This window comes from Astatotilapia calliptera, chromosome 3 (genome assembly GCF_900246225.1).
Source record: "Astatotilapia calliptera chromosome 3, fAstCal1.2, whole genome shotgun sequence".
In the NCBI taxonomy this organism is placed as follows: Eukaryota; Metazoa; Chordata; class Actinopteri; order Cichliformes; family Cichlidae; genus Astatotilapia; species Astatotilapia calliptera.
This window is the reverse complement of record NC_039304.1, coordinates 28,340,603-28,412,691: the sequence shown is the minus strand read 5'-3', so window position 1 is coordinate 28,412,691 and position 72,089 is coordinate 28,340,603. Positions and strand designations below refer to the sequence as shown.

Genomic DNA, 72,089 nt, shown 5'->3' with positions numbered 1-72,089 from the left:
CATGAGGCCGTCTGTGAGGAAGAGAAGCGAGTGTTCTTCTTTTTTCTCTATCCTTCTTTATTTTTACCGCTCTCATCCAATAATTCCATTCACATTATCAGTCTTTGCGTTCTTCGTTTTCAGTTCTGCATGCCTGTTTTCACCGTCCAAGCCTGTGTTGTGAATGGTGAGAGTGCAATGAGGGAATATGACTGACCAGAGGATGCTTAATCTTGTGTTGAAGTGGTGGGATTCACTCCAAAGCACGCAAAAACAAACAGGACATCTGAGAGAGAAACAGTTGGACTCGCACAAGATGAGAAAAAACAAACGAGCCAAGCGTTTGAAGGAGGGATCAGACATGAGTGATGGTGTGCACGAGGTGTTTTATTTGGTGAGGTACATGGGCAATGTTCCCAGCAAAAGAGACATCAAAGTAAGATTAACGGTCAGAAATCAATTCTAATGTTTCCCGGCAGCAAGATGCTCCTGTGATGGTGACGACTTCAAAGACTATCATGTGTCTGTGCCATAAAGAGCACTTGGAGGCCTAAAAAAAGTATGTAGTCGCTAAGTGAAAAGTAAGGACAGAGTGGCAACGAAGGACAGGGAAACTGAGACAAGGACAGAGAAAGAATCAGAGATGGGTGAGAAAGATGTGGGTGTAGAAAGGGGATGGATGGCACAACCTTGGAGCACTGTGTTTGACCTTTCAGTGGAAGGATTGTATTTTAATTTAAGGTGTGTGTGTGTGTGTGTGTGTGTGTGTGTGTGTGTGTGTGTGTGTGTGTGTGTGTGTGTGTGTGTGTGTGTATCAGTTGGCAGTGCCACGCTTGGCCATAAAAAATAATCTCTGTAGAAGCCACATAAATGTCATCTTGGTTTAAAATCTGCTTTCCTTTTCGAAAAGAGGAAAAATCAGTTTTTAATAGGATTAAGACACACAGGGTGCTTCACCATTAGACTGTTATCTTACAGTGTCTGCTATGAATAAAACATATGTCCATTACTGAATCCATTTCATATTTGAAATGTGATCAGAATCCATGTCAGCAAAATGTATAATATTTGCTGACTTTAAAGGCACATTATCAGAGCTCGGACGTTTTACTCAAGAGATATACTTTAACCTGAATAAATATTGAACTTTGCACACGTATTATTGCACTAATTGTAAAAAAATATTTTACTTATTATTAATTTAGTTATCTATACAGTTGAGTACATATAGCTTGTATTAGGTTTAAAATGATACCCATATCTCTGTTGTTTTTTTAAAGCAGGTTGAAGAATATCTCGTAACATCATTGCAGTTTAACTGTGGTACATATACATGGGCCATGCTATAGTAAGTGTAGCTTCAGTTAACTGGAGCGACCAGTCTGCAAAGTCTGTCAGTGGATAGTCGCATAGAAATAATATCAGCCATTTGACACCTGGCAAGTTAACCTTACATTGTGTGCTAATGCGCTTGTGCTTTGACATATGCAAAAGTCATGAATCGGCATGGCTTATATATCCTCAGTCATACAGAACAGGAGACCAGTCAGCGACTTCCTGGCAACCTCTTGTTGCTAGGGAAAAATGTGTTTTCCTTAACTGATTGTTTGAGATTGGTGTTAGCCGCTTTTGGAAAATGGCTGAATGGTTACGCTATGACAGCAGACTTTAGCACACATGTATTAACCACAGAATACATGTTGTCAGGTTGTGGGATTAAAGTTCTGAATAGGGCTGGGCGATATGGCCTAAAATCCATATTGGGGTATAATTTGAAGCACATGCGGTAACGATATATATCGCGATATATTATTTTCTTCTGTATAACGTATTTTCCACACTATAAGGCACACTTAAAATCCTTTAAATTTCTCAAAAATCCAGAGTGTGCCTTATGTATGAATTCTGGTTGTGCTTACTGACCTCGAACCGATTTCTGCGTGCAGAAATCTGTTAATAAATGTTTTAGTACAACTTTGGTAAGCCGCACTGCTTGATGGATTGTCAGAGCATTACGGCTGCCGTAGTGAGGAGCTTCGTGGAGTAACCTGGATCCAAAACTCCGTCCATTTCAGGTCCCAAAGTCAAACGAACACTAAGAGTTAAAAACAGTCTAAATTCTTTCATCTTTAATAAAATCATCAGCGATGCTGCTTTACCAGGTGTAATAATTAAGTTTAACATCCATGCATCCATGAAAACAGAATTTATTAAATTTAACGGAGTTACAAGTTAAGAGGAAGTTAGCTCGCTAGTTTACACCTAAACATTTCATACCATGTTCTGACTGAGAGATTTTTGAAACTAATTCAAACGTACAGCTCTGTTATCACTTCCAACATAAATGAAGACAGAAAACTAAACAGCAGTGGTGTTTGCAGGGTTACTGAAGTTGGACTACCTGGTATATAGAGCTGGGCGATATAAGATTTTTTCATATCACGATATGTTTTTTTCATTTCAGGCGATAACGATATCTATCACGATATAAGCCAAATAACTATATTTGTAAGATTTAAATGTGCTGTTGCTCACAAGTAAAATGTGAAATAATCAGCAACTTGTTTTGATTTAAATATTTATTTCCCATAATAAGTTCAACAGGGCAGATGTACTTAAAATGAGGCTTCAGTTTCAGATATATAAAGGCAAATATTACAAACTACACAAAAGCTAGCCGCTAAAGCGTTTAAGTTTCAAAATAGAACAAACGAAACAGACTACTAAATTGTCAATTCCACTTAGAAACAAAATATTAATTCTAAAAATAAATCTTAGTTTATTTTACAGAAGAAGAGACAAAATTGACTAACTTATTTAATATTGCTTTGGAAGCCCTGTCTGAGAGAAATGTTTATGTCCAAGGAGTTGGTAACGAGGATCCATTACCTTAATTAGCTGCTTGAATCCTTCATTATCGTTCATTATGTTGCTATGTCTCTTAGCTTTTTTGTCCTATGATAAGACGCTGGAGAAAGCCGACTCAATTGACTGTTGCTGCTTCACAGGGATTCCCTTGGTTGTTTTCGATGACGAATTAGCACTTTCAGTCAGAGATTGAGCGTGCTCTAGTGGGTGGCACTGCTTCAGGTGATAAAAAAGGTTTGTTGTATTTCCAGACTTTGTGGGAACATGCTTTCGGCACAATTTACAGTGCACGTTACTTTGTTTTTTGTCAGACTTCAAATAGCCGAAATACCTCCACACTACAGAACTTCTCTGGCCTTTCCTTTCGACAATCTCTCCGCCATTGGAACCGTCATCTGTGTTCTCTTTGGTAACCTGGTCACCCAAGCTCTCGGTTGATTTTTCTCTAGTCAGCACACTCATTTCCTCCATTACCCGGCCACACGGTGGCTGGCTGCTTCCCAAACAAATACACACGTGCGGCTTGGCACTTGAGCTGTACGTAACAAGTTACGTGACGCTGCGGCTGTGATTGGTTCGGCTCTGTGCTGCTTAATTTGTATTGGCTGACCTTTTTTTTATAAGAGAGGAAGAGAGAGCGCGATGAGGTCTATCGCAATAGTTTCATTTTTCTATCAAGAAAAAGTTATTTCGCAATACATATCGTTATCGTTCTATCGCCCAGCTCTACTGGTATATAATGTTGTGCTACCTGATTGCTAGCGACACAGCTATGTTAGCATAACATTAGCACAGTGAAGCTGGAGGATGAACGCCAACTTTTTTTCCACTTGATAAAAGTTAACGTGAGGGATTCTGGTGGTTAAGGACAAATGCAATCGCATAGCAGGATGCCATACACGGAGCAAACGTCAGTCAGGAGAACAACTGAGATTATTAGGTTAGGTTAGTTATTAATATACTGCAACAACACGGGAATAGAGAGAGAATTCAACATTAATGAATCAATGTTACTGAAGTGGGGGAAGCGCAGTTTTTGGCTTTCCCCATATTTCAACAGTGCTTCATCTCTTTGCTATGACTGTCGCCCGCCATAATTTGCAGATGATAATGGTTGTAGCTGCTGCAATGCTTTCAACCAAAACAGGCGCAGCTTGATGACGCCATCAACATGTGCTATTGCGATAGAGCGGTATAGTCAAAATCTCTATCGTTGGCCAAATTTATATCGTTTCTATCGTATATCGTTTATATCGCCCACCCCTAGTTCTGAGACCCTTTACAAGTACTTTAACTTCAAAGGTAAATCTGTTTCTGCTTCAGTAAATACTTAACTATCATTTAGACAGTAGCTGGGATTATGAATAAAGTGATGAAATTGGATATCTATGCAAAAGAATTACCAGTGTGTCACCCATCTGATCAACAGCTTTTTTTATTATCTCCATGTTGCAACATGTGGCTCACATGTTCATTACTGATTGGGAAACACTGGGAACAGTAGATTTGCAACAACTGTTTGATCAAACATGAACCAAAATGAGTACAGTTGGAGAATTACTACTAAAGTTGCCCACAACTACCTCAGTAAAAATGAAATAAAGGGAGGAACAGCCGCGTGTTAACAGTACGGTATCATTCTGTAGCTCAACAGGATGCTGCAGTGTAGCAGCGGTGGATCAAGCTGTTGTATGGCGATGCGAAGCGAATGCTGGGTGATCCCTGCAGTGACCGGACAGCTTTTCCTCCTTATTTGATTGCCATCTGCCGAGGATGGCCGTTTGTTGTTTAATATTGGATAAGAAACATGCAGAGAGGCAGACTGGCTCAGTTTAATGCCTGTGGCATCGAACACTGATCAATTTCTGACTTCTTACTCGCCATAGAGATTCTGCAGTGGCTCATAGAGGCTTTACAGCATGAGACTTTTATTGTGTGCTGGCACATTCTTTGTAGTTACTTCCTGAGTAACTTTTTGAGCAAGTTTAAGACTGGTCATTAGGTTTGTATTTATGTGATTCATAACAGTCATGTTGGCTATAAAGTGGCAGCCTTCCTTTCCAATCATGAAGCTGTATAATGACAGTTTTTTTTTTTTGCATACTTAGTATTTAGTGTCTGATTTCTTCATGTTTTGGGATGTTTATATGTATATATGTTTTTATAAAGAGAAAAAGGCATGTTCTGGAGCTCTCCGTGCCACAAAGTTTTGTTGGTATGGCCATGACTGCAGTAAAAGCAGTTGTAACCACTGACATGAACTCTCAGCTGCCCAGTTTGTCAGCCTTGGTTTTCTTTAAAGTCATTTTTGCTGATTTTGGGAGCTCTTTTTTTTTCTTGTTGTGCTTAGTCCTGTCTCTCACTGTAATAGTTTCTTGCAGGCAGACAATAGTTTATCTATAAATGTAAGACTCAATGTAAAAGATGGATGTAGTTACCGCATCCGATCTTAATCTTGCATTTGCTCTCATGGACATCAGGGGGTGTCTCCTGCGGTTACTAAATTCAAATTGTAAATCTGCTCACTCAATAAACAACAAATTGCTTCATGTTTAAATGTTGTTAAATAGAACATTATGTTTATTTTGTTAATAACAGTCTCGATTAAAGACAAAAAAGGAGAATAAAGTAGGCTTTGTACAGGGAGTGCAGAATTATTAGGCAAGTTGTATTTTTGAGGAATAATTTTATTATTGAACAACAACCATGTTCTCAATGAACCCAAAAAACTCATTAATATCAAAGCTGAATGTTTTTGGAAGTAGTTTTTAGTTTTAGCTATTTTAGGGGGATATCTGTGTGTGCAGGTGACTATTACTGTGCATAATTATTAGGCAACTTAACAAAAAACAAATATATACCCATTTCAATTATTTATTTTTACCAGTGAAACCAATATAACATCTCCACATTCACAAATATACATTTCTTTTTTTTTTCTTTTTTTTTTTTTTTTACATTTCTGACATTCAAAAACAAAACAAAAACAAATCAGCGACCAATATAGCCACCTTTCTTTGCAAGGACACTCAAAAGCCTGCCATCCATGGATTCTGTCAGTGTTTTGATCTGTTCACCATCAACATTGCGTGCAGCAGCAACCACAGCCTCCCAGACACTGTTCAGAGAGGTGTACTGTTTTCCCTCCTTGTAAATCTCACATTTGATGATGGACCACAGGTTCTCAATGGGGTTCAGATCAGGTGAACAAGGAGGCCATGTCATTAGTTTTTCTTCTTTTATACCCTTTCTTGCCAGCCACGCTGTGGAGTACTTGGACGCGTGTGATGGAGCATTGTCCTGCATGAAAATCATGTTTTTCTTGAAGGATGCAGACTTCTTCCTGTACCACTGCTTGAAGAAGGTGTCTTCCAGAAACTGGCAGTAGGACTGGGAGTTGAGCTTGACTCCATCCTCAACCCGAAAAGGCCCCACAAGCTCATCTTTGATGATACCAGCCCAAACCAGTACTCCACCTCCACCTTGCTGGCATCTGAGTTGGACTGGAGCTCTCTGCCCTTTACCAATCCAGCCACGGGCCCATCCATCTGGCCCATCAAGACTCACTCTCATTTCATCAGTCCATAAAACCTTAGAAAAACCAGTCTTGACATTTCAGCTTGTGTGTCTTGTTCAGTGGTGGTCGTCTTTCAGCCTTTCTTACCTTGGCCATGTCTCTGAGTATTGCACACCTTGTGCTTTTGGGCACTCCAGTGATGTTGCAGCTCTGAAATATGGCCAAACTGGTGGCAAGTGGCATCTTGGCAGCTGCATGCTTGACTTTTCTCAGGTCATGGGCAGTTATTTGGCGCCTTGGTTTTTCCACACGCTTCTTGCGACCCTGTTGACTATTTTGAATGAAACGCTTGATTATTCGATCATCACGCTTCAGAAGCTTTGCAATTTTGAGACTGCTGCATCCCTCTGCAAGATATCTCACTATTTTTGACTTTTCTGAGCCTGTCAAGTCCTTCTTTTGACCCATTTTGCCAAAGGAAAGGACGTTGCCTAATAATTATGCACACCTGATATAGGGTGTTGATGTCATTAGACCACACCCCTTCTCATTACAGAGTTGCACATCACCTAATATGCTTAATTGGTAGTAGGCTTTCGAGCCTATACAGCTTGGAGTAAGACAACATGCATGAAGAGGATGATGTGCACAAAATACTCATTTGCCTAATAATTCTGCACTCCCTGTATATCTTCTATATAAGATATTAATGTTAATTCTAAAATGAGAATCGATAGTTTTCAATTGGATTCACTATTACATCATAGGAGAATAGCTGAGTTTTTCGGGTGTTTTTTTTGTGCCATCCCTACTAAAAAGCTTCTGCAGGCACCACTGGTGATGACAAATACCAGAAACCACATCCAGTAAAATACTAAAACAAACAGAAAAGCTACTTTGTTTCTGTCTCCACTCAAAATGACTTCATCACTCCGCTCACATGAGGAAACATCTTTCATACATATGTAAAACCTGCTTTCACAAGAATTGAGAGCATAAGTAGCTGCTAATCAAATGCACTTAAATAACTGATCATCAGCTCTGCTTAGGTTCACAAAAATGCATGATAACAAACCACAAGACTTCTGGAACAATGCCCTTTGGAACGATGAGACCAAAGTGGAGATTTGGCCATAATGCACAGCACCATCTTTGGAGAAAGCCAAACACAACATATCAACACAAACTAAGCATGATGGTGGAGGAGTGATGATTTTGGCTTGTTTTACAGCCACTGGACCTGGACACCTTTCAGTCACTCATCCAACCATAAATATCTCTGTAGATTAAAGTATCCAAGAAGCAAATGTGAGGCCATCTGTCTGGTTGAAATTGACCCAGTGATCAGGACAATGATCCCAAGCACAGCAGCAAATCTACAACAGAATGACTGAAACAGAAAAGAATCAGTGGCCTGATCAAAAACCAACTTCAGCCTGACTCAAAAGCTGTATTAGGGCCTGCATAAACAAATGCCAGCAAACCTCAAGAAAGTGAAGCACTGTTGTAAAGAAGAGTGGCTCCATCTGTGTGACAGGCTAAAGGTGGTTCTACACGCTGCTGAATCATCGGGTCTACTTATTTTTATTTTTGTTTTTGTTCATATGACTGCATCTATTATATTTGAACATAATGTTAAACTTGTATAGTCCCTCAGGACCCTGTCTTGATAAATGCAACACAAGAATCAAAACTGATTGTAAACAGTGTGTGAGGCCTAATAATGAGCGCATGCTTTAGCACCTGCTTATTGTTGGTAACATATGTCGTCACTTCAGTAAATAGGTTGATTTGCACTGGGAAATCAGCCAATGGCAACATAAGAATGAGTGCAAATTTGTACACCGGAAACAACGGATTAAATAATTGTGCCCACATTCCTCTGCATATTTCTTTATTAATGTTTTTACATTTTAATCCATAGTTAGTGAGTGCAGATATATAGGAATAAAAACACACCAACACCAAAGCAGGTGGGTTGAAGTGAAATGCTTGAAAGACAAAGTAATTAGCTATGTGCTCAGAGATGCTAATTTATATCTGTTTTGGGTGGGAGGAAGATTTCTGACCTGAGATGTAGATTTTGGAGGCGGACATTTGCTGTGACCTGCAACTGTGAGCTCTTCTGCCTCCCACTCCCTGATCCCTTACCTCCTCCTGCTCATATGAGACGGAAGATGCTTTACTGTACTGAGAGATGTGGAAAAAAAAAACAAAACAAGATATACAGAGAGGGAAAGACAATATGAAAGAAATGCATTTAAGCTCACTTAAACCTTGGTATGCTTTAAAGTAGCATTGCTCAAATTAGACAGAGATTACGTCATGTAATTATATAATTTTTGGAATAAGAGCCGTTGCTCTGTCAGAATAGGCGCTGCTCTACGTGGAGCGCAGAAGAGATTTTTGTAAAGTTGTTTATGAGAGATTTAAAGATGGAGAGTGGGCGGGACTCCTACTCTCTGCCTCTCAGTGCATCTAAGTGAAATAGAAAAAAATCCTGAGAGAGAGAAAGAGATGAGGGGAGGTCCTGAAAGGTCAGGGTAATGAACAAGACTGAAACCAGCTCTTCTGCCTCCCTGAGTAAAACAAGATGATAAGATAAGTGATAGCAATTAGTTTTTTTATTTTATTTTATTATATTTATGTCCCTGCCACTATGATTTCTAGGAGAGGACCAGAGGTTTCTGAGGGGTGGGTGAGTTTGCTGGTTGTTGCTGCCGGAGGTCATAAAGAGGGCGGTACACAAAAAACCTCCTTGTGACCTTGGTTTGGTCACTAGCAAATTGCCGCAGTCACCAATTGTTTACGCTGAAAACACAATTTTATGTGCAAATACTCAATAATGGTTAGGGAAATGGGAAATCTTTACTTTCAAAGTAAAAGTTGTACCTTGTGGCTGAAAATAACACACATTCAAAGGCAGCTTTGAAGGTGAGCGGGCTCTGTGTCTAACTTGTGTTGCACCTTTCACTGTTTCACTACCATTTAATAAGTAGCTGGTGGGTGTTTATAAGCCAGACCTTCTCCTTGGCATCCATGCAAACTATTGATGACAAGGTTTTTGGTACAGCATTGTGTATCGCTTTGCAACTAAGTTCACCTTGTGACTCACAGCAACCACTCTCAGTTGGGCAATACTGCTTAACAGCTGATGCTTGCTAGCTTGTCGTCAACTGGTCTGGAGGCCTAAAGTTTGACAAGGAATGACTGACAACCTACTTTGCAATATGATCTTTGGGAAACTAACTTAAGAATTGCAAACATAGACGTTACAACTGGAGAGAAAGATGCTAATGTACTGTGTCGTAATTTCAGAAGCATATTTATTTGATAGATGAAAGATTAATATTCAAAAGTAATCTTTCACATCAACTAAGAGTTGCCAAGAGTTGGATGACTGTAATGTCTGCACAGTGAATTTGACACTAGCAGACAACAAGTTCTTGGCTTGGTGTAGGTAACAACATCTACAAACGTGGAACCACTTCACTCACTTCAAATATCTCATGTGTGTAACCTGCGGCTGTGTATCTTGTGGTTGAACAGATTTCCCAGAGCATAGATGGTGGTCTGATCTCCACACTTTCCAGCGCAGGAATGGTTGCAGAGCAAAGTGATTATTAGAATTACTGCATTGCCACCAACAAGTTAAACTGAAGTTGATATCATGTCAGCCCAGACTAATATTTGTCTGTGTGTTTGTGGTTTTTTTTGTGCAGTCTCCATGACCATGAGTAAACTACTTTAACGGGACGTATATTTATTGTCTGCAGCACTTATATTGAGACAAAAAGAGATGCACGATCATGGCAACCAAGAAAACAGCTTTAAAAGAATTTAAATAAACCACGATCTTTTTCTACTCGCAGGCATGTAAGATGTTTTGAATTAATAACAGATTGAAAATAATACAAATGATGTGTAAAAATCCGTGATGTGTATGACTCGTTCGACTTGGCGTGAACACTGAAATGATTCAGTCCTCCACCAACCTCTCCAACCTCCAAATGTGAATGTTTTCTCCTTTTAAAACTGTAAAATAGATTTTTTTTTTGCAATTTTATGGACATGATTTAGCATTTATGAACTGAAAAACTAACTTCTGAGATACAAATCAATAGAAAACAGACCATGAGTGTATCACGTAGTGCCCTGAGAGTGCCTTGACTCATATGACTCATACTAATAAAAAACTAGTTCAGGATGTCTGTTTGGGATCTGTGAGATTTTGATGTGCAAGTGTCGATAATTTTCTTTGAGCTCATCTTTCTGAAAGGCCAATGAGCTTATGCCTTGGGAGTCAGGGTCTTTACCCAAATTGTGTTCAAAACTGGGGTCACATTTGTTATTTTAAGCTGCAAGAAGCCTGGAAACCGATGGACCATGAGCTGGTTGAGCTAATATATCACTGGCGTTGTGGTTATTCAAAAGATTTAAATATTCATGTTAAAATTTAATTTAAATATTTGATCAAGTGACTCGTGAAACTAACGGACACGTTATTTTATAATGACAATATTAATTAGTTGCAACCCAAAGGTTTGAGATGTATCATAAACTTATTACCATCTGGCAAACTCACAAGCTAACAGTGAGTTTATTGCAGCATTTACACACCAGCAGTCATCGCGATTTCATTAGTGTTAACATATTAAAAAACATTCATTAGAAAAAAACAAACGAAAGAATGTGAAGTATTTTAATATTAATACACTCTGTACAGGGGTAACCAATTCATACAACTGATGAAGATGTAGGGGGACTAACAGCAATAAAGACAAAAGGCAATATCTGTGTGAGGGAGCAGGAGAGCAGGGGTGGGGGAGGAAATGGAGTGCTGGCAAAGATAAACCAGTTGCACAGTTTGAATAAATTGCATAGAGCGGAGTCTGTTTCTTGTTCCAGATCTCTGTCAGAAAGATTTTGAGCTGCAATCCTTGTGGTTCGGTTGCTATGGTAAAATCTAAAGGCTTGTCTCCAAGCTGGAGTCCAGCACAGTTGTGTGTGCGCTGTGTTTGTGCCTGCGTGTGTATTTGAAAGGGAGATGGACAGAGTGTGTGTGTGTTTATTTGCCTTTGATACAAGGAGCCACACAGGAGACGTGTGTGTCATGTCTATTGATCGTATGACTGTCACAAGGTCACAGTCAAGAGATGAGCATCCTCACGATGTCTCTTTGTGCTCACTTGTATGTGTCTGAATGCATAGTGCTAACTTTTTCCCCTGTATTGTATTGGTCTCTGTCTGTATTTCAAATGGACTAAAAAAAGAAACTTTTAATACGTTAACTTTTGAAGGGTTTTTTTCCTTAACAAGTCGATCACCCCTGTGTTTTTGTAGGCTTTTGTTCTGAAAGAGACTTTGTCTCTCTGTAATATTTTTAGGTCTTTACCTTCCAATATAAAGTGCCTTGGGATAAATGACATCGTTATGAATTGGTACTATAAAAAAACATTTAATTCAATGTACGAACTGAGTTGAAGCAGAGGAGGGGGAGAGGGGGTCTCGGCCCTGTCGCTAGGTAACAGTCTCCAGGCCTAAAGGCAAAGCCAGGCTTGGTTTCCATGGTGATGTCATTGGTGAATGGAGTTTGGGTGGTTGTGGTATACATATACAGTATACGTGTGTGTGTGTGTGTGTGTGTGTGTGTGTGTGTGTGTGTGTGTGTGTGTGTGTTTGTGTGTGTCCTAAACAAAGGGAGCAAATGTAAAAAAGAGAAAGAGGAAGAAAATGAGGCCTGTAATGGAAATCATAGCAGCAGCTTTCAGTTCATGGTCTTCTGCGTTTGTATCAGTCGTTATCTTTGTCTTCTCACATGCTGCCTCGTGTTTTGGTACAAGATACCGATCAGCTGCTGCTGTGTCTACTCCAGGACAAGTCGTGCGCACGCATGTTGTCGAACATTTATGGGGGGAGAAAGAGAAACAGTAGTAGTGGGTGAACAGTATGTTGTGTCTGAATGGATAATGACCTGATTGCACAGCAGACTATGGGAGGTGGGCAGGGAGAGGGGGTTAACAGTTAACCGTAATGAAGTGGAAGAAGCCTTGCTGCTTGGTTTCTATTCACACTGAGAGCTGTGGGAGAGCAGTCAGGACCAAACTATGGCTTGAATTGTTTTTGTATAGATTCAGTAAACACCGAGAAGGGACATCAGCTGCCAAAAATGCATCCTTGACTGCAAGTTTGTCCATTGCTATAGCTAAAAGAAGAATCCTTCCATATGAGGCCATTTATATTGTGCGCTGTGATTGAATTTAATCATTATTAATCTTTGGTTCTCTTCCAAAATGTGTCTCTTATCCCGCCTTACTCCCCTCTATGAGCCTGGTTCTGCTGGAGGCTTCTTCCTCTTAAGTTTTTTTAGCGTTTTTCCTTCCCACTGTTGCCAAAGCGCTTACTCATAGGAGGTTCATCTGATTGTTGGAGTTTTCTCTCTATTATTGTAGGGTCTTTACCTTACCCTATAAAGCACCTTGAGGCAACTGATGTTGTGATTTGGCGCTATAGAAACAGACTTTAATTAAGTTTAATTGTAGCTATAAAATAAGTAAAGAACACACATCAGGCACAGCACAGACACTCTAAAGGAACTTACATCTGGTGGCGTGCATGAGATCTGCCAATTGGATGGGTAGAAGGGTATAAGCTGAGTCATCGGCACAGAGATCAGCTGATCTGCTGGTATCATAGATGAGCTTCACTTCACGACTTGCCTCAACTCTCAAAATAGAAGTGCGTCTTTCTTCTCTACAGCTCTAGGATGCTGCAGTGTGCGTCGCGCTCTCCAGACACTTGGAAACAAAACAAGGTGAAATGTTTTGAAATTCATGCAAAATTCAGTGACGGCTGAACGCTCTGGACTTTTGGCTACACATGTCTGCATACAGGATAAGAGAGCCTGTGTCACTAGATACGACTAAGCTCCGGGGCCTCCTTTGCACAGTGTTTTCAAAGTTGCCTAGTTTGGATGATTGCACACATGAACAGCCATAGGGTAAAATAATCCGCTCTGTCTACTGAATAATCTCAGACTGCTCCTGTAATTTGTTTATATGCCTCAAATGATTGTTTTGCATTTCCTGTGACGGGCTTGTTTTGCTGTCCACGGAAAAAAAAAACAGAGCCAGGAGCCAGTTAGGTTAGCTCAACTCAGACTGGAAACGGGGGAATTGAATGCAGTGACTTAGTAAGCATAAAAGTGAAGGCAGGCAGATTTCTTCGCAGTGATACTGATGCAACGCGTTCTCAACATGTTCAGCTATTCATGTAATAACAAACAATATTAATGCAATGTAACTTTTAATAACATAAGCTCCAAACCTCCTTTTGCAAGTCCAAATCTTCCCTTTGCATAGTTGATTACAGCTAAATTAGATTTGCTGCTCATTCAAATGTTTTGCCACTAATTACTTTCCATATATTCGCAATATAACTTGAGTTTTAATTCCAAAAATACCGTCAGACAACCTATGTCTAGCTTTCTGTTCCAGAAATCAGTTTTTCTTGTTCAAGATCGCCTGCAGGCCTCTTTAACAATTAAGTGTAGTGACAGTGCACACAGCAAATAAGCTGACAGAGCTATTGGACTTTGTAATTATAATTTCAGTGACAGCTCTTCCTCCTGCTCGCGCTTTCACATGCAAACACTCGGGCAGAGCGAGAGCGAGCGAGAGGCAGCAGACAGAGGAACGAGCAGACAAAAGCATGTTTGTGTTCATGAGAATGTGAAGCACAGTGGGTCTCTATGTATGGAAGCAGTGTCAGGCTCGTCCCAGAGAAACCAAGCAAAAAGGGGAGGGGTTGCAGTCAGGGAGGCTTTAACAGACTCTTGTGGTTGGAGCATGGTTGCAATACTACACATATATAAATGAAAAACAGTCTTTTACTCTTTTACAGGGAAATCAGGGACTCGTCAGTGGCAGAAAACTGATCTTTTGTGGCATTCAGCTCAGTAGTGGTGGTTTCATTCATCGTCATGGTTTCTGTATCAGTTGTCAGGCAACAACGAGCCTCGATGCTCTGACCAAGAAAGCAGTGTCATCCTTAGTTAATAAAAAAGCGTGACATGTTCATTGAGACTTTTTATTTTTTTATTTATCCAGCAATTGAAAAACATGTAATTGAGACCATTTGACATCTGCAGACTTTCAGCTTCAATTTAAGCAGTTTTATGTTACAATATGTATGCATTGAAGCAGTTGTGTTTTATATACAGTCCCTCGTTTTCAGACACTCAAAAATAATTTGGAAAACTAACAAAAATTTTAATCAAAAACAATTATGTTTAATGCAATGGCTGCCTGAAGTCTAGATCCCATGTACCACTGTTCACATGAGTACTGGACCTACCTATACAACAATTAGAGTGCAAGATAGGTCATGCATACTATACTGTTATAATCAGCTGCAAAAAGTTAATAAATTTGGCACAATTTTTACAATATTAGGAAAGTTAACTATCTTGCATAAAGTAAAAGAAATGAGCTTCCATAGTTGAACGAACATAAGGTGGTGATCGCTGAGAGCACAGAGGGAGCTAAAAAGAGAAAGAAAAGATATTAGGGAAAGTAAGAAGGGCACACATCAATAAAACGACAATATTCAATATTCCTTTATTTGTCTGTAGCAAGCCCAAGACTGCACATTTTCAGTAGGAATAAGAGTTAAAGGCAGCAGAGAGTCAGAGGAATGTAAACGGGGTGATGGGATAGAAACACTAAATGTAGCCACTCCATCCATTCTTGTTTTGTTTTGCCATTCTCATATAAAAGTACACAAAAGCAGCGCCAGTCCATTGTGGTGCAAAACAGGGAGCAGGCAGGGCGACCTGGGTCGAGAGAGGAGGCTCAGACACACACACACACACACACACACACACACACACACACACACACACACACACACACACACACACACACAACTACAACCTTCATTCTTTCAATCAGCTTCCCTCTGTCATGGGCACAATTCACAAGCTCATGAGCTGAAGCATACAAGCATGCATTCACTTGAGCACACACACACACACACACACACACACAAACAGACATAGACATACACACACACACACAGTATTGAGACCCTCATTGTATTCAGTGGAGTTAAGGTGCATATTCCTGCTCTCTCCCACGCAGAGCTTTGTGTTGATTGAGCAAGTTGCTCTGGTTAGAGAGGAGATGAATATGACATTTAAGACTGAAATAACACACACACACACACACACACAAGCATGCACGCACTGTAGAAATGCTCTGTCATCATTGTGCTCTCGCCCCGAGGCTGAGATCAGGGTTCTAATCCAAATGCAACCATTAGCCATTAGAGAACAGACAAACAAATGTGACCTTAAATCAGCCTCTGGGACGATTACATTAGCCATCATATTTGCTCTGAGGCTCTGCGTTGGCCCACACATCGAGTGCTGATTTGAAGACTTAGTCGCTCTGTCAGTATCTGTTCATCAAGTCACCAGCTGTTGACTCTACTTTTTTTTCTTCTAGTGTGCATAAAAGGTAACAGGTTACTTTCTGAATGATCGAGCTTAGAAAGTAGTGCATGTGGTGTTGTAGTTTCAGGCACAAATATAACGCCCCCTTTGATGAGGCTAGGATGATATTGCTGTGCAGTGAGATGCTATTGCTTGAGCAAGCAAAGCTGCCTCTACACTATGTAACGCTCCACAGCGAGTGGGGGCCCTCTGGTGGCAGCGGTAGGCAGCAGCACCGTTATATAGGTCACGCCGCTGATCATGGAGCTCTTCTGGGCTCTCTGTATGCTGTGTTCACTGTGATGAGACTGAGGGGATCAGAGGCAGACAGACCTGCGTGCCAGTGCCCATGATGCACTGCACAGAGCTGCTGCTTCTCGCCAGCTGCATGTATCCCAGGGACAAGCGACCGGGGGGGATGGGACAGAAAGATATCAAATGAACAGTTCATGTTTAATTTTAAGTATAATTATGTTGCACTTGTAGGATTTATAGAAGGCCCTGCTACAACTTGTCTAACTCCCCAAAGTTGCCCAAAGTGTCCCAGAGCAAAACAACAGATCCTGTCGAGTTCCCAGAGAGACTTTTTTTTGGTTTGTTTTTTAGGTGACCTTAATCATTTCAACAAAGCTAATCTGCAGCCTCAGTAAACTCTCTCAGGGACGAAGGAATCTCTCCAGGACTTTGGAAATCCTGAGGCAGCCATGTGATTGGTTGGAAAATGCTGGAAAAATTAGCATTGGCAGCTCACTATGTCTCAGCCCCTCTATCTTTGTCACCAGACTTCACAGTGCAAACCAGGGAGAATTAAGTGTGTGTGTGTGTGTGTGTGTGTGTGTGTGTGTGTGTGTGTGTGTGTGTGTGTGTGTGTGTGTGTGGCATTTAAAAATGTCAAACCATGTTATAAGTAAGCTGCAACAATTAAGAGTGAGCTTACTTGTGACAACTTTAGTTTACCTAAGAATTAAGATGATACAATCATCATTTGTTTAATCAGGACAAAAATAATATGTGTATGTTAAAATATATATAATGTGAAATGAATGCTTTTCCAGTTTAAGGTCTGGAGCTTCCATGGTGTCAAAGGCTGAGAGGCACGTTACACCCTGGACAGGCTGCTAAACTATTGTGGGGATAACACTTAAAGACAGACAACTATTTACATTCGCATTCACACCTACAGACACACCTGCCTGTGGGAGGCAGGAGGATTATCTGGAGGGAACATGCAAGCTCCAGATAGGAGGACCTGCTTGGTGAAGTGCTAAGCGCTTCACCACTGTGCTCCCACAAAAACAGATTCATGAATATAAATATAAATGATTTAACACAGCACCTGCAAAAATATGTCTGTTTGCTCCTCCCTCTCTCTTTACCTCATGCAGATCATCGCTACACAGTCATCTGAATATGAAAGTGCGTGCAAATCCCTCGACCCAAATATGATAAACCCGAGATATGATTTACAGTCTCACTATAAAAGCTTGCATTTGACCTCATGGTGCACTTTCTTTGCTTCCTCTAAACCAGCGGCGCTGAGCGGAGCAAACAGGCTGCGCAACATGTCTGACACACTGTCAGTTTATGCCTCTGTTTTACTTTGTGTGTGTGTGTGTGTGGGGGGGGTCCCTTTTTTCACCCACTCCTACACACTGACACACACAAAAACAAATACCCTCATACTATGTCTTTGTAAGAACAACCTTAACCCTAAAATCCTTAAAACGCACACTCCTTTGCCGCTGGTGTGATCTCTGACCACAGCATGCCTGTGTACTGAATCTTCTGACCACTGCTTACATTTCACGTCAAAGCTGAAAAGAAGCAGATGTTAGGAGAAGGAAAAATTGTGAGTCAAAACTGTTAGCCTCAAAATCTGTTATTCAAACTGGTATTGAAGTAAAACATAAGGAAACACAGCTTTATTTTAAGTGTAAATAGAGATGTAAAAAATTACTGTCTTGACTCTGTTTATAGAATTTCACGTTATCCCCCCAGAATGAATATTTATTACATCGTAGCTCCAGTGGATTACATAATAATGTGTGTCAGCTGTTCCCAAAGTGTGTGCTGCCGTCCCCTTGTGGATCATGATTTCACAGCAAACGATTCATAAGATGATGTCCTCTACTTCTGATCTGGAGCTTATATCTTATATTGGGTGGGGGGGATGGAGCTCTGGCTGTCATTTCAGTGCCAGGACATTTTCCTTTCAAATCTGGGTATACACTATAAGCCATAATATTAGGTACACCTGCTCAACCCCTCTTCTCTCTGAGTTTCTGCAGAAGACGACCCCAGGTGCCACTCCTGTCAGCTCAGAACAGGAAACAAAAGCTGTAATGAACACAGGATCGTGAAAACTAGGCAACAGATGATCTGAAAAAACGTTGCCCGGTCTCATTCTCGATTTGTTTCTCCTGTGACGTTCAGATGGTAGAATCACAGTTTAGTGTACAACATCAAAGCATGAACAGGAGATCCACATCATGGATGTGCAGCTGACAAATCTGCAACAGATTGTGATGCTGTCATGTCAACTGGGACCGAACTCTGAGGAGTATTTGCAGCATATTGTTGAGTCTTTGCCATGAAATGTTAGGACAGTTCTGAAGGCAAAAGGAGGACCACGGTGGTATTTGCAAGGTGTACCTATTTCTCTGGCCAGTGAATGTAGAATCCTGCTCACAAACTGTTTTTTTTTCCCCCTCTGGTCTCCTCCCCAGTCGAAACCAGGAGTCACATGTTTAGCCGCAACAATTTCAAAGTCCTGAAATTGTTGGGTTTTCTCTGTTTTCCTTGAATAAGTGCAGGGTCTTTACCTTACAATATAAAGTGCCTTGAGGTGACTGCTGTTGTGGCTTGGCGATGTATTCATAAAATTGAATTGAATTGAACTGAAACACACAGAAAAGCCAACAAACAAAGAAACTGTCATTTTCAGTCATTTCACTAGGGGGAGACAGTCACAAAGGTTTGCATAAGCAGGAGTAAGAAGTGCTTTTGTTTTGCATCCATATTTTACACCCTGCAAGAAGAAGCTGGTGTTGACCCCGAATAAAATGCAGTGCCCATATTCATTGTTATCATTACATGTCAGATATCTTCATTTATGATATTCTCTGATGTATTTTTAATCGTTTTCTGGACAAATGGGAGATCTGCGAAACCTATATGAAATAAAAAGATTATCAAAATAAATCCATCGACTTGTGGTGGAGAAAAATAGACTGAATGTTAAATAAAATCCTCCTCTGGGTTAAAAGATCTTCCCTTTGGGGCCTTCTTGTTATGGTTAAAAGTCTGTGTTTTGTCCAGATTGGTCCTGTTTTTTCTCTTCAGTCAGTCTCCTCTTCCAACTCTCTGCTAAAAACCAAACTCTGGCAGCAAATGACCTTAAAGAAAGGAGATGACTCTGTGTCTTTGTGCTTTTCCATCCCACCCTGACGGTATGCTATTGTCATCAGCTAAGTTTTTCTCGCTGTTTTCCATTGTGAAGTCTGGGAAGTAGGTGGGCTGCTTGCTGCTGCTGCACACAGCAATATTAGATTGAGATAATTTAGGAACCTCTTTCTCTCATCGCTGTAGATTTTGTTCTTTCGCGCTGCCATCGTTGCAACTTAACATTATTTCAATTCTCACCTTTCTTTCTCTTCCCTCTTCCCGTGACCAGACCATGGCGGAGTACAGCTCTCTGCTCAGCGACCTGTCTGAAAACATCACCAACGAGGACTTGGAGCAGCTCAAATCTGCCTGCAAGGAGGACATCCCTGAGGACCAGAGCAACAACATCACCTCCTCCAAAGAGTGGTTCAGCTACCTGGAGAAGAATGACAAGCTGGCCCAGGGTGAGAGACATAAATTAGATCCACTTCTTGTTATGGTTCTTTTCATATGTGGCTTAAATTGATGTCAGAAACACCTTTATGAGCCAAAAAATCTCCTCTAATAATGCTTCCTAATGCAGATAACCTGTCGTACATCGAACACATCTTTGAGATCTCACGGCGACCGGACCTGCTGACAAGGGTGATCGAGTATCGCACCAAAGTGCTCAAGATTTCTGAGGATGATGAGATCGACACCAAGCTCACACGCATCCCTTCGGCCAAGAAATACAAAGGTAGCACGCTCTGTCTTAAAAATTGAGAAAGTTGAATTTGTTTATTTGAAAGATTGTTCCCTGTTTGGTTTAATGTTCTCCCAAATCTGATCTAGTTCTGCTCTCTAGTGGCTCAACCGAATAACTGCCTGAACAGCTTCTTCAGTGATCTTCATTCTCAGTAAATGTATGAAACGGGCTGATCTGCTCATAAAATAGATTAAAAAGAAATCGTGTTTTACATGGTTATACTTGATGTTGTAATCATTAACCAGTAATATGTAAAGTCACAACTAAAGCTTCAGCATTACTGGAAGACCAATATGTGAGAAATAAAGTAATTATTATGTCGTATCAGCCGCATTTCAGTTTCCTCCGTTTCCCCTTTTTTATTTTTAAATTAAATCTCATGTTTTACTTTCAACATTTTAGACACAGATTTAATTATGAGGTTGAAATATACTGCTGGTATTAAACAGACTGCAATTTCCAATAGACTGCAATAACCTGTCAGCTTTTGAGAGGTTAAATTAATTCAGAGGCTTCATGTTGAACTGAAAATGTTCATTTCCATTCTCTACCTATTCATTTATTTAGTTTTTTGTTTAGTTTATTACAATATTTTTGTCTTGTAATAGAGTGAGGTTATAACAACATAAAAATGTGAGGACAATGGTCAAATAAGTCTTGTTGTTTCCTCGTCATCATCATCATTCTTTATCTTTCCATCGAAGTTTGTTCATCTTGTTTAATTACTAATAATCAAAGTGCTACAAAAATGTGACACTGACATAACTAATGATTTTATCAGGCAAAAGAAGAAGAAAAATGTAATCTTTTCAGATCGTTGCTGTAATGAAACTTTTAAATTACAATAAAAAGTTAAAAAATTAAATTAAAAACAAAAATTTAAAGCTTTCAGCTGCTGCCAATTGCCTTCAAATATGTCCTTTAATTCAATATTTTTCTCTTTTCTGGATGCTACTTAGTAAAAATAAAAGGCACCAAAAATGTCATGAATGTTCTTAGTCCTGCTGTTTGTATAGTGATGAACAAATTCATTAAACTGACACATAATGTAAGGACATAATGTTAAGACACTAACTGACATTAGCTGCCCTTAATTGGCAGTACTCATTTACTAAGTACAAAATTAGATTTTTAAAGATAGAACATAACTAACATTGTTATTTGGGAGTTTTCAATTTTAGCACTTTGCAAAAAAAAGTAAATCACATTAGAATCTTTTAGAAAAAAGCAACTTTTGTTTGCTAACTTTTAACAGCTGCTTGCTAACTTGTGTTATTACTAGAGAATAGAGACAGAAGAACAGGAATCAGAGAGAGGAGCAATCCCACAGGGAGACAGGTGTGAGGACATGGACAGCTTGTTTTTGCTGGTTTTTATGACGGTGCATGTCACAAACACAAGAAAACGCAAATACTTTAGAAATCTTTTTAAAAATTAGTTGAAAACTAAAAATTATACTGTTTTGCATTAGGCAAATAGCAAACTGAATTCACATTCGTATGCCCAAATTTGAGCTGGCACACTGGACTTCAAACATAACATTTAACAAGTTTCTGGTGGAAAATCTTTCTAGCGTTGTCGGCACATTTTTGATGAGAAATCAAAGTTTATTCTGATGCTGTGTATTGTGTTAACGCGAAGCAGCAGAAAACGTTCCTTATGCCTGAAACTGAGTCTAGTCTTAACAATAGCTATAAACAGCTATAAATCGAGCTGTGTGAGTCGGATATCTGTAGAAGCATTTACTTTACGTGAGAAAAGACTTAAATCATTTGTTTTTAATGTGCTGTCTTATACTTGTTGTCTTGCACCTTTTGAAAGACCAGGTTTCTTATGATTACCCTTTCTTTCTCTCAACTCTCTTTTTCCAACATTTCACCCCTCCGCTGTGAAATAAAGACATCATCCGCCAGCCATCTGAAGATGAGATCATCAAGTTGGCCCCACCCCCTAAAAAAGCATGAGGTCACGAAGTCCAGCCCTGATCTTGGCACCTTGATTTCTTCACTCCTGGCACTCCAGTTATCCAATCAACCGTCTTTGGCCAGCCCTTCCTTCTTCACCCCTTCGCACATCCAGCCACGTACCCCCACCCCCTTTCCCTGCATTACCACATACCAGAACCACGCAGGCCGCCACCAACACAAGCAACCAATCCGATCATAGTGACGCAGACTCTTCCCAAGCTGTGGAGAGACTGGAAGCTGCAGAAAAAAAGACATTACATGAAGAAATCTGGAGACGGACCAACAGAGTATGTGTGTGGAGAGAGAGAGAGAGAGAGAGAGAGAGAGAGAGCCAAAGTCTGCCCCCGATTAAGGCACTGAGTGGGTCAGTTCAGAATGAGTGTGATCTTTGATACTGTGTTTATTGCAACCATCTGTGTGTGCATGACAGTCAAGGTTGTCAAATTTAAAACAAAGACTACATCCTCCCAAGAGGAAGCAGAAATTACAACCCCCTGCCTCTAAACTAAACAATGGCTCATTTATTTTTTCCAAAATCTAATTTTAAAGAAGAAGAAACAGAAATACTAAAGGTGTATATGGATTATAGGTATAATGCAATATACTTAGACTAACAGAATTAACCACTAGTTAAATGTTTCTATTGTTTTTTTTGCCTTGAATGTGCAAATTAGCCAAAATGTCACAAACAATTGTGTAAAAACTACTGAACTACCATGTAAGAAATGTAAACAGTAATCTGCATTATCAGAAGTAATTTTAAAATCAAAACTGCAGCAATTAAAGCAATTAAATATTAAAAGTAATCATACATAACATATTCCTCTGGTTCATTTCTGTGACAGGGTTCATGTAATGTGCAGCTTAAGCTGCTTAAAAGAAGATTAGCATTAGCATAAAGACTGGGAATACTGGAGTGGACAGCCTGTCGATAGCCTAACAAATTAAATTTAAAATCCTTCGAAGAACTTTTTGACAGAGTCAGACTGGATGTTTCAGTCTCTTTCAGATCTTTAAGATAAGTTAAGCTAATCAAACCCAGTGTTAGCTATACATGAATCCGGCAGCCGATTTGTTCCGCCAGCTAGCTAGGTCACTGCTACAAATGCCTCCATGTTACATAAATGAATCAGCAGCACCAGTTATTTAACATTTGGCATGTGCATACCAGGTTTTATTTTGTTCTATTTGCCGACTTTTTTAACCCATGCTCAAGAGAAGTCAACCTTAGAGAAGTCATAGTAGCAGTGGTTCTCAGGTACTACTGAAGGTACCTTATAGAGAGGGTGATCTTATTGCACATATTCTGTTTGTGGCATTACCTTTGTGGTTTTTATGTTGTTCTATAAAGCACAACAGTGAGGCCACGGAGTAAAAATCCCATTCATATTCTCCATAGTGGGTTTGAGTACGAGCCATAAAGATGGAACACACCAAAGGAGGCTTACCTTGAGGTACAATTATGAAACGATGGTGTGTGCTCCTGTAGGAACAGGAAGTCTGTATTACATCAACTTTGTTTCAATAGAAACTGCTTTATTCAAGATGTCATGGAAAAGAGATACTTGTTGGTGTTTAAACCCATGAACATCAGGTTCCTTACTGAGTAACACAAAATTTAAGAAAGCACCAGGACAGTTATTGCAATCAGGAACAAAGTACTCTTCCAAGCTATGCTAACCGACAAAAAATGAATAAGAATACATTTGAGAAGACTAGAAGGTTTTTTTGAGTGAAATCTATGGAGAAAATGAATGAGAAATTCACTTCCAGAAATTGGGTATGTTGTTACTGTTGACCTCTATTTAGAGCAGCTAACATTGTGTCATCTAATGTCATAATAAGGTGATTGAATTTATTCTGTGCAACCATGGCAACCCATAGACAATATCTTAGCCTAATAACATTAGGTAGATAAGCAGCACTGGTGCTGTTTCAAAGAAGCAAGGAATCAAGGTAGACGTTTGCATACTAATTACCGTCAAACTGGCTAATGAAAATCTTATTATTATAATTCTCAATTCACTTCTGTTTAGCATTTCGTAGGTACACTACACTGCAACCTGGATTTGTGAATGGCTTCAAAAATTTGGGAAGAAACCGTGAAAAACGAAACACCGTATTTCCACAGATGTGTAACTATTGCCTTTGAATATATCATAGTTTATTAAAAACAACAGTTATCAAGTTACCACATTGTTGCCATTTTAGAAACAAATCCAGAAAAAAGTACTTAATTGACTATTATTCAGCTAACGGTTTTATATTCATTCCCTTTCAGCCCCGTCCACACAGGAAACAACCATAGAAAGTCACATTCAGAGACTCAAAGTGGGAAAAAAAGGAGGAAAAAGTGCTTGCTGCACAAAGTGGGCAGGTCTTAAGTTAAACTTGTCTCAGTTTAGCTCAAGCTCAAGATATCACTGTTTGACATGCTGACTGCTAGCGACCAATCATCAGTAAATCGCCTCCTGTGTGGATGGAGCTATACTGTTAAATAAATCATTATTTATCATTTTTCATGAAGTCTTAGTATTTTAGAGGAAGCTTTATGAAGTTGATTTACATAGGACAAGCCAATATCTGAATTTAGCTTATAGTTATAGCAAGAGTTATTTAGATATAAGAACCTATAGCAGTCATTTCTATATTATTGAAGTTTTTTTTCCATCACCTGTTAGCATGAAAATCTTTTGTATGAGCTGATTAGAGACGTTGATATACAAATAATATATTACAATATAATATAGCAGAAATAATATATTGAGAGCTCGACTCTAGCAGCAAATTTCCACTGTCTGTGCCGACTTTCACCCTAATTTTAAGTAATCAGTATCATGAGTTGAAAGTAAGATGAAAGACAAACTTTGGACTACTCTAGAAAACTGAAAAGTATATTTTAACAGAATATATAAGATATCATATATACTATGTAAAAAGATTCCCATGCGGTATTTATACATACAAGTAATTTTTTTTCGTTTCATTTGTTGCACAGGAAATAACTGACCCGCATGTGATTTCTCTCCGACTGGTAGACAAGTTAAGGCCTCTGGGAAAAATAAAGGTTCAAGTCAAGGTGCAGAATGGCAGAAAGCATCAGAAAGAAAGACAAAAAAACATGGCATGTGACAGTAACACATACATTTATTTAAGTGTACATAATTGTGACAAGGATCTCTAATGCACACAGCGGCTCATAACCTAACCTAAGCTGACTATGCCTCTCCTGCCATGCACCAAACACAATCGCTAGCAAGACTGTTGAAACTAAACTATAATAACTGCTCTTTTGAACACTGTGTATCTCTTATCCCCACGATGAAGCCTTAGCAGACTTTGTGTTTACCCCTAAAAATTTTCCAGAACTGTGAGAGTTTGTGTGCGAGGCGCACGCACGTCAAGTCGATCACCAAACGGCTCTCACTTTTTTTAGAGAGTGACGCTACTTTTATTCTGAAATTTGCTAAGGACTTCAGTGTTAGTGTGTACAGAATGTTTGTGGTCTGTTTCTGCACCTGTCTTTGTTGTCCTCACAGCTGTAGGATCCAAAAATGAGGCAACCATATATAAATCTTATCAGTGTATGACTAGTTATTTATTCCAGCCCCGCTACCGCCCCGCTTCCCTTCCACTCCGACCCCCAGTGCCAATGACCAAGACTTTTATTTCGATCACAGTTTTTGTGATCTGCTTCTGTTCTATTTCTCCTTTTCTTTTTGTATTGCTTGATGTTTATTGTCATGTTTGACTGATTTGTATCCTATGCATTTATGTCTGTAGGAAAACTGCACTGTAACATAACCTCCCAACAAACCGCTTAATCTAAAGAACTGAGCTCTTTAATTGTGACTAGTCAGGGTGTTTGACAAAGATCCTGATATTCTTGTGTTGACATTGCATGATGTTTGCACTGGATGGAGTGGCACTTTTAAGGAACTGAGCAGTGTTTGGAAAAAAAAGTGTTTGTTTTCCCATGTTCATTGTTTGAAACTGGGGAATTATACCTTGTTAGACCAACTATACTGTAAAGCTCTCATTCTGCTCTTTAGCAAGCCAAGTCTTAGTCAAAAGTCCTTTAATGAATGCAATCATATGCTGAGGTTAACCACCAACGCTGGACATTTATTTTTTATATATAAAGCATCCAGCTAATCAAGGCCAGATCAAGCTTTTTATAGTACTGGAATAATCCACCTTTAAATACTTTAACACTGTTATAGATACTCTACGTCTTAAATCGATCTGAGGTTTAGCTTTTATGCGTTCAGTCCCGTTCACCAGTTGGGTCCATAGTAAAGTATATCAATACTTATTGAACTGATTGACAGGAAATCTGGTGCACACACTCAAGTTCACCCGAGGATTGTGGCCCCATTCCAACATGAAACTTATGACACTGACATTATTGTGAACACGTTTTAATTTTTTTATTTATTTATTTTTGGTTGGGGGGGGGGGGGGGGGGGAGGTTATAATTATTCAACAGTGGATGGTCATGAACATTGTCTAAAACTTGTAATCAGTTTTCAATCATTGATTCTGCTTAGTTTTCACTCTGTGTGTGCAGTGCTGTGATATATCGGCCAACCAATATTGACAGATAATGGCTGTTTGTATGGTGGCCCTGAGCAGTCAAATGCACTGAAACTCAAGAAGACAACAGGAAACAGAAGAAAAAGCTCTAAATCTAAGGAGCATGGGAAGAAAAGCATCTGGAAAAGCTCCTGGTGGAGAGTCTGGATTTAAATCTGGGGCTCTCCACCATTTGACCCTAGAACTGAAGAAGCTTCTCGAATGACCATACCATATTAGCACAGTAACTTATGATAGTGACTTCTACATTTTTGACTTTTTGACAACATCAGCCGGTTTCTGAGTTAACAAAAAACCCTCACTGGTTGTATTGCTTTAAACTCAAACCTTCACACAAGGAGAAAGTAAAGTAGACGTGTTTTTGGTAAACTTTTTCTTAAATGAATAGTATCACCAAATGGATTTTAGTTGAACAGTGTCAAAGTATTTCTGGGTGGATTTTCCCCTCAGAGTCCAGACTAGGCCGGACCCCAAGTGAAGCGGTGGCTGCCCTCCTGATTTAGCCTGTTGAACACAAAGTGGGACCACTGCATCTATCAGACCTGAACCATGAGCATTTTGTCAGGCAAGGGGAGGCAGTTGTACTCACTGCTATGACCTGTGGGTAATGGTCTTTCAGTGTTAAATTGAGTGAAATTATCGGCCATGAATGTTTAATCGCCACTTACCAATTCCTGTGAAGAGATCTTTTTTTTTTTTTTTTGGCATGTGTTTCCACTGTTGTTCAAAAAAAGTCAGCAAACGAAGATTAGAAGATTTTTTTTTTCTCTTTATTTATTTTTCAACTGCTTTTTCAACAGCAGTTTGTGGATTTAGATGTATGTGACTAAGTGGCTTTTGTTTTTTTCCTCACTCTCAGAATTTAAGTAAGCAATGGAAATAAAACTATGTGGTAGTTTGTTAGTAGTTTGAAATAAAAAAAATCAAACTGTCTGATGATCTAGCTCCTGATTATAGCTTAATTTAAATGTTTTAATTGGGGTTATTCATAGTCAGCAACCGAAATGTTGCTGTGCTGCACCCTTTTGTTGTTTTTGTGCTTTGTTTTTTTCTTTTCCCTTAGCTTTTTCCTTTGTAGCCACCGGCACATAGTATTTTAACATATCAGTCACAAATGATGTCAGATTTGGATTTCCATGTACCAAGTGCATATCAACTTACTAAATGCTGCAAAAGTTTTAACCTACTAAAATACTTGTCTATTTATGGAAAATTCACAATTATATATGAGTGAGCTCAGAAAAGAGGTGGACATTGTGAAAGTTTTCAGCATGAAATGCTAACAGTCAATTAAAATTCATTCAAGAAACTTTTTCCCTTTAGGACTTATTTTTTTTGTCTCTCTCTCTTTTATTTTAATAGGTTGTAAATATGTATTTTGAATATATATATCACTGTGTTGGGATTTAAATTGATTAATTTATTCAATGCCTATATATTGTTGTTGTTTTTACATATCCTGATTTTGTTTTACTAACTGGAAACAAACCAAGGGGATGAACACATTGTGCTTAGTTAAGGAGATCACGCATCAACGTTTTTTTCTAATTCGTGTTATTCTCTTCATTTATGTTTTGCTGTTACAGCTTTGGGTGATGTTTTTATATATTAAAAAGTGATATTCATTTAATTGTATTTACTGATATGTAACATTATGTTTTACTGTGTTGTAATTGATCAGGTGTGTTGTGGTCACTGCTTGTAAAATAATTTGATTCAGAGAGTTTCCAAATCATGACAAAAGACAAAGGTCACAGTATCACATTCTGCCATTTTGTTCACGTGAGGTATGTTGTCACTTCGAAGTTGCAACACGAGCAGGACATATAAAAGGTGCGGACATATGTAAATGTAGGTGTATATACAAATTTTACAAATGTAGACCCGAGTTTTGTGAGTTATCCTCTCATGAGGGAAGTAGAATGAAGCTAATTAGCCCAGCAACTTACCTAGATCTACTATTTGGTTTAACCAATCAAATTGTTCTTTGTGATATTATTTAATTCTACTCACAAAAAGCAAATAAACAAAAAAAAACTTGGTGTGAAAAACAGCTGGAAACTGTCATCAGAACAAACAGCAGCTACTGTAGTTTTTTATGCAATTGGCTCGATCAGAATTCCTGTTTCTGCCATAGCCAATGAAAATTGACTACATTTAACAGCTCTGTGTAACAACCTGGTGACATATGATTGGCTGCAAGGGAATTTTAAGCAAAGATTTCTATAAATATAATGAGTCAAAAGATATATAACATCATGATGAGGTGATAATGTATGTTACATTCATATTTTATACAACGTAGTTTTTCATTTATATCAAATAATGGTCTGTTAACCTATTTAATGTTCACCATGTGAGGCTCCTGAGTTTTATTTCCTTTTTTATGTTTAAAGTCAAGTTTTAATGAAGGGTTAAAGGTGCTTTTGTGGGGTGATAGATGGAGAAGGTGCACAGTAGTTAGTGTAAGTAGTGAGGAGTAGCTTGGTGGTTTGTAGCTGTTTAAGATAAGATGCAGAAGTGTGAGCACATCTAAATATGTAGGTTCATATTTGATGAAGCATCTCGGGGGGAGGGTGTGCAACTCATGTCCACATCTAGTTCTATCAGATCACTCTGAATGTGGCACGTGTTGCACAAGAATGCTGTACAGAGGTGAGTTGCTGTTAATGACAATGAGGCTGTTGTTAGTGTAGGAATGCTGAATGTACGGTGAGTGATGTAATGAAGTTGTGCAGCAATGTTTTCTTTGTTGTTGTTTTCCATTGCACCTTTGAACTGTCACTAGAAGAATGAGTTGCATTGAGTTTGGCTTTCCTGAAAACTGTGCTTAAGTTTTGTTTTTTGTTTTTAACCTCGTGTGCTGCATTTCTCTAGAGCTGCACAACAAAAACATGTTTTTGCTTTTGTTGAGACAAATAAAGTTTACATTTCATGCATAAAAATGTTCCCATCTTAGGTAAAAGTGCCAACTTGATTCAGTTGCAAACTGCTGGAGTGAATGAACCTGAAATTGTGACGTGACTTTGAGCAATTTTCCATGATGTTCATCCTGAACAATCATTATCTCTAGGCATGTGTGTTTTGTAGTAGCAGACAATGGAGGTTAAGCACTGAAGTAATGGAGTCCTTTCCTGCTCCACTGTGGGTAAAGGTCTAACTTACAGCTTAGAAAGCTTCCTATGGTTTTAGTTTGGCTTTTGTAGGCTTCTAACAGTTCAAGCTGACATGAAAGGTTTTGGCATTTTTTATTTTTATTTTTTACAAATTCTATCAGTAGTGTCATACCTTTAACTTATTATTAACCTCCATAATAAATATTCATTTCTCCAGGTATCTAGTTTGGATCCATTACCACAGGAAGAAAATGTAAACATTTAAATTGATGTGTTTCTCAGTTAATTGTTGGGCTCTGTGAGTTGCCTGTGTGTTACTGCCTTTTGAGTCAGTCGGTCTGTCAGTGGGATGTTTTGTCTCATATTCTGCATTTATCTAATTTTTGTAAAGTGCATAGTTCTTACTTGATGTTACAAGTGGCAGGTGTGGCTGTTTCATAGTTGATCTAATTCATTACATTTGTCAAGAACTGTTGCTCTTTAATAGATACGATTAAGAGTTCTGCCTGTTATGTGAGACATTGAAGTGATCTAGTGTGACACTGACCTTAAGAGTGCAGTGAGGAGCATCATTACAACCATTAAATATTTCAGCTCACATAAGTAACCCTGTTGGATCCCATGGGCTCAATGTTGTTAGTCACTTTTGCTAAGGATTTCCTCTTATGGGGCAAGGAGTACTTCAGGATTCATGATTTATTTTGCAATGACTGCAGTAAAACATCATGAGGTATTCAAACACATATAAAGGTGTGGCTTTTTGTCATGATTTAAATGAGACTGAACTGAAATTATGCCATTTTGTCATTGTGCTAAAATGAATATACTATTATATATTAAAATATATTTGCTAACCAACTCTGTGTTGCCCGGACGTCTCCTTCAAAGACAACTAAGAAGTTATAAAATCTGAAGATGGAGAGGTGAAAATGTCACTGGACTAGTACCAAATGCTTTATTTGTCTTCATGCTGAGTGCAAATAATCCTCAGCAACTTGTAATTTCTGTTACCACAATCCAATTTTAGGATGAATACATGTCCATCCTAGAGATTTTTAATGATAAAACCTGTAGACTTTTGTCTGTAAATATTGACTGTTGAGACAGTCAGCAGCAGTGTTAGTGTTACGGCTGGGCACCCGGTGTGTTTGAAGAGCAGACCCAACCCCAGATGCAAAACTGAAGTGTAACGAAAAGCGAGCTGTTTATGCAGGATAATAGCAAAAAACAAAACAAAGGCAAAGACTAAATGATAACCTAAACTGGGAATAACTAGAACAAAACATGGAAACTATGACATGAACATGAACCTGAACATTATGAAACTATAACATGAGCACAACATGAGCATATCTAAACCTGAGACTCTAAGTGACATGAGAATCCATGGACATGAAGCGAGATAGACAGATAACCTGACACTGAACCAAGGAAGACAGAGAACTTGAATACACACAAGGATAATGAGAGAAGTGGAAACAACTGGGGAAACACAGCTGACACAAATGAACCACAGGAGAAATACAACTAAACACACTGAACATGGCAACACAAGACTTTCAAAAAAAAAACAGGAAACATGGTGAGACGTAGGCATAACAGCACTAATTTGACTATAGGATTTGGAACACACAGACATGAAATACACGACAGACTGGGGAAACAGAAAGGAATACAAGGAGAGGAACATGGCTACAGCTAAGGGCTGCAAGACACAGACATAACTAAAAGTTATACATAGAGGACAAGACAGAAATGACACATAAACCAGAGAGCATGAATGACAATGTTAACTAGACTAAACCCTAACTCACAATAACACTAGAACTGAACATTATCCACAATACATCATAAGAAATCAAAAATGCAAAATAACTCAATAGGCTGTGTCTCAGGCGCTGACAGGTAGGTTTCATTATGAGAATGAAGGAGAGCTTAAATACCTTACAGTAACTATGCTAATAGCACTTTCTTCTTTCACATGGTATTTGGCCTGTTGCCAGTGAGTTCATATAGGGGGTGAATGTCCAACCTTTCCAGTAAAACAATACTGCTGGATCAAAATAAGAAAAAACTGACCCAAAATATTGTATACAAGGAGGGATATTAGAAGGGGTTTATGACCCGCACATGTCACGTGATTAAAAAAACTGTTAAAATTTATGGCATGCCATACAGCTGTAATAATTAATTAATAACTAATTAAAAACAAATTAGAGTTTTGGATTATAATTCAAACGATAAGTATTTAAGAACTAAATGGATATAAATGTAAGATTATATTTGAGTTATGTAATATTTTGTTCAGAAATTGGATAAATCATTAATGTTTTTTAGAATTTATATGTGTGTGTGTGTTGTTAATATGTTATTTATAATTAAGTGAGAGTGTGATATACTTGTCGACTATACTTAGTGGAAATCTGTATTTCATTTTATTTGTGTATGTTTAATATAAAAAAATCACAATCAGAAAGAAGGTCTCACTTCTTCTTGTTCGACGTCGTCACCATTGTCATTGGCGTGAGTGAACATCTTGCTGTCAGATTTCTTGATAACTTAGTTTTGAATTTCAAGGTGGATGATGTGGTGAGATTTAGATCCAGAGTTAGAGATGACAAATAAAAACGCTGATGAACTTTACACTAAAAATGAATACATTCCTCGCATGCCCCTGTTTGTAAACTTCAAAATTACAAAAGTAAAGTTATTAAGTGCAATTTTTACAAGGAAGAAAACTTGCCGATGGAGACATCAGAGGAAGAAATGAAAAAGAAGGATTTGTGACTGAGCCACTCGAACAATAACCTAAATAACTGAAGTACTTGGCCATTTCTTGATATTACTCTCCTGCTTGGTCCAGTGGCTTCCAAAAAGGTAGCCTAAACCCATCTGCAGCAGTTATATTTAAATACATTTTGGAGACATTTTCAGCATTACGTTTTTTCTTGGAATAGTATTGTTTGGTTCTTCTGGTAACTAAGCAATCCTAAAAACATCCTCCAGTTTGCCTCCAGACCTAAAAAACCTCTGTCAGTACCAGAAAACCCAGCAGGCAGGTTTACAGGTTAACAGTAAGAACTGAAAGTGAAGAAATGCAGTTATAGGTTTTGTTATGAGAATGAAAGAAAGTCAAAGAAATTAAATAAAATTAGAAAAAACATGTTTTAATAACATGGAAAAATGAAACTTTACTTCACTGAGTATTTTTTTTCTTTTCTTTTTTTTACAGTTACAGTGTTACAAATATTAACATTTCCATGGCCTCTTGTCAGTAACATTTCTGTTCAAATGAATTCACTTCAACCTTTTACGGGTTAATCACCAACCTTGTCAGTACACGAGATTTATTGTAACTGATAAAACCAGACAGACAGGCCTACAGAGACAGTCAGAATCAGTGTTGAAGAAATGCAGTGATAGGTTTCATTATGAGAGAGAACAAAAATATTAAATTCCTTACAACAAACATGTTAATAGAACTTTTTTTTTCAATTTAGTCGTAGTTTCAAATGAATTTACTAGTTGACCTTCATTTTTTACACTGTACTTACTGTGTTACAAAGTTACGGGTAAAGAATGTAACTGGCCTGTTGCCAGTAAAATTTCTGTTCATATGAACTCACCCCGCCCTTTACCAGAAATGTCCAACCTTTGCAGTAAAAAGAGACTGCTGCAAGAAAGTGAGAAAACAATAGCCTAAGTCAATGTAGACATTCTTCCTCATGAAGTTCGAGGGACATCAAGTATACAATATTATACTCTTAACATAGTCCCTAATTTTTCTTTATTAGCTTCATTCTTAATTTTCTTCCATCTAAATATCTTAAATATACCCCATTCCCATTTACCTTTTTATGTGACCATATATATTACCTAAAATGATTCCTTCTAATATTTTGATCATAGCATACTACTCACTTTGATTTTCACATTCTACGGGTCTTTTGGTGGGTGTATACATATACCCACAAACGTTTCCTGGGTGTGGCATGTGGCTGTATACTATATATAGCAGCTACCTGGTACCCAGGTTATGGAACATAGTTACCAGTCACAGATCAGCAGAACATTTGAGAGGAGCTCAGCTACATTTGCAACAACTGAAAGACAAGGCAAGAAAAATCTGCAACAATGTTAAACTTTTTATGAATGTGATGCTATAAATGTATATCTTGACATAAAGAGTGCTGCAGATAGTACGGTCACTCTGTAGTTGCACATGGAATAATTCCAGGGTTTAGGAGATTCCTAAAGATTTTATAAATACAACAATGCATTGAGATATTGCCATATGATTAGCTGACAAGATGTTCATTTTAACAAGCAGTTGAACAGGTGTACCTGAAAATCCAGTCAGTGAGTGAATGTTTTGTGTATGAAGGTAAATTTAGGGGTTGATATTGTGGCTTCATATACAAGTGCTTCACATTTCATAGGGTCAATGTGCAACCCCAGCATACAAAACTCTTATTAATGTTGTGTCTGCTACTATCTAGACTACTCCTTTAGGATCAAATAACAGTTCAAACTAAATTACTTTCATTTTCTAAAACTTATTACAGCACAGGACAGCTAAAGCTAAAGATGGCAAACGGACCAGCCCTGTCCACTGCTAAAGGTGGGGAAGTATATGTACGGAGTGAATTCAGAGATTCCTGCACAATGTTGCATGTTCTCCATGCAAATCAGTTTGAAGGAGAAATTTTTGATCCAGCACTCACTGGGAAGACAGAAGAGAATTTTTACAGAGGGGCCCCACCTCAGTGGTTAAACTTCTACATCAGTGAACAGGCAGAGTCCCTTGGGACTGCTTTTATCAAAAGAGATGGATATGAGAAACTCAGGGAACAAATTCAGAAAAAGAGAACATTTCCAGGGATATCAGCTGTAAAACTGACACACCAACCAGGATGTGGGGGAACTACAATGGCCATGCAGGTGATGTGGGACTTGAGAAAAACCTTCAGGTGTGCTGTTTTAACTGGCTCCACCTCAGACATGGCAAAAGTTGCAAAAGAGGTTGTCCAACTTTTCACAGCAGGCAGTCGAAACAACCAGAACACTGTGCTGTTGTTAGTGAATGAAAAGAAAATCCTGGAAGATCTTGAAATCAACATTATGATGACAGTTGCTGAGCAGAAGATAGTTACTCGTATGCCTGTAGTCATTTTCCTCAGCTGTGTGAGAAACAATGCACCTCAACAGAGTGACCACGTTGTCCTAAAGAACACACTCTCAGACAATGAGAAGAAAAATTTTGATAAGAAAAAGGAAGAGCTTCAAAAGAGGTACAAAGATAAATGTGAACAATTTCATGGCTTTAACATAATGCAAAGTAATTTCTCTCAGGACTACGTCAGGGAGGCATGTGCTGCATTAGAAAACAGCAAAAAAACAAATAAACCTCGGAAGACGCAGCTTGCTGCCTTCCTGTGCCTGCTGAATGCCTACGTACCAGGTTCATATCTCCTGGAGTCTCAGTGCCTGGACTTCCTCGGACATGAAGACTACGATGACCTTTCACTGGAGGATCAAACGCAGCCTTTCAGTCATCTCATCATCACATTCCAAGAAGATGGAAGAGCTGAGAAAAAGGTCCACATGGCTCACACTATGATAGCACAATATTGTACTGAACTGTTGGCAAAGGCAGGTGTGACCAGAAGTGACACAACAAGAAACTTCTTGAACAGTTTTTGCAGAGATCCGATTCCTCTGTGGTTGCTTGGTTTTGTCAAAGAGATGTTAACCAAAAGAGAAATGAAACAAGAAGTGGACCAAGTCAACAGCACAGACATCAAACAGAAAAAGTTTTCTAGACTGATTCTAGACATTGAAATGATGGAGGGGAAAGAGCAGTGTGCAACAGTTTTAAAAGTGGCCTCAAATACATTTGGTCAAAATCCATTTTTTCCACAAGCTCTTGCTCGTTTTTATTATATAGAACTAAAAGACTACAATCAGGCAGAAATGTGGGCACAGAGAGCAATAGAAAGAGATCCTCAAAATTCATTTGTTGCTGACACACTTGGCCAAGTCCATAAAAACCACCTAATGAACAATGAGGTTTCTGAACCAAGAGACATTTTGAGACTGGCCAAAAAAGCCATTAAAGCTTTTGAAGATGAAGAAAAACTTGCTGAAGATGAAGATGGACCAGACATGAAAAAACATGGCAATATAAAAGTTTCACCTTTTTATAACTTCAGAGGGCAGTTTGGTTACCTGCAGGTCTGCAAAACTCTGCATAAGAAACTTGTCAGTCAAAATGAAACCTGGGAAGAAGTTCTCACCAAAAAAGTATCGATGGGCTCTGTCCTCGAATTACTTGGAGACAACAAACTCCAAAGATTCAATGATCTCATATTAAGCCTGCAAGATGACATTGAGAGAAAATGCATGTTTTTGGAAAAATTTCAGACTTACTCAAAGCCTAAAATGGAGAAAGATGATCCTGAATATATATCTAAAGACACCTCAGAGTGCTACCAGAAGTATGTTGACAACACAACTGCAAAACAACTCATCCAGATGTTTCAGGACAGAAACCTAGATGACCAGTTTGTGGAAGTGCTGTCATTTCTTGTCAAACAATACACTCAATCAGAGCTCGAAGACATATCTACAAAGTGTAGAGAAATGCATCCAAGTGCAGATTCAGAAGCAGCTCTGGTCAACAACATCCTCTCACTATTTATAGGGAAAATGCCATCGAGCAAGAAAGACCCACCTGAGCTGCACATGTTCTCCCTCCTCTGGTACTGGGCTGGAAATCAAGGCCAATGTGATTATGACCTCAGTGAGTTAACTCAGCAAATGTACAAGTCTTATGAAAATACATATAAGAAGTACTTTCGAAACAGATACCTCCTTCCTGTGTTTTTCATTCGGAAAGGTGAAGGTGTGAAGAGAATTGTTCACAGAAATGTTATTGAGAAACATCTGAAAGTGATTGAAGCAGATTGGAGCGATAACTGGAAGAAAGAAGAAATCTTCAGAAATCCTGCTGTTCAAGAGCTCCTTCTCAGACTTGATGGAGAAGTAAGAAACTACAAAGTGTATACAAGAGTTGGTGGCAAAGAGATTAAGATCGATGCCAATGTGAGAAACAGCCTTTGGAAACCACGCTCAGTTGCCTTTTATCTTGGATTCACCATCAGAGGTCCTGTGGCCTTTGACATTCAGCGCAAAACTGCAGACACAGGTAAGAAAGCATAACAGTTGAAACTACAGTGAACTGTAGCTGCTTGTTATTAGTTTATAGTTCTATAGTGATCGTGTTTGTATTATGGTCTTGAAGACATCATTTTTCAGGTTGAAAAATTATTTTCGAAACACATTTTGTAAAACTACCAGTTTAACCAACATCATGTATTTATTTGCAAAACAACCAGCAAGTCCAGGAAATTACTCTTCTTATGAATATTGGTACATATAAAATAAAAGTCCTGTCCCCTCGCCATTAGTGTTTTGTTGCTCTTAATAGCAATAATATATGTTTGGAAGGAAACATATACCAAACAGACAACTTTTTATATATCAGCAGAAAGACACCTTGGACATTAATGTAACAGCAAGTTCTAAATATTAACATGCAAATATGTTTACTAACACATTATATCTACTAAGATTACAACATCAGCTTGTATACACCTTAGTTTCTGTTGTGGAATAAGATTTTTTTAACATCCATTATTGTGTTTTTCAACTTATTTTATTTTTACTGATTGCCTCAGATCACAGTGTCATGGATCTCAGTGGAACAGCCCTGACCAACGATGTGAAAGACACCAAAGATAATGAGGGACATTAAAGTTTGTGCTCAGTTACCCCATGGGAAGGTGATTCTGAGACTTTTCTTTGTGTTTATGTGTTTACATGTAGGGGCAGAAACGAAAGGAAAGGGCTCTGTAATGTTTAAAACCAATGCAAAAGAAGTATGTGTTATGGTCATTTTTCCTGCTGCCACAGTTTTAGTCATAAATATATTATTTCTGCTAACACCTTAGATTAAACAACAGACAAACAACAAAAAGTTGAGTTCCTAAAACTTTTTTGCCAAGTGTCTATTTAATACTTTGTTAGTGGATTTGTCACATCTATGTAAGCGTTTATGTAGTGAAGTTTAGAAACTTTGTGAAGAAACGTCTCAAATGATTTTTTACATTGTTGTTTAATTGTTTTAATTGGAAGTTTTAAAAACATGATATTACAGAATTGTTTTGTCATTTATAACATGACACGAGTGAAGCATAACCAATGAAAATGTTTGACATATTTTAGTTGCTGCTTGATATATTGTACTGTTTTGATTTTTTTTCTAAAACAGTAGATTTATGAGATATAAGTTTATTTGTTGTTTTATTTGTGCATTAAAATGCAGTTCCGTGTATGTGCTATTACCTTCATGGATTTATTAGGGATTTATACAATTTTTAAAATAGAAAATAGGGTTTCTTTGTTCTTATTGTGTTGCATTGTGTTGTGAGGGGTTTTTTTTTCACATTTTTAATCAGACCTTTGTAGTTTTATCTTTGTTTAAATTAAGATGAGTATTGCTGAATTTATCATTACTCAGTAGGTAATGTTTTGTTTCTGCAGCACAGAATCCATTTGGAAATTTGCATACTCAAATTTGATTATGTGAATCAATATTAAAGTTACATACATAGCCACCTTTGTATAATAATATTGTTTTGCATTAATTTCAAATGTGTTTACTGGCTGTTCGTGAAAATGAAACAATTACTTTTAAATGTTTTAAATGTACACTCGGTTTTGCATTTGATGGTTTTTGGGGGTATTTTAAAGGGTGTATCTATAGCTGTGGCATACCATTAAAACATTACATTACATCTTTATTGTTGTTGTTGATATTATTAGTAGTAGTAGTAGTAGTAGTATGGTCAACTTTTAGAGAATTGCCAACTATCTCTCAATTTATTTGTCAAAAAACTAAAAAAGAAAGACATAAATTCTGCATTAAATATCAGAAAAACCTAATTTGCTTGAATACTTTTGTCCATGGTGATCCCTCAGTGAAACTATGCCATCTGACAGCATAATAAACATATAGTTGCACTTTGTCTGTTGATTTGAATAAACAGAGTAGCTTGAAAAGGAATCAAACTCTTGGCCTGATTATTTTTTTTATTTGTTTTATTTATTTATTTTTTTTTGTCAACCACCGTCTGATGCCTATAATTACGTGACAATTGTGTATGGGATAGGTATGAATGTGTGTATGAATTTCCACTTTTGGTGCAGCTCTCTGACTGTAAACATAAACATAGAGCTTGTCTGGCATATACTAAATTATCCAAAATATATTATAAACTTCCAAGTACACACGTCTTTGATAAGACGATGCTTGATGTTTAAGAAAAAAACATTTACAACATAAGAAGAGATTTAAAGAATTAAATAACACTATTTGGAAAGTAAAGGAGGGCTTTATTATCCAATGGTGACAAAAAAAAAACCCTTAAGTGAATGTGAACAGTTACAACAGTCATAACTGACCTGAACAGTGTGTGGAAGTAAAAACCTCAAGTCACAATCTACTTCTGCTCTTTTTTATTTGAAAAATGAAAATTAAAAAAAAGTTTACAAGAACAGATCGTGCAGAAGAACTGAGCATGATTAAGTGAGCTACAGAATTCAGTAAGGCTATCTGACAATTAGACTCCAGTGACCCATCATAGAAGAATGAGATCCCAGTAGTGAGAGGAGAGCAAAGCACCCCCTGGAGTCTAGATGCTGGTGGCAGTCAAGATGAAGATGAGGAGGAGCCTGGTTGCATGAATGACAGTCTGAAAGACAGAATGACAGAAGACCACTGAGATTTTAAACACAGAGAGAAGGCAGGGAAGAAAATGATTGGACCAGAGTAATGATGTTAGCATTGAGTTTGCAGCCCAATGAGTGATTACAGATGTTCCTTACTGAACTTACACATGAGCCTCATTTTTACCGAGGACCAGAAATATGTGGCGCTCAACTCCCAGCATGCTGGGTGAGGACTGTTTGATAAGGGTAAGGTTTTGAGCTGATTTGTTTTGTTGTTTTGTTTTTTCACACAGAGGACTGTGAAAAAAGACAGTTTTGCCACTGCACTCACAGCTGTGAACATTACACATGCATCAGTTACACTGATGAAAATGTTTTGATAAGAAGAACTAAAGAAAAAATAAAGAAAATTGAGAAGAAATAAACAGCCTTGAAGAAGGTGCTTTTATTGGTTCACTGTAAATTTGGTCACATCCTGCACTCTAGAGCCTACATCAAAAACATTACATTAATATCATAAATGAAACATTCTTTAACCCGACAGAGCCGCTGGTCCATTGAGTGGATGTCATGCTTTGACTCTCCTTCTATGCAACGTAGGATTAAGCTGTATGGTTGATATGTATTTATGTGTAAATGTGTTAGTAATGTTTCTTTAAAAGTTGGCTCTGACTGTTTTCATGATGCTTTAAACTAATTTTTAAGCTCTTTTGGTACTGAAAAGCATGCATGTTAATTTGATACCTATAGACGAGGCAAAGCATAATATCCACACAATACACCAGCTGGCCTATTATACAGTTTGCTGTGATATCAGGTTGCATTTTCTTTATGAGGCACTATATTCACAACCCCCTTGAATTACTAAGGTTTTTTGAAGTTTCACTTTTTCCACAAACTCTCGCTCGTTTTATTATATTGAACTAAAAGACTACTACAACACAGACATTTGGGTAAAGGAAGCAAAGCGGAGGGCTCACTGAAGTTCATTTGTTGCAGATACACTAGGCCAAGTCCATAAGAGCCACCTGGAGAACACAACCATTTCTGCCACATCAAGAGAAATTTTGAGACTGGCCCAGAGAGGATTGAAGCTTTTGAAGATGAAGAAAAACCTGCTAAAAATGAACATGTCATATTAGCACAGTAACTTATGATAGTGACTTCTACATTTTTGACTTTTTGATAACATCAGCCGGTTTCTGAGTTAACAAAAAACCCTCACTGGTTGTATTGCTTTAAACTCAAACCTTCACACAAGGAGAAAGTAAAGTAGACGTGTTTTTGGTAAACTTTTTCTTAAATGAATAGTATCACCAAATGGATTTTAGTTGAACAGTGTCAAAGTATTTCTGGGTGGATTTTCCCCTCAGAGTCCAGACTAGGCCGGACCCCAAGTGAAGCGGTGGCTGCCCTCCTGATTTAGCCTGTTGAACACAAAGTGGGACCACTGCATCTATCAGACCTGAACCATGAGCATTTTGTCAGGCAAGGGGAGGCAGTTGTACTCACTGCTATGACCTGTGGGTAATGGTCTTTCAGTGTTAAATTGAGTGAAATTATCGGCCATGAATGTTTAATCGCCACTTACCAATTCCTGTGAAGAGATCTTTTTTTTTTTTTTTTTGGCATGTGTTTCCACTGTTGTTCAAAAAAAGTCAGCAAACGAAGATTAGAAGATTTTTTTTTCTCTTTATTTATTTTTCAACTGCTTTTTCAACAGCAGTTTGTGGATTTAGATGTATGTGACTAAGTGGCTTTTGTTTTTTTCCTCACTCTCAGAATTTAAGTAAGCAATGGAAATAAAACTATGTGGTAGTTTGTTAGTAGTTTGAAATAAAAAAATCAAACTGTCTGATGATCTAGCTCCTGATTATAGCTTAATTTAAATGTTTTAATTGGGGTTATTCATAGTCAGCAACCGAAATGTTGCTGTGCTGCACCCTTTTGTTGTTTTTGTGCTTTGTTTTTTTTCTTTTCCCTTAGCTTTTTCCTTTGTAGCCACCGGCACATAGTATTTTAACATATCAGTCACAAATGATGTCAGATTTGGATTTCCATGTACCAAGTGCATATCAACTTACTAAATGCTGCAAAAGTTTTAACCTACTAAAATACTTGTCTATTTATGGAAAATTCACAATTATATACATTAGTATGAGTGAGCTCAGAAAAGAGGTGGACATTGTGAAAGTTTTCAGCATGAAATGCTAACAGTCAATTAAAATTCATTCAAGAAACTTTTTCCCTTTAGGACTTATTTTTTTTGTCTCTCTCTCTTTTATTTTAATAGGTTGTAAATATGTATTTTGAATATATATATCACTGTGTTGGGATTTAAATTGATTAATTTATTCAATGCCTATATATTGTTGTTGTTTTTACATATCCTGATTTTGTTTTACTAACTGGAAACAAACCAAGGGGATGAACACATTGTGCTTAGTTAAGGAGATCACGCATCAACGTTTTTTCTAATTCGTGTTATTCTCTTCATTTATGTTTTGCTGTTACAGCTTTGGGTGATGTTTTTATATATTAAAAAGTGATATTCATTTAATTGTATTTACTGATATGTAACATTATGTTTTACTGTGTTGTAATTGATCAGGTGTGTTGTGGTCACTGCTTGTAAAATAATTGGATTCAGAGAGTTTCCAAATCATGACAAAAGACAAAGGTCACAGTATCACATTCTGCCATTTTGTTCACGTGAGGTATGTTGTCACTTCGAAGTTGCAACACGAGCAGGACATATAAAAGGTGCAGACATATGTAAATGTAGGTGTATATACAAATTTTACAAATGTAGACCCGAGTTTTGTGAGTTATCCTCTCATGAGGGAAGTAGAATGAAGCTAATTAGCCCAGCAACTTACCTAGATCTACTATTTGGTTTAACCAATCAAATTGTTCTTTGTGATATTATTTAATTCTACTCACAAAAAGCAAATAAACAAAAAAAAACTTGGTGTGAAAAACAGCTGGAAACTGTCATCAGAACAAACAGCAGCTACTGTAGTTTTTTATGCAATTGGCTCGATCAGAATTCCTGTTTCTGCCATAGCCAATGAAAATTGACTACATTCAACAGCTCTGTGTAACAACCTGGTGACATATGATTGGCTGCAAGGGAATTTTAAGCAAAGATTTCTATAAATATAATGAGTCAAAAGATATATAACATCATGATGAGGTGATAATGTATGTTACATTCATATTTTATACAACGTAGTTTTTCATTTATATCAAATAATGGTCTGTTAACCTATTTAATGTTCACCATGTGAGGCTCCTGAGTTTTATTTCCTTTTTTATGTTTAAAGTCAAGTTTTAATGAAGGGTTAAAGGTGCTTTTGTGGGGTGATAGATGGAGAAGGTGCACAGTAGTTAGTGTAAGTAGTGAGGAGTAGCTTGGTGGTTTGTAGCTGTTTAAGATAAGATGCAGAAGTGTGAGCACATCTAAATATGTAGGTTCATATTTGATGAAGCATCTCGGGGGGAGGGTGTGCAACTCATGTCCACATCTAGTTCTATCAGATCACTCTGAATGTGGCACGTGTTGCACAAGAATGCTGTACATGGGTGAGTTGCTGTTAATGACAATGAGGCTGTTGTTAGTGTAGGAATGCTGAATGTACGGTGAGTGATGTAATGAAGTTGTGCAGCAATGTTTTCTTTGTTGTTGTTTTCCATTGTACCTTTGAACTGTCACTAGAAGAATGAGTTGCATTGAGTTTGGCTTTCCTGAAAACTGTGCTTAAGTTTTGTTTTTTGTTTTTAACCTCGTGTGCTGCATTTCTCTAGAGCTGCACAACAAAAACATGTTTTTGCTTTTGTTGAGACAAATAAAGTTTACATTTCATGCATAAAAATGTTCCCATCTTAGGTAAAAGTGCCAACTTGATTCAGTTGCAAACTGCTGGAGTGAATGAACCTGAAATTGTGACGTGACTTTGAGCAATTTTCCATGATGTTCATCCTGAACAATCATTATCTCTAGGCATGTGTGTTTTGTAGTAGCAGACAATGGAGGTTAAGCACTGAAGTAATGGAGTCCTTTCCTGCTCCACTGTGGGTAAAGGTCTAACTTACAGCTTAGAAAGCTTCCTATGGTTTTGATTTGGCTTTTGTAGGCTTCTAACAGTTCAAGCTGACATGAAAGGTTTTGGCATTTTTTATTTTTTTTTTTTACAAATTCTATCAGTAGTGTCATACCTTTAACTTATTATTAACCTCCATAATAAATATTCATTTCTCCAGGTATCTAGTTTGGATCCATTATCACAGGAAGAAAATGTAAACATTTAAATTGATGTGTTTCTCAGTTAATTGTTGGGCTCTGTGAGTTGCCTGTGTGTTACTGCCTTTTGAGTCAGTCGGTCTGTCAGTGGGATGTTTTGTCTCATATTCTGCATTTATCTAATTTTTGTAAAGTGCATAGTTCTTACTTGATGTTACAAGTGGCAGGTGTGGCTGTTTCATAGTTGATCTAATTCATTACATTTGTCAAGAACTGTTGCTCTTTAATAGATACGATTAAGAGTTCTGCCTGTTATGTGAGACATTGAAGTGATCTAGTGTGACACTGACCTTAAGAGTGCAGTGAGGAGCATCATTACAACCATTAAATATTTCAGCTCACATAAGTAACCCTGTTGGATCCTATGGGCTCAATGCTGTTAGACACTTTTGCTAAGGATTTCCTCTCATGGGGAGTACTTCAGGATTCATGATTTATTTTGCAATGACTGCAGCAAAACATCATGAGGTATTCAAACACATATAAAGGTGTGGCTTTTTGTCATGATTGAAATGAGACTGAACTGAAATTATGCCATTTTGTCATTGTGCTAAAATGAATATACTATTATATATTAAAATATATTTGCTAACCAACTCTGTGTTGCCCGGACGTCTCCTTCAAAGACAACTAAGAAGTTATAAAATCTGAAGATGGAGAGGTGAAAATGTCACTGGACTAGTACCAAATGCTTTATTTGTCTTCATGCTGAGTGCAAATAATCCTCAGCAACTTGTAATTTCTGTTACCACAATCCAATTTTAGGATGAATACATGTCCATCCTAGAGATTTTTAATGATAAAACCTGTAGACTTTTGTCTGTAAATATTGACTGTTGAGACAGTCAGCAGCAGTGTTAGTGTTACGGCTGGGCACCCGGTGTGTTTGAAGAGCAGACCCAACCCCAGATGCAAAACTGAAGTGTAACGAAAAGCGAGCTGTTTATGCAGGATAATAGCAAAAAACAAAACAAAGGCAAAGACTAAATGATAACCTAAACTGGGAATAACTAGAACAAAACATGGAAACTATGACATGAACATGAACCTGAACATTATGAAACTATAACATGAGCACAACATGAGCATATCTAAACCTGAGACTCTAAGTGACATGAGAATCCATGGACATGAAGCGAGATAGACAGATAACCTGACACTGAACCAAGGAAGACAGAGAACTTGAATACACACAAGGATAATGAGAGAAGTGGAAACAACTGGGGAAACACAGCTGACACAAATGAACCACAGGAGAAATACAACTAAACACACTGAACATGGCAACACAAGACTTTCAAAAAAAAAACAGGAAACATGGTGAGACGTAGGCATAACAGCACAAATTTGACTATAGGATTTGGAACACACAGACATGAAATACACGACAGACTGGGGAAACAGAAAGGAATACAAGGAGAGGAACATGGCTACAGCTAAGGGCTGCAAGACACAGACATAACTAAAAGTTATACATAGAGGACAAGACAGAAATGACACATAAACCAGAGAGCATGAATGACAATGTTAACTAGACTAAACCTACTAATAATAACACTAGAACTGAACATTATCCACAATACATCATAAGAAATCAAAAATGCAAAATAACTCAATAGGCTGAGTTTCAGGCGCTGACAGGTAGGTTTCATTATGAGAATGAAGGAGAGCTTAAATACCTTACAGTAACTATGCTAATAGCACTTTCTTCTTTCACATGGTATTTGGCCTGTTGCCAGTGAGTTCATATAGGGGGTGAATGTCCAACCTTTCCAGTAAAACGATACTGCTGGATCAAAATAAGAAAAAACTGACCCAAAATATTGTATACAAGGAGGGATATTAGAAGGGGTTTATGACCCGCACATGTCACGTGATTAAAAAAACTGTTAAAATTTATGGCATGCCATACAGCTGTAATAATTAATTAATAACTAATTAAAAACTAATTAGAGTTTTGGATTATAATTCAAACGATAAGTATTTAAGAACTAAATGGATATAAATGTAAGATTATTTTTGAGTTATGTAATATTTTGTTCAGAAATTGGATAAATCATTAATGTTTTTTAGAATTTATATGTGTGTGTGTGTTGTTAATATGTTATTTATAATTAAGTGAGAGTGTGATATACTTGTCGACTATACTTAATGGAAATCTGTATTTCATTTTACTTGTGTATGTTTAATATGAAAAAAATCACAATCAGAAAGAAGGTCTCACTTCTTCTTGTTCGACGTCGTCACCATTGTCATTGGCGTGAGTGAACATATTGCTGTCAGATTTCTTGATAAATTAGTTTTGAATTTCAAGATGGATGATGTGGTGAGATTTAGATCCAGAGTTAGAGATGACAAATAAAAACGCTGATGAACTTTACACTTAAAATGAATAAATTCCTCGCATGTCCCTGTTTGTAAACTTCAAAATTACAAAAGTAAAGTTATTAAGTGCAATTTTTACAAGGAAGAAAACTTGCCGATGGAGACATCAGAGGAAGAAATGAAAAAGAAGGATTTGTGACTGAGCCACTCGAACAATAACCTAAATAACTGAAGTACTTGGCCATTTCTTGATATTACTCTCCTGCTTGGTCCAGTGGCTTCCAAAAAGGTAGCCTAAACCCATCTGCAGCAGTTATATTTAAATACATTTTGGAGACATTTTCAGCATTACGTTTTTTCTTGGAATAGTATTGTTTGGTTCTTCTGGTAACTAAGCAATCCTAAAAACATCCTCCAGTTTGCCTCCAGGACCTAAACAAAAACCTCTGTCAGTACCAGAAAACCCAGCAGGTAGGTTTACAGGTTAACAGTAAGAACTTAAAGTGAAGAAATGCAGTTTTAGGTTTTGTTATGAGAATGAAAGAAAACTCAAAGTGAAATAAATTAAATAAACATTAGAAAAAACATGTTTTAATAACATGGAAAAATGAAACTTTACTTCACTGAGTATTTTTTTTCTTTTCTTTTTTTTACAGTTACAGTGTTACAAATATTAACATTTCCATGGCCACTTGTCAGTAACATTTCTATTCAAATGAACTCAACTCAACCTTTTACCAGAATTCTCCAACCTTGTCAGTACACAAGATTTATTGTAACCGATTAAACCAGACAGACAGGCCTACAGAGACAGTCAGAATCAGTGTTGAAGAAATGCAGTGATAGGTTTCATTATGAGAGAGAACAAAAATATTAAATTCCTTACAACAAACATGTTAATAGAACTTTTTTTCAATTTAGTCGTAGTTTCAAATGAATTTACTAGTTGACCTTCATTTTTTACACTGTAGTTACAGTGTTACTAAGTTATGGGTAAAGAAAGTAACTGGCCTGTTGCCAGTAACATTTCTGTTCATATGAACTCACCCTGCCCTTTACCAGAAATGTCCAACCTTTGCAGTAAAAAGAGACTGCTGCAAGAAAGTGAGAAAACAATAACCTAAGTCAATGTAGACATTCTTCCTCATGAAGTTCGAGGGACATCAAGTATACAATATTATACTCTTAACATAGTCCCTAATTTTTCTTTATTAGCTTCATTCTTAATTTTCTTCCATCTAAATATCTTAAATATACCCCATTCCCATTTACCTTTTTATGTGACCATATATATTACCTAAAATGATCCCTTCTAATATTTTGATCATAGCATACTACTCACTTTGATTTTCACATTCTACGGGTCTTTTGGTGGGTGTATACATATACCCACAAACGTTTCCTGGGTGTGGCATGTGGCTGTATACTATATATAGCAGCTACCTGGTACCCAGGTTATGGAACATAGTTACCAGTCACAGATCAGCAGAACATTTGAGAGGAGCTCAGCTACATTTGCAACAACTGAAAGACAAGGCAAGAAAAATCTGTATGAATTTTCATCTGCAACAATGTTAAACTTTTTATGAATGTGATGCTGTAAATGTATATCTTGACATAAAGAGTGCTGCAGATAGTACAGTCACTCTGTAGTTGCACATGGAATAATTCCAGGGTTTAGGAGATTCCTAAAGATTTTATAAATACAACAATGCATTGAGATATTGCCATATGATTAGCTGACAAGATGTTCATTTTAACAAGCAGTTGAACAGGTGTACCTGAAAATCCAGTCAGTGAGTGAATGTTTTGTGTATGAAGGTAAATTTAGGGGTTGATATTGTGGCTTCATATACAAGTGCTTCACATTTCATAGGGTCAATGTGCAACCCCAGCATACAAAACTCTTATTAATGTTGTGTCTGCTACTATCTAGACTACTCCTTTAGGATCAAATAACAGTTCAAACTAAATTACTTTCATTTTCTAAAACTTATTACAGCACAGGACAGCTAAAGCTAAAGATGGCAAACGGACCAGCCCTGTCCACTGCTAAAGGTGGGGAAGTATATGTACGGAGTGAATTCAGAGATTCCTGCACAATGTTGCATGTTCTCCATGCAAATCAGTTTGAAGGAGAAATTTTTGATCCAGCACTCACTGGGAAGACAGAAGAGAATTTCTACAGAGGGGGCCCACCTCAGTGGTTAAACTTCTACATCAGTGAACAGGCAGAGTCCCTTGGGACTGCTTTTATCAAAAGAGATGGATATGAGAAACTCAGGGAACAAATTCAGAAAAAGAGAACATTTCCAGGGATATCAGCTGTAAAACTGACACACCAACCAGGATGTGGGGGAACTACAATGGCCATGCAGGTGATGTGGGATTTGAGAAAAACCTTCAGGTGTGCTGTTTTAACTGGCTCCACCTCAGACATGGCAAAAGTTGCAAAAGAGGTTGTCCAACTTTTCACAGCAGGCAGTCGAAACAACCAGAACACTGTGCTGTTGTTAGTGAATGAAAAGAAAATCCTGGAAGATCTTGAAATCAACATTATGATGACAGTTGCTGAGCAGAAGATAGTTCCTTGTATGCCTGTAGTCATTTTCCTCAGCTGTGTGAGAAACAATCCACCTCAACAGAGTGACCACGTTGTCCTAAAGAACACACTCTCAGACAATGAGAAGGACAAGTTTGATAAGAAAAAGGAAGAGCTTCAAAAGAGGTACAAAGATAAATGTGAACAATTTCATGGCTTTAACATAATGCAAAGTAATTTCTCTCAGGACTACGTCAGGGAGGCATGTGCTGCATTAGAAAACAGCAAAAAAACAAATCAGTCACTGAAGCTTGCTGCCTTCCTGTGCCTGCTGAATGCCTACGTACCAGGTTCATATCTCCTGGAGTCTCAGTGCCTGGACTTCCTCGGACATGAAGACTACGATGACCTTTCACTGGAGGATCAAATGCAGCCTTTCAGTCATCTCATCATCACATTCCAAGAAGATGGAAGAGCTGAGAAAAAGGTCCACATGGCTCACACTATGATAGCACAATATTGTACTGAACTGTTGGCAAAGGCAGGTGTGATCAGAAGTGACACAACAAGAAACTTCTTGAACAGTTTTTGCAGAGATCCGATTCCTCTGTGGTTGCTTGGTTTTGTCAAAGAGATGTTAACCAAAAGAGAAATGAAACAAGAAGTGGACCAAGTCAACAGCACAGACATCAAACAGAAAAAGTTTTCTAGACTGATTCTAGACATTGAAATGATGGAGGGGAAAGAGCAGTGTGCAACAGTTTTAAAAGTGGCCTCAAATACATTTGGTCAAAATCCATTTTTTCCACAAGCTCTTGCTCGTTTTTATTATATAGAACTAAAAGACTACAATCAGGCAGAAATGTGGGCACAGAGAGCAATAGAAAGAGATCCTCAAAATTCATTTGTTGCTGACACACTTGGCCAAGTCCATAAAAACCACCTAATGAACAATGAGGTTTCTGAACCAAGAGACATTTTGAGACTGGCCAAAAAAGCCATTAAAGCTTTTGAAGATGAAGAAGAACTTGCTGAAGTTGAAGATGAACTAGGTATGAAAAAACATGGCAATATAAAAAGTTTCACCTTTTTATAACTTCAGAGGGCAGTTTGGTTACCTGCAGGTCTGCATAACTCTGTATGACAAACTTGTCAGTAAAAATGAAACCTGGAAAAAAGTTCTCACCAAAAAAGTATCGATGGGCTCTGTCCTCGAATTACTTGGAGACAACAAACTCCAAAGATTCAATGATCTCATATTAAGCCTGCAAGATGACATTGAGAGAAAATGCATGTTTTTGGAAAAATTTCAGACTTACTCAAAGCCTAAAATGCAGAAAGATGATCCTGAATATATATCTGAAGACACCTCAGAGTGCTACCAGAAGTATGTTGACAACACAACTGCAAAACAACTCATCCAGATGTTTCAGGAGGGAAACCTAGATGACCAGTCTGTGGAAGTGCTGTCATTTCTTGTCAAACAATACACTCAATCAGAGCTCGAAGACATATCTACAAAGTGTAGAGAAATGTGTCCAAGTGCAGATTCAGAAGCAGCTCTTGTCAACAACATCCTCACACTATTTATAGGGAAAATGCCATCGAGCAAGAAAGACCCACCTGAGCTGCACATGTTCTCCCTCCTCTGGTACTGGGCTGGAAATCAAGGCCAATGTGATTATGACCTCAGTGAGTTAACTCAGCAAATGTACAAGTCTCATGAAAATACATATAAGAAGTACTTTCGAAACAGATACCTCCTTCCTGTGTTTTTCATTGGGAAAGGTGAAGGTGTGAAGAGAATTGTTCACAGAAATGTTATTGAGAAACATCTGAAAGTTATTGAAGCAGATTGGAGCGATAACTGGAAGAAAGAAGAAATCTTCAGAAATCCTGCTGTTCAAGAGCTCCTTCTCAGACTTGATGGAGAAGTAAGAAACGACAAAGTGTATACAAGAGTTGGTGGCAAAGAGATTGAGATCGATGCCAATGTGAGAAACAAAATTTGGAAACCACGCTCAGTTACCTTTTACCTTGGATTCACCATCAGAGGTCCTGTGGCCTTTGACATTCAGCGCAAAAACTGCAGACACAGGTAAGAAAGCATAACAGTTGAAACTACAGTGAACTGTAGCTGCTTGTTATTAGTTTATAGTTCTATAGTGATCGTGTTTGTATTATGGTCTTGAAGACATCATTTTTCAGGTTGAAAAATTATTTTCGAAACACATTTTGTAAAACTACCAGTTTAACCAACATCATGTATTTATTTGCAAAACAACCAGCAAGTCCAGGAAATTACTCTTCTTATGAATATTGGTACATATAAAATAAAAGTCCTGTCCCCTCGCCATTAGTGTTTTGTTGCTCTTAATAGCAATAATATATGTTTGGAAGGAAACATATACCAAACAGACAACTTTTTATATATCAGCAGAAAGACACCTTGGACATTAATGTAACAGCAAGTTCTAAATATTAACATGCAAATATGTTTACTAACACATTATATCTACTAAGATTACAACATCAGCTTGTATACACCTTAGTTTCTGTTGTGGAATAAGATTTTTTTAACATCCATTATTGTGTTTTTCAACTTATTTTATTTTTACTGATTGCCTCAGATCACAGCGTCATGGATCTCAGTGGAAACAGCCCTGACCAACGATGTGAAAGACACCAAAGATAATGAGGGACATTAAAGTTTGTGCTCAGTTACCCCATGGGAAGGTGATTCTGAGACTTTTCTTTGTGTTTATGTGTTTACATGTAGGGGCAGAAAACGAAAGGAAAGGGCTCTGTAATGTTTAAAACCAATGCAAAAGAAGTATGTGTTATGGTCATTTTTCCTGCTGCCGCAGTTTTAGTCATAAATATATTATTTCTGCTAACACCTTAGATTAAACAACAGACAAACAACAAAAAGTTGAGTTCCTAAAACTTTTTTGCCAAGTGTCTATTTAATACTTTGTTAGTGGATTTGTCACATCTATGTAAGCTTTTATGTAGTGAAGTTTAGAAACTTTGTGAAGAAACGTCTCAAATGATTTTTTACATTGTTGTTTAATTGTTTTAATTGGAAGTTTTTAAAAACATGATATTACAGAATTGTTTTGTCATTTATAACATGACACGAGTGAAGCATAACCAATGAAAATGTTTGACATATTTTAGTTGCTGCTTGATATATTGTACTGTTTTGATTTTTTTTCTAAAACAGTAGATTTATGAGATATAAGTTTATTTGTTGTTTTATTTGTGCATTAAAATGCAGTTCCGTGTATGTGCTATTACCTTCATGGATTTATTAGGGATTTATGCAATTTTAAAAATAGAAAATAGGGTTTCTTTGTTCTTATTGTGTTGCATTGTGTTGTGAGGGGTTTTTTTTCACATTTTTAATCAGACCTTTGTAGTTTTATCTTTGTTTAAATTAAGATGAGTATTGCTGAATTTATCATTACTCAGTAGGTAATGTTTTGTTTCTGCAGCACTGAATCCATTTGGAAATTTGCATACTCAAATTTGATTATGTGAATCAATATTAAAGTTACATACATAGCCACCTTTGTATAATAATATTGTTTTGCATTAATTTCAAATGTGTTTACTGGCTGTTAGTGAAAATGAAACAATTACTTTTAAATGTTTTAAATGTACACTCGTTTTGCATTTGATGGTTTTTGGGGGTATTTTAAAGGGTGTATCTATAGCTGTGGCATACCATTAAAACATTACATTACATCGTTATTGTTGTTGTTGTTATTATTATTATTATTAGTAGTAGTAGTATGGTCAACTTTTAGAGAATTGCCAACTATCTCTCAATTTATTTGTCAAAAAACTAAAAAAGAAAGACATAATTCTGCATTAAATATCAGAAAAACCTAATTTGCTTGAATACTTTTGTCCATGGTGATCCCTCAGTGAAACTATGCCATCTGACAGCATAATAAACATATAGTTGCACTTTGTCTGTTGATTTGAATAAACAAGAGTAGCTTGAAAAGGAATCAAACTCTTGGCCTGATTATTTTTTTATTTTTTTATTTTTATTTTTTTTGTCAACCACCGTCTGATGCCTATAATTACGTGACAATTGTGTATGGGATAGGTATGAATGTGTGTATGAATTTCCACTTTTGGTGCAGCTCTCCTGACTGTAAACATAAACATAGAGCGTTGTCTGGCATATACTAAATTATCCAAAATATATTATAAACTTCCAAGTACACACGTCTTTGATAAGACGATGCTTGATGTTTAAGAAAAAAACATTTTACAACATAAGAAGAGATTTAAAGAATTAAATAACACTATTTGGAAAGTAAAGGAGGGCTTTATTATCCAATGGTGACAAAAAAAAACCCTTAAGTGAATGTGAACAGTTACAACAGTCATAACTGACCTGAACAGTGTGTGGAAGTAAAAACCTCAAGTCACAATCTACTTCTGCTCTTTTTTATTTGAAAATGAAAATTAAAAAAAAGTTTACAAGAACAGATCGTGCAGAAGAACTGAGCATGATTAAGTGAGCTACAGAATTCAGTAAGGCTATCTGACAATTAGACTCCAGTGACCCATCATAGAAGAATGAGATCCCAGTAGTGAGAGGAGAGCAAAGCACCCCTGGAGTCTAGATGCTGGTGGCAGTCAAGATGAAGATGAGGAGGAGCCTGGTTGCATGAATGACAGTCTGAAAGACAGAATGACAGAAGACCACTGAGATTTTAAACACAGAGAGAAGGCAGGGAAGAAAATGATTGGACCAGAGTAATGATGTTAGCATTGAGTTTGCAGCCCAATGAGTGATTACAGATGTTCCCTTACTGAACTTACACATGAGCCTCACTTTTTACCGAGGACCAGAAATATGTGGCGCTCAACTCCCAGCATGCTGGGTGAGGACTGTTTGATAAGGTAAGGTTTGAGCTGATTTGTTTTGTTGTTTTGTTTTTCACACAGAGGACTGTGAAAAAAGACAGTTTTGCCACTGCACTCACAGCTGTGAACATTACACATGCATCAGTTACACTGATGAAAATGTTTTGATAAGAAGAACTAAAGAAAAAATAAAGAAAATTGAGAAGAAATAAACAGCCTTGAAGAAGGTGCTTTTATTGTTCACTGTAAATTTGGTCACATCCTGCACTCTAGAGCCTACATCAAAAACATTACATTAATATCATAAATGAAACATTCTTTAACCCGACAGAGCCGCTGGTCCATTGAGTGGATGTCATGCTTTGACTCTCCTTCTATGCAACGTAGGATTAAGCTGTATGGTTGATATGTATTTATGTGTAAATGTGTTAGTAATGTTTCTTTAAAAGTTGGCTCTGACTGTTTTCATGATGCTTTAAACTAATTTTTAAGCTCTTTTGGTACTGAAAAGCATGAATGTTAATTTGATACCTATAGACGAGGCAAAGCATATATCCACACAATACACCAGCTGGCCTATTATACAGTTTGCTGTGATATCAGGTTGCATTTTCTTTATGAGGCACTATATTCACAACCCCTTGAATTACTAAGGTTTTTTGAAGTTTCACTTTTCCACAAACTCTCGCTCGTTTTATTATATTGAACTAAAAGACTACTACAACACAGACATTTGGGTAAAGGAAGCAAAGCGGAGGGCTCACTGAAGTTCATTTGTTGCAGATACACTAGGCCAAGTCCATAAGAGCCACCTGGAGAACACAAACCATTTCTGCCACATCAAGAGAAATTTTGAGACTGGCCCAGAGAGGATTGAAGCTTTTGAAGATGAAGAAAAACCTGCTAAAAATGAACATGTCATATTAGCACAGTAACTTATGATAGTGACTTCTACATTTTTGACTTTTTGATAACATCAGCCGGTTTCTGAGTTAACAAAAAAACCCTCACTGGTTGTATTGCTTTAAACTCAAACCTTCACACAAGGAGAAAGTAAAGTAGACGTGTTTTTGGTAAACTTTTTCTTAAATGAATAGTATCACCAAATGGATTTTAGTTGAACAGTGTCAAAGTATTTCTGGGTGGATTTTCCCCTCAGAGTCCAGACTAGGCCGGACCCCAAGTGAAGCGGTGGCTGCCCTCCTGATTTAGCCTGTTGAACACAAAGTGGGACCACTGCATCTATCAGACCTGAACCATGAGCATTTTGTCAGGCAAGGGGAGGCAGTTGTACTCACTGCTATGACCTGTGGGTAATGGTCTTTCAGTGTTAAATTGAGTGAAATTATCGGCCATGAATGTTTAATCGCCACTTACCAATTCCTGTGAAGAGATCTTTTTTTTTTTTTTTTGGCATGTGTTTCCACTGTTGTTCAAAAAAAGTCAGCAAACGAAGATTAGAAGATTTTTTTTTCTCTTTATTTATTTTTCAACTGCTTTTTCAACAGCAGTTTGTGGATTTAGATGTATGTGACTAAGTGGCTTTTGTTTTTTTCCTCACTCTCAGAATTTAAGTAAGCAATGGAAATAAAACTATGTGGTAGTTTGTTAGTAGTTTGAAATAAAAAAATCAAACTGTCTGATGATCTAGCTCCTGATTATAGCTTAATTTAAATGTTTTAATTGGGGTTATTCATAGTCAGCAACCGAAATGTTGCTGTGCTGCACCCTTTTGTTGTTTTTGTGCTTTGTTTTTTTCTTTTCCCTTAGCTTTTTCCTTTGTAGCCACCGGCACATAGTATTTTAACATATCAGTCACAAATGATGTCAGATTTGGATTTCCATGTACCAAGTGCATATCAACTTACTAAATGCTGCAAAAGTTTTAACCTACTAAAATACTTGTCTATTTATGGAAAATTCACAATTATATACATTAGTATGAGTGAGCTCAGAAAAGAGGTGGACATTGTGAAAGTTTTCAGCATGAAATGCTAACAGTCAATTAAAATTCATTCAAGAAACTTTTTCCCTTTAGGACTTATTTTTTTTGTCTCTCTCTCTTTTATTTTAATAGGTTGTAAATATGTATTTTGAATATATATATCACTGTGTTGGGATTTAAATTGATTAATTTATTCAATGCCTATATATTGTTGTTGTTTTTACATATCCTGATTTTGTTTTACTAACTGGAAACAAACCAAGGGGATGAACACATTGTGCTTAGTTAAGGAGATCACGCATCAACGTTTTTTTTCTAATTCGTGTTATTCTCTTCATTTATGTTTTGCTGTTACAGCTTTGGGTGATGTTTTTATATATTAAAAAGTGATATTCATTTAATTGTATTTACTGATATGTAACATTATGTTTTACTGTGTTGTAATTGATCAGGTGTGTTGTGGTCACTGCTTGTAAAATAATTGGATTCAGAGAGTTTCCAAATCATGACAAAAGACAAAGGTCACAGTATCACATTCTGCCATTTTGTTCACGTGAGGTATGTTGTCACTTCGAAGTTGCAACACGAGCAGGACATATAAAAGGTGCGGACATATGTAAATGTAGGTGTATATACAAATTTTACAAATGTAGACCCGAGTTTTGTGAGTTATCCTCTCATGAGGGAAGTAGAATGAAGCTAATTAGCCCAGCAACTTACCTAGATCTACTATTTGGTTTAACCAATCAAATTGTTCTTTGTGATATTATTTAATTCTACTCACAAAAAGCAAATAACAAAAAAAACTTGGTGTGAAAAACAGCTGGAAACTGTCATCAGAACAAACAGCAGCTACTGTAGTTTTTTATGCAATTGGCTCGATCAGAATTCCTGTTTCTGCCATAGCCAATGAAAATTGACTACATTTAACAGCTCTGTGTAACAACCTGGTGACATATGATTGGCTGCAAGGGAATTTTAAGCAAAGATTTCTATAAATATAATGAGTCAAAAGATATATAACATCATGATGAGGTGATAATGTATGTTACATTCATATTTTATACAACGTAGTTTTCATTTATATCAAATAATGGTCTGTTAACCTATTTAATGTTCACCATGTGAGGCTCCTGAGTTTTATTTCCTTTTTATGTTTAAAGTCAAGTTTTAATGAAGGGTTAAAGGTGCTTTTGTGGGGTGATAGATGGAGAAGGTGCACAGTAGTTAGTGTAAGTAGTGAGGAGTAGCTTGGTGGTTTGTAGCTGTTTAAGATAAGATGCAGAAGTGTGAGCACATCTAAATATGTAGGTTCATATTTGATGAAGCATCTCGGGGGGAGGGTGTGCAACTCATGTCCACATCTAGTTCTATCAGATCACTCTGAATGTGGCACGTGTTGCACAAGAATGCTGTACAGAGGTGAGATGTCGTTAATGACAATGAGGCTGTTGTTACTGTAGGAATGCTGAATGTACGGTGAGTGATGTAATGAAGTTGTGCAGCAATGTTTTCTTTGTTGTTGTTTTCCATTGTACCTTTGAACTGTCACTAGAAGAATGAGTTGCATTAAGTTTGGCTTTCCTGAAAACTGTGCTTAAGTTTTGTTTTTTGTTTTTAACCTCGTCTGCTGCATTTCTCTAGAGCTGCACAACAAAAACATGTTTTTGCTTTTGTTGAGACAAATAAAGTTTACATTTCATGCATAAAATGTTCCCATCTTAGGTAAAAGTGCCAACTTGATTCAGTTGCAAACTGCTGGAGTGAATGAACTTGAAATTGTGACGTGACTTTGAGCAATTTTCCATGATGTTCATCCTGAACAATCATTATCTCTAGGCATGTGTGTTTTGTAGTAGCAGACAATGGAGGTTAAGCACTGAAGTAATGGAGTCCTTTCCTGCTCCACTGTGGGTAAAGGTCTAACTTACAGCTAAGAAAGCTTCCTACGGTTTTAGTTTGGCTTTTGTAGGCTTCTAACAGTTCAAGCTGACATGAAAGGTTTTGGCATTTTTTATTTTTATTTTTTACAAATTATATCAGTAGTGTCATACCTTTAACTTATTATTAACCTCCATAATAAATATTCATTTCTCCAGGTATCTAGTTTGGATCCATTACCACAGGAAGAAAATGTAAACATTTAAATTGATGTGTTTCTCAGTTAATTGTTGGGCTCTGTGAGTTGCCTGTGTGTTACTGCCTTTTGAGTCAGTCGGTCTGTCAGTGGGATGTTTTGTCTCATATTCTGCATTTATCTAATTTTTGTAAAGTGCATAGTTCTTACTTGATGTTACAAGTGGCAGGTGTGGCTGTTTCATAGTTGATCTAATTCATTACATTTGTCAAGAACTGTTGCTCTTTAATAGATACGATTAAGAGTTCTGCCTGTTATGTGAGACATTGAAGTGATCTAGTGTGACACTGACCTTAAGAGTGCAGTGAGGAGCATCATTATAACCATTAAATATTTCAGCTCACATAAGTAACCCTGTTGGATCCTATGGGCTCAATGCTGTTAGACACTTTTGCTAAGGATTTCCTCTCATGGGGCAAGGAGTACTTCAGGATTCATGATTTATTTTGCAATGACTGCAGCAAAACATCATGAGGTATTCAAACACATAAAGGTGTGGCTTTTTGTCATGATTTAAATGAGACTGAACTGAAATTATGCCATTTTGTCATTGTGCTAAAATGAATATACTATTATATATTAAAATATATTTGCTAACCAACTCTGTGTTGCCCGGACGTCTCCTTCAAAGACAACTAAGAAGTTATAAAATCTGAAGATGGAGAGGTGAAAATGTCACTGGACTAGTACCAAATGCTTTATTTGTCTTCATGCTGAGTGCAAATAATCCTCAGCAACTTGTAATTTCTGTTACCACAATCCAATTTTAGGATGAATACATGTCCATCCTAGAGATTTTTAATGATAAAACCTGTAGACTTTTGTCTGTAAATATTGACTGTTGAGACAGTCAGCAGCAGTGTTAGTGTTACGGCTGGGCACCCGGTGTGTTTGAAGAGCAGACCCAACCCCAGATGCAAAACTGAAGTGTAACGAAAAGCGAGCTGTTTATGCAGGATAATAGCAAAAAACAAAACAAAGGCAAAGACTAAATGATAACCTAAACTGGGAATAACTAGAACAAAACATGGAAACTATGACATGAACATGAACCTGAACATTATGAAACTATAACATGAGCACAACATGAGCATATCTAAACCTGAGACTCTAAGTGACATGAGAATCCTTGGACATGAAGCGAGATAGACAGATAACCTGACACTGAACCAAGGAAGACAGAGAACTTGAATACACACAAGGATAATGAGAGAAGTGGAAACAACTGGGGAAACACAGCTGACACAAATGAACCACAGGAGAAATACAACTAAACACACTGAACATGGCAACACAAGACTTTCAAAAAAAAAACAGGAAACATGGTGAGACGTAGGCATAACAGCACAAATTTGACTATAGGATTTGGAACACACAGACATGAAATACACGACAGACTGGGGAAACAGAAAGGAATACAAGGAGAGGAACATGGCTACAGCTAAGGGCTGCAAGACACAGACATAACTAAAAGTTATACATAGAGGACAAGACAGAAATGACACATAAACCAGAGAGCATGAATGACAATGTTAACTAGACTAAACCTACTAATAATAACACTAGAACTGAACATTATCCACAATACATCATAAGAAATCAAAAATGCAAAATAACTCAATAGGCTGAGTCTCAGGCGCTGACAGGTAGGTTTCATTATGAAAATGAAGGAGAGCTTAAATACCTTACAGTAACTATGCTAATAGCACTTTCTTCTTTCACATGGTATTTGGCCTGTTGCCAGTGAGTTCATATAGGGGGTGAATGTCCAACCTTTCCAGTAAAACAATACTGCTGGATCAAAATAAGAAAAAACTGACCCAAAATATTGTATACAAGGAGGGATATTAGAAGGGGTTTATGACCCGCACATGTCACGTGATTAAAAAAACTGTTAAAATTTATGGCATGCCATACAGCTGTAATAATTAATTAATAACTAATTAAAAACTAATTAGAGTTTTGGATTATAATTCAAACGATAAGTATTTAAGAACTAAATGGATATAAATGTAAGATTATATTTGAGTTATGTAATATTTTGTTCAGAAATTGGATAAATCATTAATGTTTTTTAGAATTTATATGTGTGTGTGTGTTGTTAATATGTTATTTATAATTAAGTGAGAGTGTGATATACTTGTCGACTATACTTAATGGAAATCTCTATTTCATTTTACTTGTGTATGTTTAATATGAAAAAAATCACAATCAGAAAGAAGGTCTCACTTCTTCTTGTTCGACGTCGTCACCATTGTCATTGGCGTGAGTGAACATCTTGCTGTCAGATTTCTTGATAACTTAGTTTTGAATTTCAAGGTGGATGATGTGGTGAGATTTAGATCCAGAGTTAGAGATGACAAATAAAAACGCTGATGAACTTTACACTAAAAATGAATAAATTCCTCGCATGCCCCTGTTTGTAAACTTCAAAATTACAAAAGTAAAGTTATTAAGTGCAATTTTTACAAGGAAGAAAACTTGCCGATGGAGACATCAGAGGAAGAAATGAAAAAGAAGGATTTGTGACTGAGCCACTCGAACAATAACCTAAATAACTGAAGTACTTGGCCATTTCTTGATATTACTCTCCTGCTTGGTCCAGTGGCTTCCAAAAAGGTAGCCTAAACCCATCTGCAGCAGTTAAATTTAAATACATTTTGGAGACATTTTCAGCATTAATTTTTTTCTTGGAATAGTATTGTTTGGTTCTTCTGGTAACTAAACAATCCTAAAAACATCCTCCAGTATCTAAACAAAAACCTCTGTCAGTACCAGAAAACCCAGCAGGCAGGTTTACAGGTTAACAGTAAGAACTGAAAGTGAAGAAATGCAGTTATAGGTTTTGTTATGAGAATGAAAGAAAGTCAAAGAAATTAAATAAAATTAGAAAAAACATGTTTTAATAACATGGAAAAATGAAACTTTACTTCACTGAGTATTTTTTTTCTTTTTCTTTTTTTTTTTTTTACAGTTACAGTGTTACAAATATTAACATTTCCATGGCCACTTGTCAGTAACATTTCTATTCAAATGAACTCACCTCAACCTTTTACGGGTTAATCTCCAACCTTGTCAGTACACAAGATTTATTGTAACCGATTAAACCAGACAGACAGGCCTACAGAGACTCAATAGTGAAGAAATCCAGTGGTAGGTTTCATTATGAGAGAGAACAAAAATATTAAATTCCTTACAACAAACATGTTAATAGAACTTTTTTTTTCAATTTAGTCGTAGTTTCAAATGAATTTACTAGTTGACCTTCATTTTTTACACTGTACTTACAGTGTTACAAAGTTACGGGTAAAGAATGTAACTGGCCTGTTGCCAGTAACATTTCTGTTCATATGAACTCACCCTGCCCTTTACCAGAAATGTCCAATCTTTGCAGTAAAAAGAGACTGCTGCAAGAAAGTGAGAAAACAATAACCTAAGTCAATGTAGACATTCTTCCTCATGAAGTTCGAGGACATCAAGTATACAATAATATACTCTTAACATAATCCCTATTTTTTCTTTATTTGCTTCATTCTTAATTTTCTTCCATCTAAATATCTTAAATATACCCCATTCCCATTAACCTTTTTATGTGACCATATATATTACCTAAAATGATCCCTTCTAATATTTTGATCATAGCATACCACTCACATTGATTTTCACATTCTACGGGTCTTTTGGTGGGTGTACACATATACCAACAAATCCTTCCTGGGTGTGGCATGTGGCTTTATACTATATATAGCAGCTACCTGGTACCCAGGTTATGGAACATAGTTACCAGTCACAGATCAGCAGAACATTTGAGAGGAGCTCAGCTACATTTGCAAGAACTGGAAGACAAGGTATGAAAAATCTGTATGAATTTGTATCTGCAAAGATGTTAAAGTTTGTATGAATGTGATGCTGTAAATGTATTTCTTGACATAAAGAGTGCTGCAGATAGTACGGTCACTCTGTAGTTTGCTCTATAATTGCTTGCAGATGGAATAATTCCAGGGTTTAGGAGATTCCTAGAGATTGTATAAATACAGCAATGCATTGAGATATTGCCATATGATTAGCTGACAAGATGTTAATTTTAACCAGCAGTTGAACAGGTGTACCTGAAAATCCAGTCAGTGAGTGAATGTTTTGTGTATGAAGGTAAATTTAGGGGTTGATATTGTGGCTTCATATACAAGTGCTTCACATTTCATAGGGTCAATGTGCAACCCCAGCATACAAAACTCTTATTAATGTTGTGTCTGCTACTATCTAGACTACTCCTTTAGGATCAAATAACAGTTCAAACTAAATTACTTTCATTTTCTAAAACTTATTACAGCACAGGACAGCTAAAGCTAAAGATGGCAAACGGACCAGCCCTGTCCACTGCTAAAGGTGGGGAAGTATATGTACGGAGTGAATTCAGAGATTCCTGCACAATGTTGCATGTTCTCCATGCAAATCAGTTTGAAGGAGAAATTTTTGATCCAGCACTCACTGGGAAGACAGAAGAGAATTTTTACAGAGGGGCCCACCTCAGTGGTTAAACTTCTACATCAGTGAACAGGCAGAGTCCCTTGGGACTGCTTTTATCAAAAGAGATGGATATGAGAAACTCAGGGAACAAATTCAGAAAAAGAGAACATTTCCAGGGATATCAGCTGTAAAACTGACACACCAACCAGGATGTGGGGGAACTACAATGGCCATGCAGGTGATGTGGGATTTGAGAAAAACCTTCAGGTGTGCTGTTTTAACTGGCTCCACCTCAGACATGGCAAAAGTTGCAAAAGAGGTTGTCCAACTTTTCACAGCAGGCAGTCGAAACAACCAGAACACTGTGCTGTTGTTAGTGAATGAAAAGAAAATCCTGGAAGATCTTGAAATCAACATTATGATGACAGTTGCTGAGCAGAAGATAGTTACTCGTATGCCTGTAGTCATTTTCCTCAGCTGTGTGAGAAACAATGCACCTCAACAGAGTGACCACGTTGTCCTAAAGAACACACTCTCAGACAATGAGAAGAAAAATTTGATAAGAAAAAGGAAGAGCTTCAAAAGAGGTACAAAGATAAATGTGAACAATTTCATGGCTTTAACATAATGCAAAGTAATTTCTCTCAGGACTACGTCAGGGAGGCATGTGCTGCATTAGAAAACAGCAAAAAAACAAATAACCTCGGAAGACGCAGCTTGCTGCCTTCCTGTGCCTGCTGAATGCCTACGTACCAGGTTCATATCTCCTGGAGTCTCAGTGCCTGGACTTCCTCGGACATGAAGACTACGATGACCTTTCACTGGAGGATCAAACGCAGCCTTTCAGTCATCTCATCATCACATTCCAAGAAGATGGAAGAGCTGAGAAAAAGGTCCACATGGCTCACACTATGATAGCACAATATTGTACTGAACTGTTGGCAAAGGCAGGTGTGACCAGAAGTGACACAACAAGAAACTTCTTGAACAGTTTTTGCAGAGATCCGATTCCTCTGTGGTTGCTTGGTTTTGTCAAAGAGATGTTAACCAAAAGAGAAATGAAACAAGAAGTGGACCAAGTCAACAGCACAGACATCAAACAGAAAAAGTTTTCTAGACTGATTCTAGACATTGAAATGATGGAGGGGAAAGAGCAGTGTGCAACAGTTTTAAAAGTGGCCTCAAATACATTTGGTCAAAATCCATTTTTTCCACAAGCTCTTGCTCGTTTTTATTATATAGAACTAAAAGACTACAATCAGGCAGAAATGTGGGCACAGAGAGCAATAGAAAGAGATCCTCAAAATTCATTTGTTGCTGACACACTTGGCCAAGTCCATAAAAACCACCTAATGAACAATGAGGTTTCTGAACCAAGAGACATTTTGAGACTGGCCAAAAAAGCCATTAAAGCTTTTGAAGATGAAGAAAAACTTGCTGAAGATGAAGATGGACCAGACATGAAAAAACATGGCAATATAAAAGTTTCACCTTTTTATAACTTCAGAGGGCAGTTTGGTTACCTGCAGGTCTGCAAAACTCTGCATAAGAAACTTGTCAGTCAAAATGAAACCTGGGAAAAAGTTCTCACCAAAAAAGTATCGATGGGCTCTGTCCTCGAATTACTTGGAGACAACAAACTCCAAAGATTCAATGATCTCATATTAAGCCTGCAAGATGACATTGAGAGAAAATGCATGTTTTTGGAAAAATTTCAGACTTACTCAAAGCCTAAAATGGAGAAAGATGATCCTGAATATATATCTGAAGACACCTCAGAGTGCTACCAGAAGTATGTTGACAACACAACTGCAAAACAACTCATCCAGATGTTTCAGGAGGGAAACCTAGATGACCAGTCTGTGGAAGTGCTGTCATTTCTTGTCAAACAATACACTCAATCAGAGCTCGAAGACATATCTACAAAGTGTAGAGAAATGTGTCCAAGTGCAGATTCAGAAGCAGCTCTGGTCAACAACATCCTCACACTATTTATGGGGAAAATGCCATCGAGCAAGAAAGACCCACCTGAGCTGCACATGTTCTCCCTCCTCTGGTACTGGGCTGGAAATCAAGGCCAATGTGTTTATGACCTCAGTGAGATAACTCAGAAAATGTGTAATGAAAATAAATATGTGAAGTACTTTCGAAACAGGTACCTCCTTCCTGTGTTTTTCATTGGGAAAGGTGAAGGTCTGAAGAGAATTGTTCACAGAAATGTTATTGAGAAACATCTGCAAGCGAGAAAAGATTGGAGCGATAATTGGAAGAATGAAAAGATCTTCGGAAATCCTGGTGTCAAAGATCTCCTTCTCAGACTTAATGGAGAAGTAAAAAACCTCAGAGTGTATACAAGAGTTGGTGGCAAAGAGATTGAGATCGATGCTAATGTGAGAAACAAAATTTGGAAACCACGCTCAGTTACCTTTTACCTTGGATTTACTATCAGAGGTCCCGTGGCCTTTGACATTCAGCGCAAAACTGCAGACACAGGTAAGAAAGCATAACAGTTTAAACTACAGTGAACTGTAGCTGCTTGTTATTAGTTTATAGTTCTATAGTGATCGTGTTTGTATTATGGTCTTGAAGACATCATTTTTCAGGTTGAAAAATTATTTTCGAAACACATTTTGTAAAACTACCAGTTTAACCAACATCATGTATTTATTTGCAAAACAACCAGCAAGTCCAGGAAATTACTCTTCTTATGAATATTGGTACATATAAAATAAAAGTCCTGTCCCCTCGCCATTAGTGTTTTGTTGCTCTTAATAGCAATAATATATGTTTGGAAGGAAACATATACCAAACAGACAACTTTTTATATATCAGCAGAAAGACACCTTGGACATTAATGTAACAGCAAGTTCTAAATATTAACATGCAAATATGTTTACTAACACATTATATCTACTAAGATTACAACATCAGCTTGTATACACCTTAGTTTCTGTTGTGGAATAAGATTTTTTTAACATCCATTATTGTGTTTTTCAACTTATTTTATTTTTACTGATTGCCTCAGATCACAGCGTCATGGATCTCAGTGGAACAGCCCTGACCAACGATGTGAAAGACACCAAAGATAATGAGGGACATTAAAGTTTGTGCTCAGTTACCCCATGGGAAGGTGATTCTGAGACTTTTCTTTGTGTTTATGTGTTTACATGTAGGGGCAAAAACGAAAGGAAAGGGCTCTGTAATGTTTAAAACCAATGCAAAAGAAGTATGTGTTATGGTCATTTTTCCTGCTGCCACAGTTTTAGTCATAAATATATTATTTCTGCTAACACCTTAGATTAAACAACAGACAAACAACAAAAAGTTGAGTTCCTAAAACTTTTTTGCCAAGTGTCTATTTAATACTTTGTTAGTGGATTTGTCACATCTATGTAAGCGTTTATGTAGTGAAGTTTAGAAACTTTGTGAAGAAACGTCTCAAATGATTTTTTACATTGTTGTTTAATTGTTTTAATTGGAAGTTTTAAAAACATGATATTACAGAATTGTTTTGTCATTTATAACATGACACGAGTGAAGCATAACCAATGAAAATGTTTGACATATTTTAGTTGCTGCTTGATATATTGTACTGTTTTGATTTTTTTTCTAAAACAGTAGATTTATGAGATATAAGTTTATTTGTTGTTTTATTTGTGCATTAAAATGCAGTTCCGTGTATGTGCTATTACCTTCATGGATTTATTATGGATTTATACAATTTTAAAAATAGAAAATAGGGTTTCTTTGTTTTCATTGTGTTGCATTGTGTTGTGAGGTTTTTTTTTCACATTTTTAATCAGACCTTAGTAGTTTTATCTTTGTTTAAATTAAGATGAGTATTGCTGAATTTATCATTACTCAGTAGGTAATGTTTTGTTTCTGCAGCACAGAATCCATTTGGAAATTTGCATACTCAAATTTGATTATGTGAATCAATATTAAAGTTACATACATAGCCACCTTTGTATAATAATATTGTTTTGCATTAATTTCAAATGTGTTTACTGGCTGTTCGTGAAAATGAAACAATTACTTTTAAATGTTTTAAATGTACACTCGGTTTTGCATTTGATGGTTTTTGGGGGTATTTTAAAGGGTGTATCTATAGCTGTGGCATACCATTAAAACATTACATTACATCTTTATTGTTGTTGTTGATATTATTATTATTATTAGTAGTAGTAGTAGTAGTAGTATGGTCAACTTTTAGAGAATTGCCAACTATCTCTCAATTTATTTGTCAAAAACTAAAAAAGAAAGACATAAATTCTGCATTAAATATCAGAAAAACCTAATTTGCTTGAATATTTTTGTCCATGGTGATCCCTCAGTGAAACTATGCCATCTGACAGCATAATAAACATATAGTTGCACTTTGTCTGTTGATTTGAATAAACAGAGTAGCTTGAAAAGGAATCAAACTCTTGGCCTGATTATTTTTTTTATTTGTTTTATTTATTTATTTTTTTTTGTCAACCACCGTCTGATGCCTATAATTACGTGACAATTGTGTATGGGATAGGTATGAATGTGTGTATGAATTTCCACTTTTGGTGCAGCTCTCTGACTGTAAACATAAACATAGAGCTTGTCTGGCATATACTAAATTATCCAAAATATATTATAAACTTCCAAGTACACACGTCTTTGATAAGACGATGCTTGATGTTTAAGAAAAAAACATTTACAACATAAGAAGAGATTTAAAGAATTAAATAACACTATTTGGAAAGTAAAGGAGGGCTTTATTATCCAATGGTGACAAAAAAAACCCCTTAAGTGAATGTGAACAGTTACAACAGTCATAACTGACCTGAACAGTGTGTGGAAGTAAAAACCTCAAGTCACAATCTACTTCTGCTCTTTTTTATTTGAAAAATGAAAATTAAAAAAAAGTTTACAAGAACAGATCGTGCAGAAGAACTGAGCATGATTAAGTGAGCTACAGAATTCAGTAAGGCTATCTGACAATTAGACTCCAGTGACCCATCATAGAAGAATGAGATCCCAGTAGTGAGAGGAGAGCAAAGCACCCCCTGGAGTCTAGATGCTGGTGGCAGTCAAGATGAAGATGAGGAGGAGCCTGGTTGCATGAATGACAGTCTGAAAGACAGAATGACAGAAGACCACTGAGATTTTAAACACAGAGAGAAGGCAGGGAAGAAAATGATTGGACCAGAGTAATGATGTTAGCATTGAGTTTGCAGCCCAATGAGTGATTACAGATGTTCCTTACTGAACTTACACATGAGCCTCATTTTTACCGAGGACCAGAAATATGTGGCGCTCAACTCCCAGCATGCTGGGTGAGGACTGTTTGATAAGGGTAAGGTTTTGAGCTGATTTGTTTTGTTGTTTTGTTTTTTCACACAGAGGACTGTGAAAAAAGACAGTTTTGCCACTGCACTCACAGCTGTGAACATTACACATGCATCAGTTACACTGATGAAAATGTTTTGATAAGAAGAACTAAAGAAAAAATAAAGAAAATTGAGAAGAAATAAACAGCCTTGAAGAAGGTGCTTTTATTGGTTCACTGTAAATTTGGTCACATCCTGCACTCTAGAGCCTACATCAAAAACATTACATTAATATCATAAATGAAACATTCTTTAACCCGACAGAGCCGCTGGTCCATTGAGTGGATGTCATGCTTTGACTCTCCTTCTATGCAACGTAGGATTAAGCTGTATGGTTGATATGTATTTATGTGTAAATGTGTTAGTAATGTTTCTTTAAAAGTTGGCTCTGACTGTTTTCATGATGCTTTAAACTAATTTTTAAGCTCTTTTGGTACTGAAAAGCATGCATGTTAATTTGATACCTATAGACGAGGCAAAGCATAACATCCACACAATACACCAGCTGGCCTATTATACAGTTTGCTATGATATCAGGTTGCATTTTCTTTATGAGGCACTATATTCACAACCCCCTTGAATTACTAAGGTTTTTTGAAGTTTCACTTTTTCCACAAACTCTCGCTCGTTTTATTATATTGAACTAAAAGACTACTACAACACAGAAATTTGGGTAAAGGAAGCAAAGCGGAGGGCTCACTGAAGTTCATTTGTTGCAGATACACTAGGCCAAGTCCATAAGAGCCACCTGGAGAACACAACCATTTCTGCCACATCAAGAGAAATTTTGAGACTGGCCCAGAGAGGATTGAAGCTTTTGAAGATGAAGAAAAACCTGCTAAAAATGAACATGTCAAAGGCAAACAAGAAAGTGCTGCTTGGTTACCTGTGGTATGACCATCTTATCAGACAATGAACAACAATAAACTTTGGAAGAAAGTTCTCACCAAAACCATGTGACTGGACTCTGTCCTGAAATCCCCCAGAGATGAGAAACTTTTCATGTTTATGGAGCTAGTAAACAGTCTCAGAGATATGGTTATGAAAAGGTTTGAAATGTTTTGACAGTTTCAGATTTTGTTTTGAAAAAAGATGATTCAGCCTACATTTCACAAAAAAAACCCCATCAGAATGTCTGCAAAAGGTATGTTGTGCCAAGCCAAATGATCACATCCAGAAAGCCTTCCACAAACTTAAACAAAACCTGTCTGTCACTTCTCCGGGAGTACTTTCCTGTCTCGAAAGATGGACTAAATCAGACACCAAGGACATTGAACTATGTCAACATAAAGACTCTGTTGTACATGTCTTACCCAGCTACATTCAGGCCAATATCATGCTGATTAATATGAAAGAAACGTTTGTGTTTCTCCCTGAAAGCAGATGAGTTTTTATTGAGATATTTTAATGAGTTTACGTATGACTTTATATCTCATCAAATAATAAGAATAAGAATAATCAGATACATTTTTTGTTTTTACACACACAAAAAAATAGAAGCTATAATGTCAAAAACATCACTGATTCATATCCTGGCGCCTCTCGTTGGCTGGAAGCAGCAAGTACGCCACCTGTCGAAACAGGCGTGAAACACACAACAACGTCGGAGTTTGTCGTGGTCACGTGACCTGGGTGTTTTCTACCGCACTTTGGAACAGGGTTTTGAAACATCTGTGCCTTGGTGGCTCAATACCAATGACCGTAGATACTCAATACGCTATCGAAACGTCAATATTGAGCTTCCCGTCGGAAGCACATAACGGTTTTGAAACCCTTTATTCAGGCTTGGATATGCGCATGCGTAGGAGGGTTTTACATGGTCGATCGAAGCACGCGCTTGTGAGTCCTCATTACACACAAATCATTGTACACGTTTGTAAATCATCATGTCGTTATATCGTACTCGTTCGTAACACTTAACTTTATCTCTATATGAACTTGAATAACAGGTTAACTCAACCACAAGCGCGAACTAGTGACGGAATAAAATAATCTTCCGTCATGAACGCGTTCATAGTGAAACGTCAGTATTTCCTGTTGTGATGAACGTTTCCTTATCAAATGAACTTATGAATACAATACCGCTTTGAAGAAGTGCACGTAATGTTTGAATATAGGACAAAATTAACATATACCACCTATTTTATTATTTGTGCTGGATAAATTTGCAAATTTCCACTCTTTGGCTTCTAATTGTGCAATATTTGACTTGTTTATCGACTGAACGAGTCAAGTGTAGCCCCTGCCTTTAAAAAAAAGAAACTTTAAGCAGGAAGGAAATGCGCCTGGGATTGTTTTAGAACTGCTCTGACGTTAAAAGTGTAGAGGTGTCCATGTTTGTAAGGGATTATCTCTTCCTGCTTTGGGTGTGTCTACTACCTCCTGGGTTACAGTTAGGGTTGCCAACCGTCCCTTAAAAAACGGAATCGTCCCGTATTTAGAAACAAAAGTACACGTCCCGTGTTGAGCTAATAAGGGACGCACTTTGTCCCGTAATACAGTGAGAATCAAAAGTAGTCTATAAATGTTAATGGAATTAACGCTTTGTTTGAAAGCATAACTCCCAGCCCCTCTCCTGCTTTGTGACCAATGAGCTGACAGCACACTTATGACAATTCAGATTACCGCTCATCTCATTGGTCGAGGAAAGGTCGCTTGCGGAGAAAATACCGGAAGACAACAGATGACCACAACAAGAAGCATGGCCAACAGGGAAACAAACGCCGACACTGCGGTCTCGGACGACAGTACACCTAAAGCTGGGCAAACACTGTGTGATTTTTTTCAGTCGCGTTATTCAGCTCCTGCTCAAACTGCACGATTGACTCGCAGGGGTTATAAGTTTATAGGTCACGATGCAGGTCTCACACTATACCGCCCGATGCTCTGATGCGACCTGAGTGCTCACACTGTGCCTCCATAACATGAAGGTTATAACAGAAAATCTGTCGCTCTGTCTTTCACTCACACAGACACACAAACCACCACCATCAACTTTGCTAAATTGCTAATGAAAAACATTGATCAGGCAGCTGTGATTGAGCAGCAGTGTAAATCCAACTATTTTCACGGTTGTTGTGGTCGTGATAATTTTGTGATGCCACGTCGAAAAGGCTCGGATGAGCTTTCCGAAGTTCTACAAGTTGTGCCTCCATCGCTTGTGTCCAGATCACACGCTGCACTGCTGTGCTGCTCCATCTTTTTCACCGACGTTTACGTGTTTGCGCGTGAGCAGTGTGAGCGGCTCACGAGCGATTGATGATCGGGAGCTGCTCGAGGTGTTAATCGCTTCTCGTTACCCCACGTATACTACACGATGCACGATGAAGGCCAAAATTGGGCCGATCGCCAAATCGGTCGCATGACTCAAAAATCATCTCAAAATGGGCCAAAAATCGCACAGTGTGAGCCCAGCATCAGAGCAGCAATGTTTGTTCGCTCAGAGAAAGAAAAAAAGGCTGCAAAAGTACAGGGAGGAATGGGAAAAGGGAAACACCTGGCTGGGAAAGGTCACCATAACACCTATAAAGCGCACTGCACTGTGTGCCGGCGCACTTTTTCCATAGGCATGCTTCTAATGGTGGGCACATGAAGAACGTGAGGGGCGTGAAAGCTCGGGGAACCCTTAACCAATTTGTTGTCCACCAGGCCACGGCAGAAGCAGATATGGTATGTAAACACTGGTTTGTTTTTTAAACCCTCTGGTTAAGGTTAATATGGGCATGTGCAGTGAATATCAGCGCTATGTGGCCAGAAGTGTGATAATATAATTTATTTTGTGTAATAAACAACTGCAAGGATAGATGATTACAACAAATAGATGACTAATACATAAAAGTAATACATAGATTAATAATGATGATGAGTTATGATGCGTAATCATGGGAACAAGTGGGTTTACAAACAGGAGCAGCTGATTAGCATTAGAAAAGCAGAAATAATACCTCAACTGAAGCCAATTGTACTAAATGCACTAAATGTGCACAGTTACAAGAATATTTTTCGTTCTATTGCTTTCTATTAATTTATATAATTTTAAGTTAAGCAGGACAGAGTTCTTTTAAAGAAAGATTTACTTTTATTCTCAAAAGTTAAGCATGACAGGCTTCTGTTTAAGAAAGAGACCTGTTTTACTGTGTTAATGTTGTCATTTTGAGCTAAAAATAAATGGCTAAATGATCATTTGTTTCCCATATGGTCATATCACAAAGAATATGCATCTGCTTAAATCAAATTCAAGTCAAATGGTTAAAAAATAATTTCACACACACAAAAAAGAGCTACCACACTGGGAAGGGTGAAGACAACTAGGTTGCCCGGCCCTGGCCACGAGGTGTCCCTTATTTATTTTTCAGGGAGTTGGCAACCTAGTTACAGTACACATTCACGGTCCCAGTGCTTGAACGCATGGCCTAATAGCAGATCGCTAGAGCTGTCCGTGACATTTTAGAGAAGGTAAGATAAATCCCGTTAAGATCTGAAAGTTTTTGTTGAAGTTATTGTTTGGTCCTTTACATGGAGAAGGCTATATATGTGTGTACTCCACCAGCAATGAAATGGCTATTTAAATATATCACATTCCATAAAGTGAAAGTAAGAGCTTAATTTACAAATAGTTTAAGCTAAGACATAAGACTAACAAATGTTTGTGTTTTGT

At 37.4% G+C, this 72,089-nt stretch overlaps 4 protein-coding genes and 1 pseudogene across 6 annotated transcripts in view; all 5 read left to right on the top strand.

Annotated features, from left to right (window-relative positions):
* The first annotated feature begins 19,530 nt into the window (after positions 1-19,530).
* pea15 (proliferation and apoptosis adaptor protein 15) lies at positions 19,531-22,028 on the top strand. Its single transcript, XM_026162676.1, has 3 exons — positions 19,531-19,705; positions 19,825-19,980; positions 21,889-22,028. The coding sequence occupies exons 1-3, from the start codon at positions 19,534-19,536 to the stop codon at positions 21,951-21,953; spliced, it is 393 nt and encodes a 130-aa protein (XP_026018461.1). The 5' UTR covers positions 19,531-19,533; the 3' UTR covers positions 21,954-22,028.
* An 11,699-nt stretch (positions 22,029-33,727) lies between these two features.
* On the top strand, positions 33,728-37,750 carry LOC113012929 (sterile alpha motif domain-containing protein 9-like). Its single transcript, XM_026153390.1, has 3 exons — positions 33,728-33,783; positions 34,234-36,875; positions 37,408-37,750. The coding sequence occupies exons 2-3, from the start codon at positions 34,256-34,258 to the stop codon at positions 37,482-37,484; spliced, it is 2,697 nt and encodes an 898-aa protein (XP_026009175.1). The 5' UTR covers positions 33,728-33,783; positions 34,234-34,255; the 3' UTR covers positions 37,485-37,750.
* Positions 37,751-47,568: 9,818 nt separating this feature from the next.
* On the top strand, positions 47,569-50,732 carry LOC113013924 (sterile alpha motif domain-containing protein 9-like). The gene is made up of 3 exons (XM_026155162.1): positions 47,569-47,624; positions 48,091-49,682; positions 50,224-50,732. The coding sequence occupies exons 2-3, from the start codon at positions 48,113-48,115 to the stop codon at positions 50,730-50,732; spliced, it is 2,079 nt and encodes a 692-aa protein (XP_026010947.1). The 5' UTR covers positions 47,569-47,624; positions 48,091-48,112.
* An 11,174-nt stretch (positions 50,733-61,906) lies between these two features.
* On the top strand, positions 61,907-64,403 carry LOC113013916 (sterile alpha motif domain-containing protein 9-like; annotated as a pseudogene).
* Positions 64,404-69,072: 4,669 nt separating this feature from the next.
* Positions 69,073-72,089, top strand: part of LOC113019137 (caspase recruitment domain-containing protein 8-like) — a 9,767-nt gene continuing 6,750 nt past the window's right edge. For 2 of the 3 annotated variants that reach the window (XR_003271957.1, XR_003271959.1), the window contains exon 1: positions 71,774-71,887. The gene's annotated coding sequence lies outside the window, so the exon portion shown is untranslated. Of the gene's footprint in view, positions 69,272-71,773; positions 71,888-72,089 lie in introns of those variants that run through there. The other variant, XR_003271958.1, reaches the window with a different exon arrangement.

Coding starts and splice junctions, on each gene's coding strand:
- pea15 (XM_026162676.1), top strand. CDS start 19,534: ATGGCGGAGTACAGCTCTCTGCTCAGCGACCTGTCTGAAAACATCACC. Junction 19,706..19,824: donor GAATGACAAGCTGGCCCAGG/GTGAGAGACATA, acceptor TTCCTAATGCAG/ATAACCTGTCGTACATCGAA. Junction 19,981..21,888: donor TTCGGCCAAGAAATACAAAG/GTAGCACGCTCT, acceptor TGTGAAATAAAG/ACATCATCCGCCAGCCATCT.
- LOC113012929 (XM_026153390.1), top strand. CDS start 34,256: ATGGCAAACGGACCAGCCCTGTCCACTGCTAAAGGTGGGGAAGTATAT. Junction 36,876..37,407: donor GCGCAAAACTGCAGACACAG/GTAAGAAAGCAT, acceptor TGATTGCCTCAG/ATCACAGTGTCATGGATCTC.
- LOC113013924 (XM_026155162.1), top strand. CDS start 48,113: ATGGCAAACGGACCAGCCCTGTCCACTGCTAAAGGTGGGGAAGTATAT. Junction 49,683..50,223: donor TGAAGTTGAAGATGAACTAG/GTATGAAAAAAC, acceptor CACTATTTATAG/GGAAAATGCCATCGAGCAAG.